General features: G+C 55.6%; 1 protein-coding gene across 1 annotated transcript; it reads left to right on the plus strand.

The window, feature by feature from the left end:
* Positions 1-8,967: 8,967 nt before the first annotated feature.
* Positions 8,968-16,559, plus strand: LOC309685582 (electroneutral sodium bicarbonate exchanger 1-like; the record flags this gene model as incomplete). Its single annotated transcript, XM_082501330.1, has 10 exons — positions 8,968-9,142; positions 9,277-9,410; positions 10,292-10,466; positions 11,653-11,796; positions 12,499-12,612; positions 12,966-13,127; positions 13,724-13,975; positions 14,767-14,835; positions 16,107-16,280; positions 16,377-16,559. Coding segments are annotated over 10 exons (1,582 nt in total), but the record flags the coding sequence as incomplete, so codon positions are not given.
* Between the last annotated feature and the right edge of the window lie 53,568 nt (positions 16,560-70,127).

The following is a 70,127-nucleotide window of genomic DNA, read 5'->3' on the forward strand; positions in this document are numbered from 1 at the left end:
AGTGGTCACGGTGAGAAACGTGGTGGCTTAGGGGAGCCTGAGATTTGCATTCCTCTTAAGTGCGGGGGATTTTGGGGAGCCTGGGTGGTACAATCCCCTTCCTGCTCCCAGATTCCTGTCGCTGACCCATCAGCGGGGTGTTAGCAGAGCTGATGCCCGCAGCGGCTGAGGGTCGGCATGATCCCGGCATCGCTGGAGCTCTGGAGCCGAGGAATGGGAGGGTGGCCCGTTTCCATCATGGCTTGTCAGGGAAATAGTGCGGTTTGATATAGCCGGGGTGCGTAAACGGGGATTCCTCTTTGCACGTGTGCTTACAGGGTGCACGCAGGTGTGTTACTTGGAGTGTTTCTTAACGCCTGCGAAGCTTTCCGAGATTGGTTAATGAGTGTTGCTTTGCTGTGCAAGTGCAAAGTGTTATTTTCATGGAGAAACCAGCTCGGATGTTCCATTTAGGCATTCTGCCTTTAAAAAAAGAAAAATATTTTAAAGCTTTACTTGCAGGCAGAATAACATCTGCTTTTGAGGATTGTTTCTTTCCCTGCAGGGTGGAAAAATCTACAGCCTCGCTAAGGCTGCAGAGGAAGAAAACTTGTCAGTTTCCTGGAGCAAACTGCAGTTTGGAGAGGGGGGGTGGTTTGCCAGAGCGCCTTTTAGCACCTGGTCGGGCACATTTCTTTTCCCTCGGGGCTGAGGTTTAACATCGCCTTTTCATTTGGCTGGGTTTTGGTTGTATGAATTAATGGGTGTTTCAATGGGAACCACAAGACCTAATTTCTCAGTCGCCATCCCAAAAATTGTGCATTCTGAAAAATCAGAATGCGGATGCAAGAACAGAATTTGGACCAGATTCTCCGGCGCCAGGACAGTGCACCGATGCTCCAGGGTGCTTTCCCCGGCAGCGAAGGCCTGGTGTGGCAGGAAGGCGGTGGTGGGGATGGCGAGGTACTGCCGGCTCAGCCGCCCCACGGCCGGGAAGCGATGCTCATTCTTCTTCCACCAGCGCAGCAGCTGGTGCTGTGCTTGCAGAGGGGCTCCGGGATGTAGTTTTCCAGTTGCTGGTGGATCTCGGGTATGCTCTCCATGGGTCCTACCCCAAAAGGATGTCATAGATGCTCTGAGATGGGGCGCTGGTGCATGGGTCCTTGCGAGCAGGCAGCTGGCTGCCGGCATCTGCGCCTGTGGCTTTGGAATCTGAGTTTGGCACCCCAGACTGGGTGGCAGATGGGGACTAGTGGTTGCAAACCCACAACAGCGTGTTTCTCACTGGCTGGTGCAGCTCGCTTCTCAGGCTGGGGCTGAGAAACTGCATCTCCTTGAAGCGCGGGTCCAAAACAGAGGTGATAACTGCTGGGCTTTCGAGCACTTTCTCGAATGCAGTTCCCTTCCGTTTGGAAGACGGCAGAACACGGAGAATGGCATTACATGCGATCTACTCCTTGGTGTATTGATTGGACAGGGAATCAGTCAAAAGAGAAAATAAGAAAAATTAATTTGCCTTCTACTTGGATGGCAGAAATCTACGAGAGGCAATAGAAGTCGGATGGTTGAACAAAATCTTGCATGGCTTTGAGTTTGCCCTGAGCTGACGGCTGCAAAGCCTATTGCGAAACCTATTCATTTTTGTGATCGTAGTGATTTTTGTTGGTGTTTTGTTTGGATGTCTTAAGAGTATCGTTATCAAGCAATTATCTCCCCCCAGCCCCGCCATGCCCGCTGGCAGCAATGGGCCGATGGGGTCCTCAGCTGTCAGGTGGGGGGCAGCGGCACCAGGGCAGGGAGGGGGATGCCCGGTACCCCCGGGCGGGCCATGCCGCCGGTGTGGCTGGAGGATGCTCCATGGCTGCTCACTGCGGCATTTCCCATGGCAGGGAGGAAACACAGGGGGAGCAGGGGGTGGGGGCAAATGGGGGAGGCAAAGCATCTGCACGGGGGGGGGAGGGGGGGGGCTGTGAGGGCCATGGAAAGGGGAGTGAAGGGCATCTGCAAGGTTGGAGGGGGTAAGGAGGGTGGTAGGTGTCTAAAATGGGGTGCTGGGGGTGTGCAAGGAGGGGGGGCAGCAGGCCGCTGAAGGGGGGTGTAAGGCATCTGCAAGGCGGAGGGGTGGGGGCTCAAAGGGGGAGGTGAGGGGTACCCAAGGTGGGTGTGGGAGGGAGGCACCTGGGCGATGCCTGTTGGGGGTCTCCCCACCAGACCCCCCCTCCTTGTCCCCTCCTCCGCATCTCAATGTGACCCCTGGTGATGCTGTGGCCCTTCAGAGCAGGGGGACAAAGGCCACTGTCCCCACAGAGGCCCATGCCACCCGGTCACCTCAGCTATTGTCCCACCGGGCGCTTGTGCGGATGCGCCTGGTGTTGGGGTGCAGGCAGGAGGTGGCTGGGTGGTCCCCCCATCTTTCTGCATTTCCTTAGCCTGGGGGAGGGCCTGTCCGCCCCCCCGCTGCACCCATGGGACCCGGCTGCAGGAGCTGCTCTCGGGGGCAAACGAGAGGTGGGGAATTAATTAATCTGCCCTGAAATTACAGCTCACGGGAAAGACTGAGAGGAATTTGCGTCTCCGCCAGCAAGGGATGACGGTCACGTCCTGGTGATGCTCAGCTGTGACCTGCGTGTGTCCCCCCCTCACAGCCCCACTTTGGGGCTCTGGAGATGTGTCCTCTCCCGGGTCCAGTCCCCGTCACAGCCCAAATCCTGGCTCAGGAGCCAGAGGGGTCCCCGCAGGGTACGGTGCTGACCCCCACGATAGCAAAGGAGGGAGCCACAGGACCGGTGGCTTCGACTGGGTAGGATGGAGATGGAGAGGGGCAAGGAGGGGGTTTGCCTGCTCCGTCACCAGAGCAGCTCCCCCAGTTTGGCCCCTCATCCCCTTATAACACTGGGATCAGTGTTATTAATTACACTTTGCTCGAGATTAATTACATTAATCCTCCCTCCTGCTGCTGGTGGCCAGTCCAGCTTGCGTGTGACGGGACGAGGGGGCCGAGGTGGGAAGTTTGCGTGCTCGTGCGATGCTTTTGGCCTCCCCTGGCACCGGGAGGACTCAAAGCCGGACGTGAACCTCTGCTTTGTACTTTTCCTCATCCTCAATTACACCAACGCTTCCCCAGGGAAAGATTTTTCTTTCTAACTGGAGGAGTTGCACTGAGACAGGTAAACTGAGGCAGGACAGTCAAAAATCCCTCTCTCTCCTGCTGGGACAAAAAAAACGCTGCAGCAAAATAATAATTTGGAGAAGTTTTCTTGAGATGGAACAACACTCTCTGCTCCGAAACTCAAAAGTGATCTCGCCATCCCCTTTCCCAGCCCAGTTTCGATGCTTTGATGTTTTCCAGGCACCTGGCAGCGGCGGCGAAGGACAAAGTACTCGGGGGCCAGAAAAAGCTCATTCCCAGATGGGAACGTTTGTTCCTTTTGCTCGTTAAATTGGCTGGCGAGTGGGAGGTGTGAGCTTCCCCGAGCGTCGCTGCTGCGCGGCGGCAGGCGATGCCATTCGGTCGAAGCAGGAATTTGGGGGATAAAAAGCAGATTTCCGGTATTTTGCTCTTCTCTAAAGAGAAGGGTTTCCTGGAGGCCCTTTCAAAGCTGCAGTTGCGACTCGAGTGTGAGACGTGGTTGGTTTTTTATTTCTTTGAGCGCGGTGATCCCAGTGATGCTTCCCCAGCCCCGGGGGCAAGGGGAGAAGAGAACGCCTGTAGTTCTCCTTCAGCTTTTAAGGCACAGATGCTCTTTGTGCAGCGCTGGCAGTGGTATTTCAGCCAAGGAGGGCATTAGCTGTCAGCCCTTGGCTTTTTTTTTTTGAGGAGAAAAATGCAGTTTTGTGTGGAAAGCGGGCTTGCAGCAAGAGAAGCCTGAGCCTGGTTGGGCTGAAGACGAAGCTTCACCCTTGTAGGTTCTGAGGGCCTTTGGAGGTAGGTGGTGGCCATGTCCTGTGGCCAAGTGCCATCTAGTGAGTCCTGCAGGTATCACGTTTGGAGAATGAAACTGGCTGTGCTCAAAAGTGTGGGGTTGGGTCTCCCCACCCCAGCCCACCCCCAGTTTGGAAATCCCTATTTTAATTTTTCGAAAGGAACCACAAGAATGAAGCAGGAGGCTTGGTTTTGGTTTGAAACACTCAACTGTCTCCCCTTTTAGTAAATCCTTCCAGACTCACGGTGTATACAATACAGGTGACATTACAGGTGGTTTTATTTGGGTAGGGGAAAAAAAACCTCCTCCAAGTCCGTGTTTTTAGGGCTGTGCCTGAAGGAGGAGACATGCAGAGGTGTGATGCTCGTTGGCTCGCGTGGCCGTGGGGATGGGTGATGACTGGGAGGACGTAAGGGAGCTCTCCTCACCTGGCCCCAACTTGTACCTTCTTCTTCTCGCTAAACAGAGACACGACGAGGAGGCGGTGATGGACCAGGGAAGAACGAGCACCGTTGCCAATATTCACTATGAGAAGGAGGAGCTGGAAGGTGAGTCGGGAGAGGTGCCACCAGCCCCACGCGTTTTCCCGTTGCGCAAAGTCCCTGCCGCGTCCTGTGCTCAGTGTACGCATCACCTGCAGCGAAACGTGGCGTGCTTCTAAATAAACAAGCACAGTTATTTTCACATTTTTTTTAATGTTGTGGCTTTTAGACAGAGGGGAAAAAGCCCCCGCGGCATCTGTGGTGTGAGTGTTGGCCACGGAGCTGGGCAGTTCCCAGCTTGTTTTCTCAGAGGCTGCTCTTGGCTTGGAGAGGTCAGGAGAATAATTTGATGGCTGCAGACACAGGGCTGTGATTTTCTTTTTTTTTTGTTCCAGACTTCATTATCACAGGACTAATTGGATCTCCTCTTGTCGCCTTGTGCCGACAAAGATTTTAAAAATAATTACCTTCTGTGGCTGCTTAATGAGCAGGTCTGAGTGTTGTCCAGCTGAAGCTGGAATTTGAGACGAGGGTTGATACTTTCAGGGCACTTTTAGGTGACCCGGAGCCATCGCTTGTTGTTGCTCTGTTGTTGCAAAGTTAGAGTAAAACAGGCTTGGAAAAAGGGACGGGTCTCTGACATTCAGGAATGCAGTGAAACTAAAATGAAGAGAAGTTGGTGTTTCCTCCTGGGATGGCTGTGCTGGTTTAATCATGGCAGCGGCGTCAACCGTCTCCGCAATATCGAGAGTGATGAGAACGCTGCTTTTTTTGCAGGCCACCACACCCTGTCCGTGGGCATGCGGATGCCGCTGGTGAGGCAAAGCCACCGGCACCACCGACCCCACCGCCAGAAGCATCGGAAGAAGGAACGGGAGGACTGTGCCCCGATGGAGCAGGGCTACCACTGTAAGTCCCCCCGCAGCATTCATGAGCCTCCTCGGGGCTGCATGGGTGCCGGGGTCCTCTGCAAGCAGGTCCGTGTGGCTGATTGGTGTGGTTTGCTGTTCTTCTGAGGGAAAGTGGCATTATTTGGGAGGCAGTTGAAGGCATAATGGATTGAGGCTGGTCTTCCTTAGAGGGATCCTGCCTTTAAAAATGGAAACGTGGGGAAGGAAAGTGGCCCATCCTTATGCAGAGGTGGAACAGATGGTTCTTCTTCTCCATGGCTCTGTGCAAGCCTGGCCAGACCCGGGGGAGAGGGGCCAGCCCAATATTTAGGGCTGAACTGGTGCCAATCGATGGCCACGTAGGGCTTGCTCCAGCGCTCACTGCCGTCTTCCACGTCCTCCTCAAACTTCAGCCACCTGCGGACATCGGGCACGATCGGCCCCGTTGCAAGAAAACAGCCTCAGCTCTGCAACCCCTTTGGTGCAGCTACGGGGCGGCAAGAGGAGAAGGCTCCGCGCATCGGCACCTGCAGCTGCAAAAGCTTCACGTTCCAGAGAGCGGAAGGCAGAGCCCACGGCCGCCACTGCAGCTGGCAGCAGGGATTTACCTTGCCGTTTCCTTCCACTCGGCATCTTCACCCTCCTTCAGGAAGATCTCATCCAGCTCGGTGAACAAGTGGTGGAGAATGTGCTGCTCATCCTCCTCGGTGCCGAGGATGAACTACACCCGCTGGGATGGGGTGTCTGGGGGCAGAAGATAAATCCCGTTACCACACCTGCATTCGGCCTGTCACGCTCACATGCAAAGCGGCCATCGATTGGCACCAGTTCAGCCCTAAATATTGGGCTAGCCCCTCTCCCCCGGGTCTGGCCAGGCTTGCACAGAGCCATGGAGAAGGAGAAACGCCAGATCGGGCAAAAAATGTCATTATCTAGGATGGGAAATAATTATCTGAGCGGAGTGATGAATAAGCACTTTGATGATGGCTTTTAGCAAAAGAGAATTCTTCCTTTTGCTGCAAAGGCTGAACTGCATTAAAATGTCTTGCTAAGCAAGGCTGAGCCCGCGTTAGGGTATCCTGCGTGTCGCAGCCTTCGCCAGGGGCTTGAGGGGTCGGGACTTGGGGACTTTCTGCTCTGACGGCTTTGTTTCCCGTTGCCATCTCCAGATATGATCCTGGGCCAGCAAGAGCAGTCTGCGGAGTTTGATGAGTGCACGTGGGCGAAAGTTCAAGAAGTGCTTTTGAAGAAGCATCACCATCAGAATGAGAAGAAAAGAAACAACCTTCTCCCCATCGTCCACTCGTTTGCTGACATGAGCAAGAAGCAGTTAGACGTGCATCCCCTCGACAAGCCAGGTGAGGGTTCCTGCAGGGTTTGGTACCTGGTGAGGGTTTCTGCCGGCTTTGGCACCAGGTGAAGGTTTCTGCAGGGCTTTGGCCACATTAGACTTCTCCTGGCAAAGGAGAAGCGTCCCAATTGCTCCTTGCCCGTCTTTCTGAGTGTCTTTCTTTCTCTTCCCAGCCCAAACACTCACTCCTCATCCATCTCCCACCACTGCAGAAGCTAAAAATGGGGTGAACCATGACACCAATGCGATGGATCTAAGCAAGGTGAGTCACTCGTAGCTTTCTTACACCTTTAGGGCCAGATTTACTCTTGCAAACTTGGCTGCAGAGTGTTCTGCAGAGCGCTGTGGGCTTTGCTTTTGGGGTAATGGCCTGAAAATCCCTTGTCGTGCTCAGGCGGAGCTGCGCTTCATGAAGAAAATTCCCACCGGGGCTGAAGCGTCCAATGTGCTTGTAGGAGAGCTGGATTTCCTTTGCCAGCCCATCGTGGCATTTGTCCGCCTGAGCCCAGCTGTCCTCCTCTCGGGCATGACGGAAGTTCCCATCCCAACAAGGTCTGAATGAGAAGCACAAAGTTTTTATTTAAAAAAAAAACCCACCACAACAAAACACCAAATTGCACGCATCAGTTGGGCGTCCCAGGGGAACACGGCCAGTGGGAGCAAGCACGTTTCTCCCACCCACATCTCCGTGCTTTCATTCCTCCCTTCCCTGCTGGAGCTTTTAAACCCATTGGCCAATTTTAATGAAAGTTGGCCCAAACCTCAAATTTGCATTTGGTTTTGATGCGTTTCAAATTCATCACTGGAGTCGGTGAGCCTACACGTCCCCCCTGGAGCCACGCTCTGGGCTGGGAGCTCCCAGGGATTTCCTTGGGCGCCCTTTGAGTGAGGCCATGTTCTTCTCTCTCATTTTGGTTTTCTTGCCTAGGTTCCTGTTTGTTTTGCTTGGACCAGGAGGAAAAGCCCATCAGTACCATGAGATCGGCAGGTCCATGGCTACTATCATGACGGACGAGGTGTGACGAGATAAGAGATATCTCCGGGTCATTTTTTTGGGCTTTCTTCACCTCTCCCTGTCTCTGTAGTAGTGAGGAAGAGGGTTTGTTGTCCCTGTTAGCTGCCTGCTGGAGGCTAAAATCCCACCTGGGCTGCAGCCCGCGCCTCATCCTTCTCCCCAGGGTCCCCAGCACGCTGTCCCCAGTGGTGGCATTGCCAGGGCCAGTGAAACTTCTCTGCTTGAAGCAGAAGGCTGTGGTGTGCCATGGGGGACGGGAGCCTGGTGGAGATGGTTACAAATACTGTGATGCACAGATTTTTGCTTTGGGGGGAATATTTCCTGCCACTTCCAACAGGCGATTTGGGGGAAATGACCTTGCATTTAGCCAAGAGCTTATTGCACTGGTTAGGACATCCGAGATGGGTCATGCTCTCACCAGGTTGTCTCCTACGGCAGGTTTTCCATGATGTTGCCTATAAAGCCAAGAACCGGGCTGACCTGGTGGCTGGCATCGATGAGTTTCTGGATCAGGTCATGGTTTTGCCGCCAGGAGAGTGGGATCCCTCCATCCGAATTGAGCCCCCGAAAAACGTCCCTTCGCAGGTGGGTGCTGCGGCAGAAGGAGGCACGAGGGGGACGGGCAGGAGGGCAGCATGGCTGGGGGTGCTGCTCAGGGGCCCAAATTCACAGGTCACGTACCCAGCCCAAAAAGCAAAACAAGCCAGTGGCTGCAAAGACATATCTTTATCTTATTTCCATTTTAACAGGAAAAAAGGAAGGTGCCAGAAGCTCTCGATGACAGCGCTTCTCACAGCAAGCCGGAGAAGCACAGCGGTCCTGAACTGGAGCGGACAGGAAGGTGTGAACTGAAATAGTTTGGTGGGGTGTTTTTCTGTTTGCCCCTAAAATCAGAGCGCACACCTCCCTTCTAGCAGAGTTTTGGGGTTAACTGGGTCAGTGAAGGGGCTCCAGGTTCCCAGCTTGGTCCCCTGGGCTGGGCGGGTGGGAGATTTGGGCAGCTGGGCTGAGCCGCAGCATGGTTGCACACAGGTTTTCTTGCTTTGGGGTGGAAGCAGATGTGTAAGTACCTCCAGGTAGAGCTCTGCTGCTTCTCAAAGTGAGGGACTGTTGCAATAAGAGGGGACGGGCTCTCAGGTTTGGTCTCTTTTTCTTTTTGTTGGAGGGTTTTTTGTATGCCTCAGTTTCTACTGGGGCTAAAATGGGAGAAGGAGACTTCTTTTTAGCAATGGAAGTTACTCTGTGCTTGCGATTGTCCTTCCTCAGCCAAGAAAACTTAACGCTGTCTTCCACGAAAATGGTTTGGTTTTTTTTTTCCTTCCTCCAGGCTCTTTGGAGGTTTGATCCGGGATGTGAAGCGAAAAGCCCCCTGGTTCTGGAGTGACTTTCGGGATGGTCTGAGCCTGCAGTGTCTGGCGTCCTTCCTCTTCCTCTACTGTGCCTGCATGTCCCCCATCATCACCTTCGGGGGACTGCTGGGGGAGGCGACCAACGGCCACATAGTGAGCACCTCTCTCTGTTGGGTGGCACGGGGGAGGACAAAACTCATGCAAAAGTCCTTGCTGCAGTGAATTTGCACTTGTTTTTTTCCCCCTAATGATTTAATTACTCGCTGCTGCCTCTCTTCCCCGGACAGAGTGCCATGGAGTCGCTGCTGGGCGCATCCATGACCGGCGTGGTGTATTCCCTCTTTGCTGGCCAACCTCTCACCATCCTCGGCAGCACCGGCCCCGTCCTCGTGTTCGAGAAGATCCTCTACAAATTCTGCAAGTAAGGCTGGCTGCTGCGGCCAGGTGCTGCGAGCGCCTTTGGAAGAAGGCAGGGATGGAGAAAAGATGTTTTTCTTAGTGGTAGTTGGTAGATTTAAGTTGTCTTCTGTGTCACAGACATCACGCGCTGCTGCTTTAGTATGTGACGGTGCAGGAGCCCTCGGTCTCTGAAGGATGGATGGGTGGTTCGGGGTTTTTAGGGTTAAAGTGAAAGAGCAGGAGGAGAAACCACAAGGATGTGGATGCCCGAGATGGGCTGCACAGGGAAGATGAGACAAATGACTCTGGTTTGGGAATGAGGGAAGATTTGCTTTCCTCTCAGTACAAACTCGGGCACTTTTTTGCATGATTTTTGCTGGAAGTGGAAATATATTTTACCCACATATCCAAAGAGTTTTCTGGTCCAATGTTTTGATGATTTTTGAGAAAGCAGGAGCTTTTCACGCGAAATGGATATTTTCCATGACAGTCTTTTTGTTGTGGCAACTGTGATGGGAGATTAACCCCCTTATTGCAATTAAATTTATTCTGAAGCCCCAACTTGCTGGCAGCAGGTAACTGGGTGCAAACCCAGCCGGTTTCGCTGTTAGGGCATCGGGGTGATGTGGGAGAACACCACCTTCCACAACAGGGACCTGACCTCAATTAGCCTCCGAGGCATTAACACAAGGTCATTGTTAAATAAGGATTAATTAGCCTCTCCTCCTGCGGGCCCACACCCTGTGCCACAGCCCCGAGGCTGTCTGTCGTAGGACCGGAAACTGCATTTACCATCCGCAGCCTTGACACGCTCCTGAATTGCTGCCGACTTTCCCCGAAGGAAGGCACGGCTCGGAGTCTCTTGCTGCCCTCTCCACCCTGCGTTTTCTTTTGCTTTCCCAGGGACTACGCGCTCTCCTATCTCTCTCTACGGGCATGCATCGGGCTGTGGACCGCCTTCTTCTGCATAGTGCTGGTGGCCACTGACGCTAGCTCTTTGGTGTGCTACATCACCCGCTTCACCGAAGAAGCCTTCGCCTCCCTCATCTGCATCATCTTCATCTACGAGGCTCTGGAGAAGCTGAGTCACCTGCGAGTGACCTACCCTGTGCACACGCACAGCAAGCTGGACTTCCTCACCATCTCCTAGTGGGTTTCTTCCTCCTAAAACGCCACTGCCCCTTGGCAGGAGCTCAGGGCTGCACCTCCATCGCCTTCCCCTCACCCCTGTCTTGGCTTCTCTCCTCCCAGCTGTAAGTGTGAGGCACCGACCCATCCCAGCAACGAAACCCTGCAGTTCTGGGAGAGCAACAAGATCAATGTGTCTGGCATCACCTGGGAGAACCTCACGGTGACTGTAAGTGCCCCGAGTCACTGCTTCCTCGTGCCGCGGCCGCGGGGTCCAGGGGCACTGGCCTGGTGCAAAGCTCAGAGCCCTTCAGGTGATGGTGGGCTTCAACTTGTGCCAGTGCTGCTCTGAAAAGTCATTACTTCAGTGTGTTTAACCTCCTTAGGCCTGGGAAGGAGAGTCCACCTCTCCACCTCATCCCCGACATGGTGGGCAATAACTGTTATCCTCAGGACAGCATTTCTGTCTGGGAGCAAGGTTCAGTGGGTGCTTTGGTTATTGGAGAAGTTGGAGGACTTCAGTTCATGCTTGAAGGCTGTAATTAGCTTCCTTAATTGGTTCCTAGTAACTCCAGGCCTTGCTTTCTTACTCAGCGCTGTCTGAAGGTACGTGCATAAACTTGCATGTCTGAGCAGCCCCTTGGGCCATTGTTGCTGGAAGCAGAGCTCAGGCACAGGGTGGGACGCTCTTATGGACATATTCACCCCCCTTGGCCGTGTCCTGTGAGCCTGCCCCTGGGAAGGGACAATTTGTCTCTTCTCCTTTCCTGTCACTGTTGTCTTAGCCCTCCTTCCCCGTTCCCTCTTTCACTCTCCCCAAGAGTTCCCAGTGTTTCCTTCCCCTCTGGTGTCTTCTTCAGCCACGGTTACCTGCTGTTCAAGCAGAGGATGTGCCATAGGTCTGTGGTACGGTGTCCCATCACATCTCCTCTCTCCGCTGTCTGTGTAGTTCCATGTGTCACTTATTCAGCTGCTGTTGATCGTTAAATATAAATCTCCGCTAGCTGCAGCAGTCCCGAGGTCACAGATCTTGGAGCAAGATCCTCCAAACCCCCTAGTTATCTGAGGTTTCCTTGACGCATGTGCACTACCTTTGTGTCCTGATGCTGTTTCCCCAGGAATGTCGGTATTTGCATGGAGAGTTTCGTGGACCTGCCTGTGGACACGATGGCCCCTACACGCCCGATGTCCTCTTCTGGTGCTGCATCCTCTTCTTCTCCACCTTTGTCCTGTCGGGCTTATTGAAGAAGTTTAAAACCAGCCGCTACTTCCCGACCAGAGTAGGTAGAAGACGGTGGCCAGCAGCAGTCTCCACACTCATTTCCCAAAATGGCTTTCCCGGAGCACTAAGCAGTGTTTGCCACCGCTTGGTCAAACTGGGAAATATTGGACCTTGAAGGCCAAACTTGGATGTCCCTCACTCATTTCCAGGAGTGCAAAACAATCGTAGTGTTTCCCACCTGCCTCGTGACCTGCCCCGGAGTGGTTTTTTCCCCAGGCAGTGGGAAATCGGTCTTCCAAAGTTGGTTGTTTGTTGTATTTTCATTTGTGGTTTTTTTCACCTTGTGTGCCCAAGGGGAAAGTTGATTCAAATGAGGAACTGCCATAGAAAAAGACACAAAAGACACTGTTTCTTCCTTTTGAGGAGCAAATGATGCCTCAGTGCCTTATTCCCATTGTAGCTGTGAGTGCAGCTGTAGTGGCAGACGTCTGTTTCGTTATTTTTTAATATTTATTGGCTTTTTTTTTAAGTTTGAATTTAAACCACCCTTTTCCACCTAATTAAACTTTTTTTATTGCCTGACACCAGATCTTGCAGGTACAAACACAGCAACACTATCCAAACGAGGGATTTGGCTGCATCTTCTCAGAGTGGTGGGAATTTGTTAACCAGCCTTAATGCTGTTGATGTCTTTAACTTTTCCATCTCACGGTATGGCCCCGTTTGTGCTGTCCCTTTCAGCTCTGCTTTCTTGCCCCAGGTACGGTCCACAGTAAGTGACTTTGGTGTCTTCCTCATCATCGTCGTCATGGTCCTCATTGACTTCCTGGTTGGGATCCCATCGCCGAAGCTCCACGTCCCCCACATGTTCAAGGTAATGGGGTGTTTTGGTGTGGAGCCACTTTCGGCCCTTGGGGATGCCACAGGGTGATGCTGGGACAGGACAGGGCTGAGTCTGGGGATGCTGGTGGTGTTACCATCTCCTCTTCCACCTCCGAATGCATCATTTCCTTCTGGAAAGAAGACACCAGCCCCAAAACTTGATACCTACAGAAGTATCTATAGGTGCTTGCGACGAGGACGCTGGCACTGCTGAACCCCGTAGGAGAGGGTGACATGAAGGCAGGGCCAGGAGATGAGGCGGCACAGCGATGGAGAGGAAAATCAAAGCCAGTGAAGTGGCTGGGCTGGGAGTTGATCCTGATGTGTGTTTTGGCTTTGTTGCAGCCTACCAGAGACAACCGCGGGTGGTTGGTCAACCCCATAGGGCCCAACCCTTGGTGGACGGTGTTGGCCGCGCCCATCCCAGCTCTGCTCTGCACCATCTTGATATTCATGGATCAGCAGATCACGGCTGTCATTGTCAACAGGAAGGAGCACAAGCTGAAGGTAAGGGGCTGCAAGAGCTGACCCCATCCCCACCCCACTCTGGGCTGCAGGTGTGGGGAGAAGCTCCTATGCCAAGTGCTTTGTGAAGGCGTTGGTTTGGGACAATGTCAGGCTGTGTGGCAGGATGCTCTGCTGGATTAGTGATGTCACAGGGAGCAAACGAGGGCAGTTCAGATGAGCAATCTTTTGGAGGAACAAATTAATTTTCGAGCACTATAGAAGCGTGTTTTTGTTTCAGAATGCCAGCAGGAGCTGGGGGAACGAACTGTTTTGACGCACTGCCAGGGATAACTCAGGGTCACATCTTGCTTACAAGCAGTAGAAATTTCTTTATGAATGAAAATAGTCTGTTTGTTTGTGTGTTTGTTTGAGAAGTAGCTATTGCACAAACCTCCCAAATCCACTTGGTCTGAACTCCTGCCAGATTTTCATGCAAGGTGCTTGCGCAAAGACCGGATCCATCCTTATTTTTGCCAATTCTTCTCTTAAATTTTCAAGAGGGTGACTTGCGCCCAAGTAGGGTTTGAGTCTGAGGCGCGACGTTGTCCTCGCTCTTGTGCTGTGGGATGCTCTGTTCCTTGTTTTGCTGCCCACAGAAAGGATGCGGGTACCACCTGGACCTTTTCATGGTGGCCGTGATGCTCGGGGTGTGCTCCGTGATGGGGCTGCCCTGGTTTGTGGCTGCGACTGTCCTGTCCATCACCCACGTCAATAGCCTCAAAGTGGAGTCTGGCTGCTCAGCTCCAGGAGAACAACCCAAGTTTCTGGGGATACGAGAGCAGAGAGTCACCGGCTTGATGATCTTTGTGCTCATGGGCTGCTCTGTCTTCTTCACTTCGGTGTTAAAGGTAAGAGGAAAATGCAAAACGCCCAACAAGCGTGAGCTTTTTGGAGGTTTGACAAAAACCATCCCCTCCCTCCAGGCCTGAGTAGGTGTGGAGCAGAGAAGGAGGTGATCCCAAACCTTGAGGCTTGGCCCACGGTGGGAACCAGCCTCAGTTACCCTTTCCAGCCCTTCACACCCCAGTTTGGTGTCCTCGAGGCAAGCGAGCAGGACAACTGCTTTAATTCCCAGGTGTCTCTCAGGCCCACCTGTGTTTATGGGTTACGATGAAGCGGATTCAGACCAGTACACTGCTCTCTTTCAAGCAGGCAGCACCTTATGGGATGCAATTGGCTCCCCCAAATGCCTCCCAACAGCCGTTCCCAGTAGCTAAACACACCAAAATCATCCCCGTGGGCTTCCTTGTGTGTTCCTCCCACAAAGTCACCACAGCTCAAGGCTAAAAGGAGGCACTTCGCTTTTGCGTGTTGCCACAAAAATGTGTAGAAATGTTCTTCTCCCATCACAGAACGTGGTGTACAGTTTCATTGGTGAAATGACCTATTTTCCTCCAACCTTTCAGGAAAATAGGATTATTCTAATGAAACGTAACTCAGAAGCTCAGCCTAAAGCAGAGCATTCACTCACTCACTCGCACGCACAAAACCTCTACAGGTTAAGAGGTGACACATCTCCAACCCTGTGGAAACTGGAAAGCTTTAGGCAATTTTAGGCAGTGCCTCTAGAAGAGAGCAGTAATACTGAAAAAGCAATTAAAAAAATAAATTATTTCATTCTTTTTTTTTAATTTCCCAGTTTATACCCATGCCTGTGCTTTACGGTGTCTTTCTCTACATGGGTGTGTCGTCGCTCAGAGGGATTCAGGTATGGACTCTTACAGCGTGCGGCTCCCTGCTGTGTCATCTCCAGAGAAGCAGGAAAAAAGCAGTGGTGTGGGAGAAAACCTCCCCAAAAGCAGGCAGTGAAAGTATTTTGTATAAGGAGAAGATTGGTGGGGGCACAGGAGGTACGTAGGGCGGGAGGACCAGGCAAGTTCAGCGCGCTCTGCGTCACAGTTTGGGACAGGGCAGTGTTTGGTGTGGTGAAAATGGGGGAATTCAGTGCAAAGTGAAGGCGATTTCTACTGCCGGTGGGAATCCTCGCTGGGGGATTCAGTGGGCTGAGAAATGCCAAATAACAAACAGAAGAATAGAATATATTAAACATATATTTTTATAGAAGAACAGGGAGGGGGGGTGAGATGGTCTGAGGAGGACCTGGGGGTGCGGACTGATGAGAAGCTCACCGTGAGCCGGCAATGCGCGATCACAGCCCAGAAGGCCGACCGCATCCTGGGCTGCATCAGCAGTGTGGCCGGCAGGGCGAGGGGGGATTGTGCCCTCTGCTGTGCTCTGCTCTGGGGAGACCCCCTGCAGTGCTGCCTCCAACTCTGGGACCACAGCACAGGAGAGCCATGGACCTGGTGGAGCGGGGCCAGAGGAGGCCCTGGAGCTGCTGGGAGGGCTGGAGCCCCTCTGCTGGGAGGACAGGCTGGGAGAGTTGGGGGTGTTCAGCCCGGAGAAGAGAAGGCTCCGGGGAGCCCTCAGAGCCCCTTCCAGTGCCTAAAGGGGCTCCAGGAGAGCTGGGGAGGGACTCTGGATGAGGGAGGGGAGCGATGGGACGAGGGGGGATGGTTTGACACTGACAGAGGGCAGATTGAGATATCAGGGAGAAATTTTTCCTGTGAGGGTGGCGAGGCACCAGCGCAGGTTGCCCTGAGAATCTGTGGCTGCCCCATCCCTGGAGGTGTTCAAGGCCAGGTTGGTCGGGGCTTGGAGCAACCTGGGCTGGTGGGAGGTGTCCCTGCCCAGGGCAGGGGGTGGGACTGGCTGGTGTTCGAGGTCCCTTCCAACCTAAACCCTTCTGTGATTCTATAATAGAAGGATGTGGAATAATTGCAATTTGGTGGGCAGCTCTCATGGACACACTGGTTTATAGATGGAGCAAAGGGAAAACGGGTGCTGCTCCTGGGAGGAACAAAGTGGGATCCAGGATTTCTCACTGCACGTGAGATCCTGAAAACTCCTTCCACGTCCCAACAGGGCCAGAAACTTTCCACAGCCCCAAGGGGTAACTTTTCTGCTTTTATTTTGCAGTTCTTCGACCGCTTGAAGCTCTTTTGGATGCCGGCAAAACACCAGCCGGATTTCATCTACCTGCGGCACGTTCCCTTGCGGAAGGTGCATTTCTTCACCTTGATCCAGCTCATCTGCCTCGTCCTGCTCTGGGCCATCAAGGTGTCCCGTGCTGCCATCATCTTTCCCATGATGGTAAGAGCCGGTGCCGCTCAGCAGCGGGACGTTTGCAGCGTCGGAGATGTAACATCATCTCAGACCTCACCCCCTCTTCCTTCTTATTTTATGAAGGTTTTGGCTCTCGTGTTTGTCCGGAAAGTGATGGACTTCTGCTTCTCAAAGCGGGAGCTCAGCTTTTTGGATGACCTTATGCCAGAAAGCAGGAAGAAGTTGGCCGATGCCAAAAATGAAGCCAAAGAAGAAGAGGTGATGCTTGCTGGGTGCTCGGGGCTGGATGTCTCCCTCGGGCTCTGAGATTGCCTCTTTCTGTCACAGCTTCTCTTGAAATGTTGGGGGAAGATCCGAACTCAATAGAAATAGATCCTGACAGCCTGGATCCCGCATCATAACCTTGTTTTTAAATTAGCAGTGAGCTTAACACTTGAATAGCGGTATAATTTTTAAAGGTGCCATTTATAATCAACATTATAATTATGATGGAAAGATTTGCTCGTAAGGGTGGTTTTAACCCCCCCCCCAAGTGTTTGGAGTGAAAGGTCTTTCCCCGGCTGCGCTAACAGAAGGTCAGAAGGAGAGGGCAGCACGTGGGCTTTGCTGGGTCTTTAGTTTATCTCCACTTCGATCATAGACAGAGAACTTTGATTTGTCCCTTTTTATGTCAGGAGTCCCAGGAGATGATGGAAGCTGCTGCTGCAAACTCCGTTCGGCTGCAGCTGGGCAAGACCAGCAGCGCGGATATCCCAAAGCCAAGCAGCGACAGGTAAAGCCCCACCAAGCAGCAGGACCCCCGGCAAGATCAGCCTGAAGGGGGTTGGCAGAATTTTCACTGCGTTTATCTTTGCTGAGCATCCCAGCGCCATGCACTCAGCTTGGCGGGAAGAGCAAATTTATGGGCAGGGCGGGCGGCAGAGCGCTGGCACAGGCTGCGCAGAGAGGTGGGGGAGTCTCCCACTCGGGAGCCATTCCAAACCCGCCTGGAGGTGTCCTGTGCCACTGCTGTAGGTGCCCCTGCTCTGGCGGGGGTGGGACTGGGGGAGCTCCAGAGGGCCCTTCCAGCCCTGACCAGTCTGGGATTCTGTGCAGAGCCTTTGCACAGAGCTGTAGCTCTGCGGCTCTCCGGCTCGCCTTCCAAACCTCCTCCTCCCGCCCAACCCGCTGTGCTTATGCGCAGCTTTGGTTCTCCTCCCCCCCGTTCCTCTTGCTGGTGCTGATGCGCTGGGTGGTGTCAGTTCCCACAGTCACGGATTGCTGTCTCAAATATTTATTGCAGGACTGATCCTTTGGAGATTAATGTCTCGGATGAGATATCAAAAACAACCGTGTGGAAGGCTCTCACTATGAGCACGGAAACAGTCTGAATCTGGGGAGGAAAGAGGTAAATGATCGCGTGGGAACGTGGCCGTGCTCCTTTGCGAGCGGTGGCACGTGCCTACGGCTTTTTTTTTTTGCCGGCAATGCCGAGCAAGCGGCGAGGGCTGCGGCACACGAACCAGCTCCTCTCTGCCAGCACGGTCCCACGAGCGGGGCAACAGCCCCACTGATGACACTCTCCCTCCTTTTCTCTCTCCTCCCTCCCCCCAACTCCAGTTTTCATGTGTAGGAATCTTGACATTGAAGGAGAGGCGTGAGAACGTGACTCGGGGATGTGCCCACGCAGACATGGGCAGAAACCGCTTTTATTTTGTTTTCCAGTTGGCGGATTCCCCTTTAAGCCACGGCGATGGTTTCAGCTGTCCTTGGTGTGCTTCAGGCATTCCCTCTCTCCAGAGCAGCAAACTGAGGCGCACATGACAGTCAGTGGGAGTTCGGTGGTGTTCCGCCTCTGTGTGTTCTTGTGTTGGTTGTTGCCGTTTTTTAGCAGTAGAGGGACTGCTGCCGCCTCATTGTTCAGTGCTATTTTTTTAATATCTCACTCCTCCTCTTCTGTTTCTCTTTTTTTTTTGTTCCCCCAAAATAAACTCTGAATGTTTCTGTTGTATGTGACGCTTTCTCCACTTTCTTCTTCATCGCGACCAGGTTCTTGGGTCTGGTTTGGGGTCCTGCCTTCAGTTCGCCCTTCTGTCTCTCCCTGGCAGGAGAGGGATGCCCTCCGTGGCGGGGCAGCGCGGAGCGCCCGAGCGGTTGGGCCGAGGCGAAGGAAAAGCATTTGCTCCCTGTGCTCCAGTTTTACATTGGAGTTTTTTTTGAATTTTTGTTTGTTTGTTTGTTTGTTTTATGATAATTATTTTTCTTGCTTCGGCTCTGCCATCAGCCTGGCAGCTGCAAAAGGCAGAAATGGTGCCTTCTCCTCCCCCGGCTGTTAAATTAATATAAGGCAGCGCTTCAGATCAAACCCCTCCAATCCGCCGGGTGGTGGCGGGAGCGGCCAGGCGAGACCTGGGGCTCTGTGTCCCCGGGCTGCCCCTCCGCTGCCCCTCCGCTTTCCTTCCTTTTCCCTCCCTGGCTCTCTCGCTGTGGTGTTTTTTCCTCCTCCCCTCTCCTCGCAAAGCCGCGTCTCTCTCGCAGGGTGGGATGAGCCCGGAGGCAAGTGGGAAGGTGCCTTTTCCTCCTCCTTTTTCCTGCCCCTTTGCAGGAAGAAGCTGTTGAGCAGAGATGGTTCTCGTGCTCTCTTCCCATCTCGGGGGGGTCGTTGGGCTGCGGCGTGGGGCTGCGGAGCCCGGGAGGAGAGGACAACCCCGAAGAAAAGGTCCCCTTGCCGCCCTCCACCAGCAGCGGTGGGATGGGTGCAGGGACCCTCCTGCCATCGGCTTATCCCGTCCCCTGCGGGAGCCTTTTTCTGCAGCAAACCGACCCAAAACGACAACGGCACGTTGGTGCTTCTTGCTAAATGGGGAGGGGGGAGAAAAACAAATCATCTATCAGTTTGCTCTGTAAGGATGGAAGCGGCGCATCCCCAAACAGGGCCAAAATCAGGCGGCTTTTACGGGACGGGGTTTTGCAAAGCGGCTGGTGCCAGTGCCCCACGGTGACGGTCGGAGGGGGAAGAAACTGGTTGAGCCCTTAAAAAGAGGAAAAGAAAAAGGCTCGGAGGAAGGGAAAGGTGCAGCACCGGGGTTTCCTTGCTGCTGTTCCTCCGGGATGCCCGTGCGCGTCCCCTCCACGCTGCCCTCCGGGCAGGACCGTGCTCGCTGCTCCGGCTCTGCCTCCCTGGAGGGGAAAGGTCCCGGTGCAGGAGAGTCCCCGTCTCTCCCCCCTTCCCAAAAGAAACTTTAATTTAATCGTTGCACTGGTGACCCACAGTGGCTGTGGGGCTGGGGGGCTGTGGTACCAGCCCTATTGCTGCCCTGCCCTTAAAATGGAATTATACACTTCTAATATAGGGCAATTTGGGTTTTTTTTTCCATTTTGTTTTCCTCCCTGTAAAAGGAGGGAGTGGGGCTGAGCTTCACTTCCTCCTGGCCGGGACCGGGGCCAGAGCCTGGGATGGTTTTCAGCATGTGCCAGGCATCACTCCAGCGGAGACGGAAAAGAAGAAAGTCACCCTGGAGGGAAAACGCGGCCGGTTTTGGGGCAGAGCGGGCTGAGTCCGGCTCTGCATCTCCCCCTTCCCCGGGGGCCACAAAACCTTGGCAGCTGCCTCCAAAAGTCCTTACTTAAAATCAAAGCAGATTTCCCCGGCGCGGCCCTCTCCTGCATTTGAAGCTCGGGGGTTTTTGCTGCTTACAGGGTGAGATTTTTTATTTATTTATATATTTATGTATTTATTTTTAATTAAATGAAAGCTGAGGTCTTGGTTAACAACGTGACTCTGAGCCACCTAAAAGGTGGCTGTGACCCCCCGGGCTGACTGTGGGACACAGTGCTGCGCCTGTCCCCCCCTTCGGGCCCCGTGATCCCACGGCCGGCTCCGTATTTTGGGAGGATTTAATATTTCCCTGTGCAGAGGGGAATTTTATGGGGAGGAGTCGGGAGGAAAAATCCCTCTCAAAGCTGCTGCTGTAGTTGCTTTAGGAATCAAATCCCACTGGACCCAAGCCTGGTTTCATCCCCCAAGGTCAGATCTGAAACTGGGGCCGTTCCCCACCAAGTGTCAAGGACCGGCGCAGGAAGTGCAATTCTGGGGCTCTGGTGGATTAAAGGAGCTGCTTCAGTCCCTCAAGATACCCTAAAAAAAAAACAGAACAGGGGCAGAATCCACCCAGTGTGAAGGAGTTACAGCAAGTTCTAGGAACTTTAAGCTATTGGCATAAACACACCCCTGGCTTTTCCATCATTGCTCGCCCCTTGATGATTTGCTCAGGAAGGGAAAATCCTGGGAATGGACTGACCAACATACCAATGCCTTGGAATTGCTAATAAAAGAGCTGAGGTTATTCCAACAACTTGGTCCTATACATCCAACTGACCCTGTCCATGTAGAATGGGGGTTCAGTGAACGTGGTTCTCACTGCACTTTGGCAGAAGGGACCCACACACCTCCACTCCCCACACCGACAACCCTCCCCCTCCCCCAACGCTACAAAAAGCAGCATTCCTTAGGGCAGACTCCTTAAGCTGACTCCACAGCTACGGCTCCCGGTGGGCTCTGGGGGAGACAAGGGGGCCCCGGGGCTCTCCGTGGGCTTTAAAGGGGTCCCAGGGCTGCCCACGGGCAGAGAGAGGGGTAGGAGAAGAAAAAAGGAGGAGAAGAGAAGAGAAGAGAAGAGAAGAGAAGAGAAGAGAAGAGAAGAGAAGAGAAGAGAAGAGAAGAGAAGAGAAGAGAGAAGAGAGAAGAGTCGAGGGGGGAGGGGAGAATGGTGGGGGGAAGGGTTGGGGGTGTGGGAGTGAGCGTGTGAGGGGGGAGTGAGGGGAATGGGTGTTTGTGAGGGGGGAATGGGTTTTCGTGAGTGGGAGAGGAGAAGGAGAGGAGGTTTGCAGGGCTGTGAGGTGTCTGTGAGAGAGGAGGCCCCGGAGGGAGGTGAGTGGAAAGGGCTGTGTGTGGAAAGAAAAGCTTTAAGGACAGGCTGGGCTGGGGAAAGGTGGTGGCCCCGAGGGAGGGCTTGGGGAGCGGGGCTAGAAGCGTGGGTTTGGGGCAAAACTCTGGGAAAGAAACTGCAGGACAGGGCCAATCTGAGTATACAGTTTTAGCGAAGCTTCAAGTAAAGGGTGACCAAAGGTGCCTCTTGTCCTTTTGTGGGCTGGTTTTGTCTAAGTTATTCATGCGAGTGGATTTTTGCCACACGGGATGGGAACGTTCGCTTCCCGGGATAGCTGATGCCCCTGGATAAGCACTGCCCGCGAAGCACTGCGAAACCCCGTGTTCAAAAATGAGAACAAAGGCCGTGTTTTGCCTCTCAGAAGGATCTCTAAGCACCGTCTCCACGTTATTTTCAGTACCTTTCTGGTTGTTTTCTTTCCCCCCATCCCCGTGATGTCCGTCGGGAGGGCTGGCGGAGCTCTGCAGGCAGATGTGGGGCTCATTTTGGTGAGGGCTGAGCTGATTTCAGGGAGTCCCGGCTCATTTTGCGGAGGATTGGGCTAGTTTAGGGGGGTCCCGGCGCATTTGGGGGAGGGCTGCGCTGTTTTCGGCCTCGCAGTACCCGGGGCGGAAAGAAGCGGTGGTGCGGGGCTGAGGGGGCCTCGTTCTCCTCGGCGCGGCCCCGCCCCTCTCGCCCGCCGTTGCCGCGGCGACGTTGGGGGGCGTGGCCCGGATCTGCCCCTCAGCGCATGCGCGGTTGGGCGGACGCGAAGGAGAACGTTTCCGGTGTGCGGCGGTGGTCGGGAGCTGCGGCGTTTGGTACCGGGAGAGACGGGGGGACCGGGGCCGAGGGGGGCGGGAGCGGGGTGGGGGTGGGGCGGCGGCGGCGGCAGGAGCGGTGCGGAGGTCTCCGGGGCCAGTTCGGGGGGTTGTGGGGTGGCGGGACCAGGCTGGGGGGCGCGGGGGGCGGTCTGGGCCTGTTTGGGGGTGTAGAGCCGAGTGGGGCGTCCCCGGGGGAAACAGGGCCGATTCAGGCTCCCCCGTCCCCCGCTGCCGTCCCCTCACCCCCCGCTCGCTCCCCGCAGGTGGCGGCAGCCCCGGCCGCAGCGCAGGGTGCCCGGGGCCGGCCTGGCCGGGCGCTTGGCTCCGCTCTGGGCTCCGCTCTCAGCCCCCCCCGGCAGGTCAGCCCGGCCGTGCCCCCTTCGCCCGCCTCTAGCCCACGGCCGAGTCCCCCCAGGTACCCCCGAGATGGGTCGGGGGGTGTCAGCGCTGGGCCCCCTGAAGCGGGTGGTGGGCATGGGCATTGCTGGGAGCCCGTGGGCAGCCCTGGGACCCCCTCAAAGCCCACGGAGACCCCCCGGGGCCCCCTTATCTCCCCCGGAGCCGACGGGGAGCCGTAGCTGTGGAGTCAGCTTAAGGAGTCTGCCCTAAGGACTGCTGCTTTTTGGAGCGTTGGGGGAGGGGGAGGGTTGTCGGTGTGGGGAGTGGAGGTGTGTGGGAGGAGTCCCGTGTCTTTGGGGAGCTTTGGGGGTGTTGGGCAGATTTGGGGGAGTGGGGGAGGGGTCCCCTCCTTTGGAGCTCCCTGGTTCTTTTCTTCTAGACTGTGGGAGGCAGCGGGCGAAGGGGGAAGGCAATAGAGTGGGTTGCTGTACTTCAGTCCTTGGTTGAGAGTCAGCGACTCTGCTCCCTTGCTGCTCAGCAGACTATTGGCTCCGTGGGGCTGTTTCTCCAGGCAGGCTACGACTACAGAAATGGCCCCACTTCCTCGGAAGAGTTGTCAGCGGTGATGTCTCCTGGGAACATACTGCCTGACGTTGGATAGACCTGGCACCACGCAGCAGCTCAGAGCTCCACAGTGTATGCTTCCACGCTCAGTTCCGTCCCCTGCCTGGGAACCCGCTCTTTCTCGGTCCCTGCTGGCAGCTCCTGTGGAGGCTCCTGGCCGAGGACCAGCCCTGGTTTCCCCACTGCCCCACCAGCAGCCGTGGGAGAGCGGGGGTGTCCTGAGTGTGTGAGCACCACTGGCTCTGTTGCTGCACTGGGCCAGGGCTCCAGGAAGTGGTAGAGGGATCTCTGGGAAGAGGAGCTGCTCCTCAACAGGCTGCTGCAGTCCTCCGAGTTGGCCAGCGAGCACAGGCTGCAGGGGCTCTTGCGGTAGCCCTTGGGGGGCCCAGGATCCCGGGGGGTTCCCTGGACCAGAAGGAGCTGTCCCCACTGATAGGACCTATAGGCGGCAGAGGAAGGCAGGGGGACGTGGGGGCTTGGGGGGGTTAGGGGGTAGAGAGAGGCATCACTGCTCAGATGGTATATGGTTGGCAGGGAGCCCAGTGGGTCCTGTGGGGCCCGGTGCTCCCTCCTCGGTTGCCCTGCAGAGGAGGAGAGAGAAGAGAGCCCGCTATACCCCGTCTCCTCCGTCGGGGCCCGCGGGCAGCACCCCCTCCTCAGCAGGCGGGCAGGGCTGCCCAGCGCAGGCAGGGCACGGGCTGAGGGTCTGGGGCAGGATCTGGGGGTCTCCCCCACACTCCCTGCTTCTCCTGTGTCGACTTGAGCCTCCCATCCTTCATCCGCTAGCTGAGAAGCTGCTGAGGGAGGGGACGGAGTGAGCGGCCGGCAGCCCCTGGCACAGCCCCGGCTCAGGGCTGCCGTGGGGTGTGGGCTGTTTGCATGGTGCTCGGTGCCAGGGCCACTCACTGCTCTGCTCCTCTGGGCGGGCTCTCGCGTCCGTCGTCCCTTGCTTTGGCTTCTTCCAGTCCCTCTGCAGGACCCCGGGAGCTGGGTGAGACGGGAGCAGCTCCCAGCCCCGCGCCGCAGCCCCCCACCCCACCCCACGCTGCGGCACAGTGCGGTGCAGCAGTCGCCTACCTGGAGCCGCTTGGTCCGTAGCACAGAAGAGAGCGCGCTGAGCCCCATCAAAAGCATCATGAGCGGAGCCAGGTGAGCTGTGGGGGGGATGTTGGACTCCCTCCTGGCACCAGCTGCGGTGCAGCCGCGCAACCCTGGGGTGCCCCCCATGGGAAATGTTAAAGAAATAAAATGTTGGTCTCTATCCCTGGTGCTGTGGTTCCTCCTCCCATCCCGCGGCTGGGGCTGTGCCCCCCTCAGTGCCCGACCCAGTGGGACAGGCTGGCACTGCTGGCACCCACCAACCTGGGGGGTGGTGGTGTCGGGGGAGCTGGGTGGGCTGGAGAAAGGGAGGAAGCACCTCTTGAAACCAGCTCAGCCCTCTCCAGCCACAAAACCCTCCCCAGAGGCACCAGAGGGGACCCCCAGATCCTTGAAAAACTGCCCCAGACTCCCTCTGGCCTGCAAGATTCCCCCCCAGGACCACATAAGGGCCGCCCAGGACCCCTTACGGACACCCCAGTGGTGTCCCAAATCTGGGTTCTTTACCTGCTGGGCAAGCCAGTAACACACTGTGTGGGAGCAGCCAGCCAAGCCGGTTTCAGAGCACCAGAGGTGAGAGGCAGGGAGCTGCCATCCCACTCAGCTCCATCTCCGCCGTGCCGTGGCTGTGCAGAGAGAACTTGGGGGGAGCTGCAAAACAGCTCAGCCCGGGCTTATCTCCAGATGGCACAGAACAACCAAAACCAAATGGCCCTTAACAATCAAAATGCCCCGAGTCCCATCCCACCACTCTTCCCGTGATGTTGAGCGCTGGACATCACAAATTGGCGACAGAGACTTCGCTATGGCACCACCAGAGGGAAATATCCCAGACAGTGTAATCCACTCAGGCATAATCCTGCACCCTCACCGAGTCAGGAAATATAAACCACAGGGTCTGGGGAGACAAATGGGGAATCCTCCAAGGATACAGCTGGCCCCTCGGAGATCCGTCCCCCCCATCCAGGACGCTGGAGGGGAGCATTTACAGCCGAGGACGGCCTTTCCTTTAACCTCTAGAAAAGCCGGCTTTTGCTAAAAAACAAACGTCCCCCTCCTGCCCCTGCCCCCTCTGAAATGAAATAAATAAAGAATTAAAATCCTTGCAAAACTTAAAAATAGCCGCTAGTTTCGTTATCGTTACATTGATTGTAAAATCTGATGAGCTGCTGTGCTGTGTGCCGCAGCCCAACCTCCCCCCCCCCCAACGCTGGGCGAGCTCCTCTGGCCATGCCTGGGATGAAAAACCGGTGGCTTTTAGGAAATATCAAATAAAATATCACAGGGTCCCTCCCCCAGTGAGGTGCTTTGGTGCGTTGAGGTGTTAGATGTGGTGGCACAGCCCCTGCCCGCCCCGGGAGGGGGGACACCACCTCTCCGGTGGCACTGGATGGGTGGGAGGGAGGGAGGGAGCACAGCTCTGGAAGCCATGGAGAAAGGCGTGGGGGTGTCCCTCATCGTGGCAGCCCCCAGCAGCCCTACCCCGCCACCCGGCCACCCCAAGGACACCCAAGCCCCATCTTGGTCCTCTCCCCGTTGGGTGACCCCCTTCCACCCACCCGGGAGGTGCGCTCCTCTCCTGCGGGGGGGACGCCCAGCGCTCGCCTGGCTAGAGAAGCACCGGGGGGGGGGTGGTTAGGGGGCATATGAGCTTCCCAGTTACACGGGCGTAATTAGTGCACCATTAATAACCATTAGTAACCACTTTGGCTCTGCTAACCAACTGCGGCGAGGCCCCCACCCCGCTTTAGCACAGGCTTCCTGATGCCAACGCCTCCCCGAGCCACTGGGTAAAGCGACACCTGGCAAAAAACCACCACCCCCCCAAAAAAACCCCACAGCACATCCCCCACTCCCCACCCACCCCTTCTCCCCCCATCACAGCCATGGGGCAAACTCCCACCACCACTCCCCCCAATCTCAGCTCGGCCGTGACCCCCCCGAGACACTGGAAAGAGAGCAACGGAGAGCGAGCTCAGGCTCGTGTGAGCTGCAGAGATTTCTCTGGGTTTTGATGTTGTCGGTGGGTGGGATTTGGTTGGTTGTTTTTCACAGAACACTTTGCAGTAGAGGACAAAAACGTGGTGTCGCAGCCCCCGGGGCCGGCGCCGGCACTGCCACCTCCCCCCACGGCCCCCCCTCCCCCGGCTCCTGTCCCTCCTCCTGCCCGGCGGCTGTTCCCACTTTCCTTCCTTGTTTTTTTTTTTTTTTTTTTTTTCCTTTTCTACCTTTGTTTTTTAATATGTGGGGGTTTTTTTCCGTTTTCCCTTTTTCTTTTTTCTCCCTTTTGTTTTTTGCTTCCCCCTCCTTTTTCCTCTTGTTCCCCTTTTTGCTTTTTCCCCCTTTTTTCTGTTTCCCCTCCACCCCCCCCCCCGTTTTTTTCTCTCCCCCCCGCCTTTTCCCCTGTTTTTCTTTTTCATTTTTCCCCCTTTTTTTCTATTTCCCCTTTTTTCTTTTCCCACTTTTTTTTTTCTCCCCCCCCCCCCCCCTCCCATTTTTTTTTTCTCTTTTTAAACAAGCTCTCTCCCGAAGGAGCGGCCCCTGGCTCTCCGCTGGCAGAAGGAGCCTACGGAAGAGCTCTGGCACTGACACGGGCGGGAACACCCACTCACACATCGCAGCACAGCAGTTAGTTTGGCAACACCCCCACCCCCTGTCACAAGTGAGACCTGCACAGACAAAAGGCTCCTGAGTGAGGGCACTGGGGCAGCCCCACCTTAGAAGCAGCAGAGGAGCAGAGCCGTCCGGAGCCATCAAGAGCACAGGAAGGGCTATTCAGGGCCTCATTGTCTGCGCCGAGTGACCGTCTGCTGAGAACCGCTCTGGCGGCTCAGAGCTCAGCCCCAGCAGCAGTCTGGAGCCAACGGGGAAAAGTACACTGGGAGGAAGACTGGCAGCCTTCCTCCACAACGCCCCGGAGAGAATGACCACAGTGCTGCCTATCCCCATCGTTTTGTCCAACTCGTTTCTTTTTTTATTAGAAAATTAATAAAAAAACCCTCCAACTCTCAGGTTTCCAAGGCACACAAAATCTCTAAAAGGGAGACACAAGCGTGAGGTGCTGAGGTACCCAAACCTGCCCACGTTAGTCCAACTAAAGGGAGAGCGTCGGGAGGCGAGGGAGGAGGAAGGGGGAGGCTGTGGGATGGAGAGAGCCCTCCCCGTACCCCTCGGCTGTGCATCCTCGCAGCGCCGTGGGGAATGGGGGGCTGTGTGTTTGGGGGGGTCTTTGGTTTGCTCCCCTGACCTGCTGGGGGTGGGGGAGGGGGGGGGGATGTCTGGCGGCGGGGTTACAGTCATCGGGCGGTGCTGGGCGGCACGGCGGGAGCCTCCCTTGCTGTGCTGCGAGGCCGGGGCTCCCGGAGCGTGTTTCTGCTCCTGCTGCTTCACCTGCTGGAGCATTTCCCTCATCTTGCGCTGTGCAGTTATGGAAGATGCACCCAGGTGGGATGCGGGTGGCTTTGCCTGCACAGAGGAGTCCATTCACACCCTGGGCGCTGCTCTGCACGGCCTCCAGAACACACATTTTTAGCTCAATCGAGCCAATCTTCAATTTCAGCACTTGCACAGCCAGGGGGAAGCTACCGAAACACCTTCAGTGCCTCTTGGGGGCACAGGGACCACCCAAAAGAAGAGTGGCAGGGTGCTCGGGTGGTGCTGGGCTCAGCAAGCCCCACGCCTTTCCTCGGTGGATGAAAGCGGCCGGGGAAGATCAGGTAACGCCACGGCCAAACCGTACCTGCCTGGCAAAGAAATGCCCAATGATTTTAACGATGACCTCCTCGTTCTCGTCTGGGATTTGGTCTCGTGGCACAATGAGTGCCGCGCTGGTTAAGTTTTGCAGTTCGTTTACCTGGAGCGAACCACAAGAGGGTGACGCCCTTCCACCCACCCCGGAGCTGCGCTCCTCTCCTGCGGGGGGGACGCCCAGCGCTCGCCTGGCTAGAGAAGCACCGGGGGGGTGGGGTGGTTAGGGGGCATCTGAGCTTCCGCGTTACACGGGCGTAATTAGTGTGCGATTAACCACCATTAATAACCACTTTGGCTTTGCTAACCAACTGCCCCCACCCCGCTTTAGCACAGGCTTCATGATGCACACGCCTCCCTGTGTGGGAGCAGCCAGCCAAGCCGGTTTCAGAGCACCAGAGGTGAGAGGCAGGGAGCTGCCATCCCACTCAGCTCCATCTCCGCCGTGCCTTGGCTGTGCAGAGAGAACTTGGGGGGAGCTGCAAAACAGCTCAGCCCGGGCTTATCTCCAGATGGCACAGAACAACCAAAACCAAATGGCCCTTAACAATCAAAATGCCCCGAGTCCCATCCCACCACTCTTCCCGTGACGTTGAGCGCCGGACATCACAAACTGGCAACAGAGACTTCGCTATGGCACCACCAGAGGGAAATATCCCAGACAGTGTAATCCACTCGGGCATAATCCTGCACCCTCACCGAGTCAGGAAATATAAACCGCGGGGTCTGGGGAGACAAATGGGGAATCCTCCAAGGATACAGCTGGCCCCTCGGAGATCCGTCCCCCCCATCCAGGACGCTGTACAGGGTAACTTCCCCGGGATGGAGCGACCTCACCTGAGAGAGAGAGGGTAAGTGACTAAGAAACATCCGTACGGTATAGGGCATGCGATTGAGTTTGTGACTGGTGCGCTCTTCTAAGGCATTAATATCTAGCGCCCTTGTGGTTTGCGTTGCTACTTGTCGGGGGCATTTGTAGCTCACAATAGTGGATCCCGCTAGTTGCTTCTGAACCGCAATAGTGTAATCGCCATCGCACACACAGAACTTGCAATAGTGACGTATTGGACCTGTGAGTGAAGTCCAAAGAAATTGTTAATTTGAACCTCTCAGTGAAGCCCTTTTTCCCGTTTTTCACACACACAGAGCAGAGGTATTTCTAAGTTTATGCCATTAATGCGCAGAAATGGGCTGCTTGTCCCAAAACAGGAGCGCTCACACCTTAGTTCCAAAAATCTCCACTTTTATTCATTGATTATTACATATTCAAACAATTAATACATATTCCCTGTCATTCCCTCTAATGACTGGTCGAGATTTCTTTGCTTCCCACGTAAAGGAGTGCGCAGACTCTGTCTTTTTTTTCCTTCTTTTGAGTAGGTGGTACCGTTTGGGGAGGTGGTCAATGAGTGGGTGGTCACCATCTCCCCCTGCCGGAACTCCCTTTTACCTGCTTTTCCTCTCATCTTGGCACTTCCGAGTGGTTTTCGGGGTTTGCTGACCAGGCCTACAGTTCACGGCTCTCTCGACAGGAACCCCCTGCTTCTCAACAGTGCTCCATCGCCTGCTGGGTAGTTCCTTAACTGAACCATAGATAAATCGTGTCCAGTAACTATTTCTCTATGTGAAGATGAGGTCAAGAAATGGCGTCGGGGCAGTAGAGAGGACTTGAGCAGCAGCAGGTTTCCTTTGTTGCTTCAATGACATTTAATTTTCCTAGTTGATGTCCGTTTTACTACAACAATTCCCCCCTTTGAGACTTTCTGTACTTGGATGAGCCTCATTTTCTATCCCGTATCACTAATACATAAGATTGAGATAATTGCTTGATAACGAGACTCTTAAGACATTCGAACAAAACTCACTATGATGACAAAAACCTTTGCAGCCATCCGGTCAGGGCAAACTCCAATGTCATTCCCTGGACTAATCCAACTGCCATTTTCACTGCCGAAAGCCGCGTTATTTGTGCAATCAAACACCGATGGGCGCTACAGTGCAGCACGAAAGGCCAACGCCGACTCTGACGGATAACCGAGAGGCTTCGCGGCCATCCAACGCCTTCACCCACCCCAATCCTGCTGATGGCTCTGCCACGGTGGTGCAACGGTGCTCTCCAGTGGGAAAACCAACCAGGGAACAGCACCACGCGGCGCGGACCCAGGTTCTCCTTCACTTTGCACCACCAACCGTGTGGAACGGGTTTTGACGGCTTCAGTTATTTACAGCACAAACCCAGCAAGAGCAGCCCCAGGACTGGAACGTTCAACAACCCAATGTAATAAATTAAGGAGAACAACACATAACCCCCCCCACTTACTCCTATAACAAGATAAACATCCTGACTCGTACCAGAACAACAAACCGCACTCCTATCAGAAGAACACTAAAGCCTAAAACTAAGACCTAAAGGATGGCTAGCTAAGACCTAAAACCTACACGGGACTATTACCTAAGGGGGAAACACTATTAAATATGATAACTCTTTCTCTGCCATTCTCATCTTGTGGGTCTTTCGTGAGTGGGGGCGACCTCGTGGTGGTGGACCCTCCGCAGAGCTCAGGTGCTGCCGGAGGCGAGAGATGGTGGGTGGGTTTTCCCAGAGCATGAAAGGGACCTGGTTGCCGGGCTGAACCGGCAGTTGCCCAGTTGCCAACTAGAGGCGGTCACCCTCTGGGCTTCTGCCGGCTTCGCCGCCCTTTAAAGACTCCTCTGGGGCCTTCCGATCCTCCTGCAGGCGATGGTATTTCACGTGCGCATTCCTCCCGTTGACTGTCCCAAACACCCTGGAAGGGAGAAAACAAACAGGGATTTTGAATTCCTTTTTTTTTTTTTTTTTTAAAAAAATAATCATTAGATGACATTTCATTATTTCTACTTTTGTGAGCTTCTGGTCTGTTTTGCTGCGTGGTGCCATACAGCTTGTGCCAGTACCCCCGGGTGGGTGGGACCTCGGTGGTTAAACACGGCAGATCATTAGGGATTAAAATAAGAGAAGTAACGGCGAGACGGCTTAAAATCGGGTCAGACTGAAACTCAAGTGGCTCTGCGTGGCACAAGCGACTGTAGCGCGGGAGCCCTCGGGCCGCAAACCGCAAGAAGGAACTTCAGTGGAACCTTTTTCTCAGCCAAAAAAACCGAGAAACGCTGGGATTCTCGCCCGAGGAGATGAACCGCCCCAGGCCTGTAATGGGAGGAAAGGGCCTTCAAAGGGAGAGAGAGAGAGAGAGACCCTTGTGGCTGCAGTCAGCGGGAGACGGAGGAGCCCCGAGTGCGGAGGAGATGGGAAGAGGATGGAAATGCCGAGTCTCCATCGGTTTGAGCCCAAAGCAGCGGGTTTTGAGAAGAAAAAACGAGCGGCTCACCTTCCACACTGCCCGCAGGGAAACCCAGCCACATCGCCTGCGCCTCCAGCCCCGCACGGAGCGTCCCCGGAATGGCGGGAGGGACTGCCTGTGCCACGGGGTGTCTTTTCGCTGCTCTTCTGCTTCTTGGTGAGCTTTTCATTGGGCCCGAGCCGGCGCCTCTTCTTCGGGCTGCAACCAGCCTGTAAAGCAGACAGCCTGTGCTCATTTCTCCTTCTCCTCAGCAAGGGGGACAGCTAAAGCGAAAAACTGGCTGGAAACATCCCCAAATGGCCCAGGCAGTGAGGGGTCTATTTGTGTGCCGGGTGGAACGTGTTCTATCAGCCCCAGCCTGCCCCGGTGAGCTCCTCCGAATGCTAAAACAGCCCAAACAATGCTGAAACTCGGCGGGGAGGATGGGGTGCAAAGACAGATGGTGAAAGAAAAACTGTATTATTTCTACCGTCCTCAGCGGAACAGCACTTTCCTCCACAAAAGTCTGTAAAATGGGTTTAAAACGTAGAATTACTGAGCACTGAAGGGACATGGTTACCCGGTGTCTACCACCAAAAAAAAACCTAAATAATATGTGTTTCTGTGAGCCAAAGTCCCATTTCCTGGCAAGGAAGGTTTTGGCAACACCCGCGCAGAGGTGGGTCACCAACAGTTCCTTTGACGGAGCACTGGGACGTTACGAAACATCCCCAAAAATCATCATCAGCAGGTTTAACACGAAGTGGATCGTTTCCCAGAGCCTGGGACGAAGGGTTCATGGAGGAGCGGCATCTCGCACCCACCCCCGGCAGTTTTCCTACCTTCTCTTCGGCCTCCTCCACCTCATCCGTGCCTCGCTGCAGCCTTTTGGCTGTCCATCCTGGTCGGGTGGCGCCAAACCTGACGTGTTTTTTCCAGGTGTAGTAATATTCCACGCACTGGGCCACGGTCTTCGTCTGAATCTGTCGGGAGAAAACCAGAAGCGATCGATGAGGGAAATACCACAGGAAAACAATGAAGGCACAGACCCAGGACGGATCTATCCAGCACTGTTTGTCCTCCCCTGTGTCTGCGGTTCCCACAGCGCAACGCACGGGTGAGATCAGGCTGAAAACGAGCCCCCTTCTTCTGAAAGGGCCATAAAGAAGCCTTGGGAGGGCAGAACTGTACGTTTCGTGCCGATGGTCAGCGGAACGTGTCAGTATTCTTCTAGTATTTCCTGTATTTTGTACTGGAGAGATTAAATATTCGCTTGATATTCGGGCAAATTCGGTAGACATTAGAGCCAATTATGTCTTGTACCGGTATCTTTTTGGAATGAAGCGGCATCCCAAGGACAGGATTACAATGCACCATTCAAAAGACGACTTTTCTGGGTTAAAACTCCCCTCCACGCTACCAACCCGTGACCCGCCTCGGTCTAACGGCTTTACCTTCTTCTGGATCAGGTGGAAATTCTTCTTATGCACATAAAAAGCCTCTTTAAACAACTGCTCCTCCAGGGGCGTCCAAGTGTCTGAGCCTGGGAAGAAACAGCCACGTGCAAACGATTAGACCCCTTGCAACCTCACGGAAACGCGCACGATTTATTCGTCACGCGTCCACATGTCTCCTCCTTCGCAAAGCAATTAGCCAACACCGCAGGCAGTTTGTTAGCACGAGCAGTTATGGCTGCCAGCAGAGCAAGCCCTGCACGCAGTAAAGCCGGGGCGCGAGGGAAAGGAGGAGCGTTGGGCGGCGTGGGGTGTCACCGCAAGGGACAGCAGCAGGCTAGAACACAGGGACGAGGCATTCCCCGTGCCAAAAGGCCCCCAGAACAGATTAAAAAGACTACTTCCCTGCCCCAAAGAACACGAGCCACTGCTCGCACGTTTCTAAAAATCACTTCTTTCAATCAGAACAAAGGGAACGGCAGTACCCGCTCGCATTCCCGGAGAAGCAACAAGCTCTGCTTCCACTTTACCTGCGTAATGATAATCAGCCAGGGGATGGGATTCAGGTCGCTGGGGTGCCCCAGACTGCAACATCTCCAGACCCTCCTGCGGGAGTTCAGAGAACAAGACTTAGATTCCCCCTCAGCAGGGGCCAAAAGATCAACTCTTCAGCCCACTGTGGGAAGATGGTACTCAGTCGACGCTCAGCAACAGCGTGTCGGGGTCACCTCCGCCCACGGCAGTTGATGAGAATATTTCCTAGTCCAGTAGGAATTCGAAAAGAGCTGCTTCTTACCAGAGCTTCATGCAGGCGGTGCAAGGCGTGCTCCAGGTTGGCTCTTCCCCCCGGCATGACATTGGAGCAGGCGAAGTTGAGCAGATTTGTCACTAGAAATGCAACAAAAACCAACAGAAAGTCAGTTTTCGTCGAGAAAGGAGAAAAAGTGCGATACAAGGCAGAGGGCAAACAGAGCAGACAGACTGGAGACCCAGAAAAGGCACCGAAAAAAAGGCAGGTTATCCGGTATCGCTCTCTCTCCCTTCAGAGCAGCTTTGGGACCGGTAGCTCCAGAGACAGATCTCCCCTCTCCCGAGGTCGCTGCAGCTGACGTGGGACAGCTACAAACGCCCCTGACCGTCTCTCCCAGAGGACGCGACTCAGAGCACCACCGGTTGTTATCTGTTCACTGTCCCACCAGATCTGAGCCACCCTCGGGTGCTACCAGCCACGAATGCTGTCAAGGAAAAGAGGGAGAGGGTCCCAACGGACAAACAGCTGCTGTGAAAACGTGCAGTTTTCGACCCTTAGTATCTTGGGGGGGACCTGGGAAGAAAAGCGTTAAGAGAAACCTCTGTCCTGTGTTTCCGGGTTCGTTGCGATGTCTCCCCAGGGCTTCCACACTAGCGATGCTCCCTCCTCCTCCTCCTCCAACCGGGATCTGTCCTGGAGGTCTGGGATCTCGGCCTGAAATTCACTGCCGACGTTGACGTGTCTGAAATTGTTAAGGCAGAGGAGGTGAGGAAGGAGAGCTGGGAACAGCACGCTAGCACGCACCCGCTTCGAAGGAGGGGACGTGTCAGGTACAGCAGTTATTTCCCAGCACAGCGTCACCAACTGCCCTCTAACAACTCCCACAGCCCCTTCTCGCCACCAACAGCATTACCGTTCCACCACGTGAGCCCTTTTGCGCCCCATCAGGCAAGAAAATTGCCACTTCCTTCCTCAAACGCTGAGCAAACTGGCGAGGTTCACTCTGAGACCGACAGCCAGCAGCAGAAGAGCTGCGACGGTGGGCCAAGACCACCGTTGGAATGTTGTGTAGAACGCGGGAGGCCGGCAACCGGCATCATGAGGTCAGCCTGAGTGGCAAGCCCAGCCTGGGCTAGCACTGGCCATTTCTGGCAAGCACGGGGGTATACTCCAGCCAAAATAACCCCTCTGTTACCCTCTGCAGCGCTGCGGGGCAGTGGGAGAACTGGCCAAGCCATGGGGAGCAGGTCAACAGCAACAGCAAGGACTGGCAGAGCCCCGGTGCCGAACCAACCGTGCACCCGCTCCTCAGCCCCCTTTCCCCAGGGTTTGCGGTTATTCTGACCGCTGGGCCAGAACTCACGGCCCAACGCTGATTTTAGGGTTATCCTTCTTCGGCTAAACCCAAAGTCCCCATCCATTCTGCCCAAAAGATGTATAGAAAAAACAGCACAAGTTAAAATCGTTGAGATCATCCTTTAGCCTTCCTCACCGCCCTCATCATCACACACCGCTCCCCATTCTCCCAGAATTTCCCTCCTTTCGGGGAAACTGCTCACTGGACACGGAAGCTGTGGAGATGGACCCTCTGGATCTCCTGGCACAGCTGCCCCTCACCCTGCTCAGAGTTGGCCCCACAGGGATCAAACCGTTCAGGGCTTTTTCCAAGCCAAAGCCAGGAGCGGAGCAAAACCCCCGTGGGTTGTTTCCATCCCCTCTGCCACAACAGCAATCCCAAAGGAGAAAGGCACCTCCTTTTTCACTTTTCCAGACTTTCATTAAAAGGAGGAACCTCTGAACAACGTAATTTAATTACCGTCAACGTTGGATCCGCGCTCACATTCCTGCGTAGAGCTCACTGCCTGTCTAGCTGGGAAATCTCTGCCGCTCATTTAGTGGCAAAAGGTGGAAACTGGAGAAAAATCTCCAGCGCGACATCAATCCCCGGCATTATCACGATACAGCCTAAAATCAGAAATGCGGTTAAGATCCCTTCTCCTGTGAGCGGCTATGTGAATTGTACCCGTTGACAGATGCATACAAATATTCATTTCAAAGTTACAGACATCACGTTTTAACCGCTACACCAAAAAAGAATGACCTGCATTAAAAACTCCAGGAGCGTTTTCTTTCCATAACACGCTGGAATTTCTGAAAAATCCATTTCCTGCACGGAAAAACACGTTGTTTGTGGATAACAAATGGCAAACTCAGCGTTTGGGGAAGGGGAGCTCCCAAGTGCTGCGGATCCATCTCTCCATCTGGAAGACAGCAAAGGCAGTCAAAGCTCCCCAGCACAGCATCCTTACTGCCTCCCCTTTCCTACAGCCCAGGAGATCCTCGGAGCCTTCCCACAGGGAAAGGGAGGAGCGGACTGATCACCAAGGCTGGCTGGACCAGGTCACCATTGTCACCACATTCGTTTGTTGCCAAAGAACGATGAAATTCGTCCACCTAACGATATAGCAGGTCCCTTCCCTGCCATGGTTCCAGCGCTGGAGGAAAGGTGCCTCTCCCGAGGCCGCATTGGGACGGCACTGCTGCACAGAAGGATAGAGATTTTTAAATCTCTTTATTTCTTCCAGGGAAAAACTTGCTTTCTCACTCAGTAAAGGACAAGCTCCCCAGGCCGGGCAGGAAGGTGGCACAGCCACAATTTACTTACCGAGAAACGTGCAGAGGGCTGTGTGGTCCCTGTGCCCAAGGAAAGCGGCCATTGCCAAAGCAGAGGGAAGGACGTGTCTCACCTTCAGCACAGAGAACCGATTCACAGACTCACTCTGAAAAAAAAAAAAAAGCATTAACCACAAAATTAGCTAATGGCTTCCCAAACCTGAATTCAGGGCCTCCCTCCGTGATTATAAAGTAATAATGGTCTTAACAGGCAGGCAGCTCACCAGGAATGAGATGGAGAGTGACCCCCATATTCCCCTGGAAACCCTTCGATGAGGCAAATCCCTGAACGCCCTCCCAGATTGTCGGTTCTTTACCTCCACGAGGAACTCGTGGCCTTTTATTGTCATAGTGTGTGACCAGAACAAGCCCCGCCATTCCTTATTCCAGCCTTAACAGCCTTCAGCGTTTCACTCCGGTCACCTCCCTGTCCCACTTCCGCCCCTGCACAATTTTTAAGATGGCGACTGAGAAATTAGGTCTTGTGGTTCCCATTGAAACACCCATTAATTCATACAACCCAAAGCTAGGCAAATGAAAAGGCCATGTTAAACCTCAGCCCCCAGGGAAAAGAAATGTGCCCGACGAGGTGCTAAAAGGCGCTCTGGCAAAACACCCCCCTCTCCAAACTGCAGTTCGCTCTAGGAAACTGACAAGTTTTCTTCCTCTGCGGCCTTAGCGAGGCTGTAGATTTTCCCACCCTGCAGGGAAAGAAACAATCCTCAAAAGCAGATGTTATTCTGCCTGCAAGGAAAGCTTTAAAATAGGCATTCTGCCTTTAAAAAAAGAAAAATAAACGGAACACCTGAGCTGGTTTCTCCATGAAAATAACACTTTGCACTTGCACAGCAAAGCAACACTCATTAACCAATCTCGTAAAGCTTCGCAGGCATTAAGAAACACTCCGTGTAACACACGTGCGTGCACAAGCTGTGATGGAAATGGGCCACGCTCCCATTCCTCGGCTCCAGAGCTCCGGCGATGCCGGGATCATGCCGACCCTCAGCCGCTGCGGGCATCAGCTCTGCTAACACCCCGCTGCCGGGTCAGTGACAGGAATCTGGGAGCAGGAAGGGGATTGTACCACCCAGGCTCCCCAAAATCCCCCGCACTTAAGAGGAATGCAAATCTCGGGCTCCCCTAAGCCAACACGTTTCTCACCGTGACCGCTGCACTAACACCCAGAGCAGTTTTTAAGCAGCACGCACCGGGTTTAACCTCCGCGCCTGAGAAAGTCCCTGTCCTGAGGGCTGCCGGTCCCCTCGGCCCAATGCAGGAGGCAGCAGCAAACCCCTCCAGACAGGGCAAGAGGTGCTTGTAAGAGTGACATCCAGCTAATAACCAAAAAGCACTTAAACCAACCCCAAACTTTGGAGACATTTAGTCTCGGGCCAGCAGCAGCATGTTGCTCAGTAAGGCACACTTCCACGACTCCCCTCAATTAACCGTCACCTCCAGAGCGCGACCTCTGAAGGTGAGAAGTTCCTTTAGGTTGACTCTTGACGTCCCTTTCCCTCCCACAGGCAACGAGACCCCAAGTATTTCCACTTGAGAGCGCGGTTCCCCTTCCACGGGCACCCAGCTCGCTCTGCAGTTTTGGATTATCACCGACCTCTGTGCCAGCTCCACCAAGAAGCCAGGTGAGAGGCTCCGAATCACGTTACTAAAGATCCCAAGGCTTGACCTTGTTCCATTTATTTCTAAACCTTTGGCCCTGGATTAATGAGTTCATTGTTTTCAGGGCGTTCCAGATGTAAGCGCTGAGTACTGTTATTGGTGAATCCAGAACTGTCAACAGTGATAAAAAACAGAGTGCAGGAAGACAGTAAGGCCTCCGAGTCCCAAACTCAAATAACAGATGGCTAAAAAGGAAGGAGGAGCACACAGACATATTCGAATCCTGCTGAAAATAGTCAGCCATGGCCAACAGGAGCCGAGGAGGCAGTGGCCGTGGCCACCTGGCTCGGGGGAGCCGCACAGCTCAGCACGTATTTCGAGAGCTTTTCAGAACAAGTAATAAAAGCTTGACAGCAGCAGGGAGTGCGGGAGTCGCGGCAGCAGTTGCATCGATAAGCAATCTGCGCAACAGTTCCTAAAACAGGGGCTGCCCACAATCAGAAGTTGACTCTTTGGTACAAACTCCCTCCACACCAGTCATCACACAGGGGAAAAAAAACAACCAAGCTATTGTAGGGCTCAGTATTACCCATTTCTCTGCAGCTGGACAGAAATACACACTTCTGCGGCTTTTCCCACACTGGAAAATTCAAAGCACCCAAACAGGGCGCGCTTTTAGAGACATCAGCAATTAAGTTCTCCATCCCCTCCAGAAAAGCCTTTTCCTAAAGGCGTTCTCCTCCCAAGGGCAGACCCACAAAAAGAAGCCCTCTCTGCTTAATCCATTTCACAGAGAATTTGAAATGCAAACAAGAATTAAACAGGACGTCTTTTCCCCGCTTCAGGGAAAGCCACTAATATAGACCTTGGCAACATATTTAGCAAATCTATCATTGTAATGCCTTTGCATTGCCCATTTCCACCTGGAGAGCAGGCTGAAAGGACTCATAAAAAAACCTCAAACCAACCACAAAACATATTCCTGTCTAGGGGGTAATTTTATGAAACGATTTGAACACCTTAACGATTTGAACATCTTTTTACAGGTACAAGGCAACAAGAAACATTCTCGAGGTGAAAAAAAAACAAACCACCTATTCACCTCTTTACCCCAAAGATCTTTTCACCACACGGATTCCACCACCAATACACAGCTGCTAAATATCCCCGGCTGCTGCCGATCCGTAAGAAACCCTTCAAAATACAAGAGAACGCTGAGCCCGGCGCGCTGACGGTGCTGCCAGGGCTGTGAGTCGGAGCCCCTGAGGACGGAGTCGCAGCCCCTGAGGTTGAAATCAGCCCCACACTTAGGCACAACCCGGGGTTTTAAGCCTCACTACAAACCAGCCCCCCGCTTCTCAAGAAAAACAGGGAGATTCACCTCAAAATAAACCACGTTCTCGACGCCAAAGGGGCGCTGGTCCATGGCCGCCGCCGCCCTTAGGGCCAGTTCCATGGGGCTTCGCTTGACCTGGAGCAGAACTCGCGGGCGTGAGGACAACGAGCCCCCTACACAAAATCTGAAAAAAAGGAAAAGTTCAATAAGATTTGCTGTTACTCACCCACCAAAGCCTAACCACTACAACTGGCCCTTTCACAACCATTCCTGATCGCAGAAGAAAACTGAAATATCCCAATTCCCGCTTCAAACACAAGGCGTGGAGCTGCCCACACCCCACGTGTGGGCTGGGCAGACGGGGGGCTCTTCTTCTCAAAACCCGCAGGAAGAGAAAGGGCAGGAGTGTTTTCCCAGCCCTGGAAGAGCTGTGGGGAGAAGGTGGGAGGGAGGAAAAGGCTGCCCAGGAGTGGGGTAGGGGGAAGGAGAGGGCTCCATCCATGGGGGAAACGCTGTTCCTGGCCACACAGGCGGCTGTGGGACCACCCTGGAGATGGATTTGAGGGCTCTCCCTGAGGGAAACACTGCTCCCAGCCATGCAGGAGGCTGTGGGACCACCCTGGGGATAGGTTTGGGGATGAGGGGGGATCTATCCCTGAGGGAATCACCGCTCCCAGCCATGCAGGAGGCTGTAGGGCAATGACAGAGATGGATTTGGGGGCTCTCCCTGAGGGAAACCCCATTCCCGGACACACAGGAGGCTGTGGAGCCGCCCAGGGGACAGATTTGGGGGCTCTCCCTGAGGAGAGCCTGTGGGGAGGAGGGAGGCGGGGGCCGCCCCAGGGCCGGGGCCACTCCTGGAAGGGGAGGGGGGATCTCCAGCCGCCCACGCGGGGCTGCCCGAAGCCTGAGGAGATGAAAAGAAGAGGAAAAAAGAGGAAAATTCCCTCACCGCCATCGCCTCTCACAGCCCCGGCCCTCCCCGCCGCGCCTCATGGCGGCTGTGTGCGGTGTCACCTGAGCGGGGGGCGGGGGCTGAGGCAGGAAAAGGCGAGAGGGGAAGGGAAGGGAAGGGCGGCGGCATTTTGAATGGGAGGAGAGGGGAAGGGGGGGCGAAAGATGGGGGGAGGGGGAGGAGAGAGGAAGAGAGGATGGTGGGGGGTGTGGGAGCGAGTGTGTGAGGGGAAGAGGTGTTGCGTGAGGGGGGAGCGAGGGGGGAATGGGTTTTCGTGAGAGGGAGGTTTGCAGGGCTGTGAGGTGCCTGTGAGAGAAGAGGCCCCGGAGGGAGGTGAGTGGAAAGGGCTGTGTGTGGAAAGAAAAGCTTTAAGGACAGGCTGGGCTGGGGAAAGGCGGTGGGCCCCGAGGGAGGGCTTGGGGAGCGGGGCTAGAAGCGTGGGTTTGGGGCAAAACTCTGGGAAAGAAACTGCAGGACAGGGCCAATCTGAGTATACAGTTTTAGCGAAGCTTCAAGCAAAGGGGGACCAAACGTGCCTCTTGTCCTTTTGTGGGCTGGTTTTGTCTACGTTATTCATGCGAGTGGACTTTTGCCACACGGGATGGGAACGTTCGCTTCCCGGGATAGCTGATGCCCCTGGATAACCACTGCCCGCGAAGCACTGCGAAACCCCGTGTTCAAAAATGAGAACAAAGGCCGTGTTTTGCCTCTCGGAAGGATCTCTAAGCACCGTCTCCACGTTATTTTCAGTACCTTTCTGGTTGTTTTCTTTGCCCCCATCCCCGTGATGTCCGTCGGGGGGGCTGGCGGAGCTCTGCAGGCGGACATCCGTCTCATTTTGGAGAAGGCTGGGCTGGTTTCGGGCGGTCCCGGCTGATTTTGGGGAGGGCAGGGATGGTTTCGAACTCGCAGTGCCCGGTGCGGGGCTGCGGTGGGGCCCGGCCCCCTCGTTCTCCTCGGCGCGGCCCCGCCCCTCTCTCCCGCTTTCGCCGCGGCGACGCTGGGGGGCGTGGCCCGGGTTTGCCCTTCGGCGCGTGCGCGGTTGGGCGGACGCGAAGGAGAACGTTTCCGGTGTGCGTCGGCGGTCGGTACCGGGAGAGACGGGGGGGACCGGGGCCGAGGAGAGCAGGAGCGGGAGAAGGAGAGTAGGAGCGGGAGAAGGAGAGTGGGCGGGCGGGGCGGCGGCGGCGGCAGGAGCGGTGGTGCGGAGGTGTCCAGGGCCAGTTCGGGGGATTGTGGGGTGTCGGGACCGGGCTGGGGGACGCGGGGGGCGGCCTGGGCCTTTTTGGGGGGGAGCAGAGCCGAGTGGGGGGTCCCCGGGGGGAACAGGGCCGATTTAGCTCCCCCCCCCCCCGTCCTCCGCTGCCGCCCCCTCACCCCCCGCTCGCTCCCCGCAGGTGGTGGCAGCCCCGGCCGCAGCGCAGGGTGCCCGTGGCCGGCCTGGCCGGGCGCTTGGCTCCGCTCTGGGCTCCGCTCTCAGCCCCCCCCGGCAGGTCAGCCCGGCCGTGCCCCCTTCGCCCGCCTCCAGCCCACGGCCGAGTCCCCCCAGGTACCCCCGAGATGGGTCGGGGGGTGTCAGCGCTGGGCCCCCTGAAGCGGGGGTGGGTGGTGGGCACGGGCATTGCTGGGAGCCCGTGGGCAGCCCTGGGACCCCCTTAAAGCCCACGGAGAGCCCCGGGGCCCCCTTGTCTCCCCCGGAGCCGACGGGGAGCCGTAGCTGTGGAGTCAGCTTAAGGAGTCTGCCCTAAGGACTGCTGCTTTTTGGAGCGTTGGGGGAGGGGGAGGGTTGCGGTGTGGGGAGTGGAGGTGTGTGGGAGGAGTCCCGTGTCTTGAGGGAGCTTTGGAGGTGTTGGGCAGATTTGGGGGAGTGGGGGAGGGGTCCCCTCCTTTGGAGCTCCCTGGTTCTTTTCTTCTAGACTGTGGGAGGCAGCGGGCGAAGGGGGAAGGCAATAGAGTGAGTTGCTGTATTTCAGTCCTTGGTTGAGAGTCAGCGACTCTGCTCCCTTGCTGCTCAGCAGACTCTTAGCTCCGTGGGGCTGTTTCTCCAGGCAGGCTACGACTACAGAAACGGCCCCACTTCCTCGGAAGAGTTGTTAGCAGTGAAGTCTCCTGGGAACGTACTGCCTGACGTTGGATAGACCTGGCACCACGCAGCAGCTCAGAGCCCCGCAGCGTATGCTGCCGCTCTCAGTTGGCTCCATCAAATCCTCCGACCTGAGAATGCCAGAGGTACAGAGTTGAAACGGGCCCTTCCTCACCCACTGAGTCAGATGAACCTTTTTGCGCCCAAGTTGGCTGGAGACTGCTTCTGCCTCGCTGCCTTCAGGCGGAGCATGGCTGTGAGCAGGGGAGCTCAACACAGAGTGCTTGCTGATTGCAGCCTGCTCCCTCGGGGGAGCACCCGCAGCCGTGGGACGGGAGGAGGAAGGACAGCACGAGGGCTAGAGACAAACATTTTATTTCTTTAACGTTTCACATAGGGGGTACCCCAGAGGGGTTCCTGGCCCCACACCCCACAGCTGCTCAGTATTCGGGGCACTGTTGGTCTTCTGGGCCTGGTGCTGTCACCGCTTGCAGGGCTGGCAGAAGCAGACACGGCTAGTGGCATCTCCACCAGCCCTTCAAGTAGCCCCACAGCCAGGCGCAGCCCTGCCGCAGGCACCTTCCTGTCCTGCACAGCCCTGGGTCTGCCTGGCCACACTCCCTGCCCGTGGTCTTGCAGGACTCCTCCGTCTTTGCCTTCAAGGCCTGGAAAGTGCGGGTGATCTCCAGCACCCGCTCCACCTGGTCCATGTCCATGGCTGGGGGCCTTCCGGGGGACAGGTGCTTGTCCGTGGGCCTCTGTGTCCTGTCCATCCCCTACCTGGGAACCCACTCTTTCTCGGTCCCTGCTGGCAGCTCCTGGCTGAGGACCAGCCCGTTTCCCCACTGCCCCACCAGCAGCCATGGGAGAGCGGGGTTGTCCTGAGTGTGTGAGCACCACTGGCTCTGTTGCTGCACTGGGCCAGGGCTCCAGGAAGTGGTAGAGGGAGCTGTGGGAAGAGGAGCTGCTCCTCAACAGGCTGCTGCAGTCCTCCGAGTTGGCCAGCGAGCACAGGCTGCAGGGGCTCTTGCGGTGGCCCTCGGGGGGCCCAGGAGCCCGGGGGGTGCCTGGACCAGAAGGAGCTGTCCCCACTGATAGGACCTATAGGCGGCAGAGGAGGGCAGGGGGACCTGGGGGCTTGGGGGGGGGGGGCAGGGGGTAGAGAGAAGCATCACTGCTCAGATGGTATATGGTTGGCAGAGAGCCCAGTGGGTCCTGTGGGGCCTGGTGCTCCCTCCTCGCTGCCTCCTCGGTTGCCCTGCAGAGGAGGAGAGAGAAGAGACCCGCTGCACACCGTCTCCTCCGCTGGAGCCCGTGGGCAGCACCCCCTCCTCAGCAGGCGGGCAGGGCTGCCCAGCGCAGGCAGGGCAGGGCACGGGCTGAGGGTCTGGGGCAGGATCTGGGGGTCTCCCCCACACTCCCTGCTTCTCCTGTGTCGACTTGAGCTCCCATCCTTCACCCGCTAGCCGAGAAGCTGCTGAGGGAGGGGACGGAGTGAGCGGCCGGCAGCCCCTGGCACAGCCCCGGCTCAGGGCTGCCGTGGGGTGTGGGCTGTTTGCACGGTGCTCGGTGCCAGGGCCACTCACCTCTCTGCTCCTGCGCGTGGGCTCTTGCATCCGTTATCCCTTGATTCGGCTTCTTCCAGTCCCTCTGCAGGACCCCGGGAGCTGGGTGAGACAGGAGCAGCTCCCAGCCCCGTGCCGCAGCCCCCCACACCACCCCACGCTGCGGCACAGTGCGGTGCAGCAGTCGCCTACCTGGAGCCGCTTGGTCCGTAGCACAGAAGAGACCGCGCTGAGCCCCATCAAAAGCATCACGAGCGGAGCCAGGTGAGCTGTGGGGGGGACGTTGGAGTCCCTCCTGGCACCAGCTGCGGTGCAGCCACGCAACCCTTTGGTGACCCCATGGGAAACGTTAAAGAAATAAAATGTTGGTCTCTATCCCTGGTGCTGTGGTTCCTCCTCCCATCCCGCGGCTGGGGCTGTGCCCCCCTCAGTGCCCGACCCAGTGGGACAGGCTGGCACTGCTGGCACCCACCAACCTGGGGGGGTGGTGGTGTCGGGGGAGCTGGGTGGGCTGGAGAAAGGGAGGAAGCACCTCTTGAAACCAGCTGGGCCCTCCCCAGCCACAAAACCCTCCCCAGAGGCACCAGAGGGGACCCCCAGATCCTTGAAGGGCTGCCCCAGACTGCCTCTGGCCTGCAAGACTCCCCCCCCCCCCCAGGACCCCATAAGGGCAGCCCAGGACCCCTTATGGACACCCCAGTGGCGTCCCAAATCTGGGTTCTTTACCTGCTGGGCAAGCCAGTAACACACTGTGTGGGAGCAGCCAGCCAAGCCGGTTTCAGAGCACCAGAGGTGAGAGGCAGGGAGCTGCCATCCCACTCAGCTCCATCCCCGCCGTGCCTTGGCTGTGCAGAGAGAACGTGGGGGAGCTGCAAAACAGCTCAGCCTGGGCTTATCTCCAGATGGCACAGAACAACCAAAACCAAATGGCCCTTAACAATCAAAATGCCCCGAGTCCCATCCCACCACTCTTCCCGTGACGTTGAGCACCGGACATCACAAATTGGCAACAGAGACTTCGCTATGGCACCACCAGAGGGAAATATCCCAGACAGTGTAATCCACTCGGGCATAATCCTGCACCCTCACCGAGTCAGGAAATATAAACCGCAGGGTCTGGGGAGACAAATGGGGAATCCTCCAAGGATACAGCTGGCCCCTCGGAGATCCGTCCCCCCCATCCAGGACGCTGGAGGGGAGCATTTACAGCTGAGCACGGCCTTTCCTTTAACCTCTAGAAAAGCCGGCTTTTGCTAAAAAACAAATGTTCCCCTCCCGCCCCGGCCCCCTCTGAAATGAAATAAATAAATAAATAATTAAAATCCTTACAAAACTTAAAAATCACCCTTAGTTTTGTTAGTGTTATATTAATTCTAAAAACTGATGAGCCGCTGCGCTGTGCGCCGCAGCCCAACCTCCCCCCCTCAACGCTGGGCGAGCTCCTCTGGCCATGCCTGGGATGAAAACCCGGTGGCTTTTTGGAAATAAAAAATAAAAAATTAAAAAAAAAAGAATAATAAAACCTCTCTTTCTCTCTCTCTCTGCCTGTGTTAGTCCAACTAAAGGGATAGCGTCGGGAGGCGAGGGAGGAGGAAGGGGGAGGCTGTGGGATGGAGAGAGCCCTCCCCGTACCCCTCGGCTGTGCATCCTCGCAGCGCCGCGGGGAATGGGGGGAGTGGGGTGTGTTTGGGGGATCTTTGGTTTGCACAGGGTGGCTGTGGTGGGGGCTCAGCCCCATCCTTACAGTGCTGGGGCGCACGGGGCTACCAGGCACAGGGTCCCTCCCCCAGTGAGGTGCTTTGGTGCATTGAGGTGTTAGATGGGGTGGCACAGCCCCTGCCCGCCCCGGGAGGGGGGACACCGCCTCTCTGGTGGCACTGGATGGGTGGGAGGGATCAGAGCTGTGGGAGCCATGGAGAAAGGCGTGGGGGTGTCCCTCGTCATGGCAGCCCCCAACAGCCCTAACCCGCCACCCCAAGGGACACCCAAGCCCCATCTTGGTCCTCTCCCCGTTGGGTGACGCCCTTCCACCCACCCCGGAGGTGCGCTCCTCTCCTGTGGGGGGGACGCCCAGCGCTCGCCTGGCTAGAGAAGCACCGGGGGGGGGGTTGGTTAGGGGGCATCTGAGCTTCCCCATTACATGGGCCTAATTACTGTGCTGTTAATAACCATTAATAACCACTTTGGCTCTGCTAACCAACTGCGGCGAGGCCCCCACCCCGCTTTAGCGCAGGCTTCCTGATGCCAACACCTCCCACAGCCACTGGGTAAAGCGACGCCTGGCAAAAAACCACCACCCCCCAAAAAAACCCCCACACCACATCCCCCACTCCCCACCCACCCCTTCTCCCCCCATCACAGCCATGGGGCAAACTCCCACCATCACCACCCCCCAATCTCAGCTCGGCCGTGACCCCCCCCGAGACACTGGAAAGAGAGCAACGGAGAGCAAGCTCAGGCTCGTGTGAGCTGGAGAGATTTCTCTTTGGGTTTTGATGTTGTCGTCGGGTGGGATTTGGTTGTTTTTTTCACAGAACACTTTGCAGTAGAGGACAAAAACGTGGTGTCGCAGCCCCCGGGGCCGGCGCTGGCACCGCCACCTCCCCCCACGCCCCGACCCCCCGGCTCCTGTCCCTCCTCCTGCCCGGCGGCTGTTCCCACTTTCCTTCCTTGGTTTGTTTGGTTTTTTTTTTTCTTTTCTACCTTTGTTTTTTAATATGTGGGTTTTTTTTCCGTTTTCCCTTTTTCTTTTTTCTCCCTTTTGTTTTTTGCTTCCCCCTCCTTTTTCCTCTTGTTCCCCTTTTTGCTTTTTCCCCCTTTTTTCTGTTTCCCCTTCCCCCCCCCCCCGTTTTTTTCTCTCCCCCCGCCTTTTCCCCTGTTTTTCTTTTTCATTTTTCCCCCTTTTTTTCTATTTCCCCTTTTTTCTTTTCCCACTTTTTTTTTTTCTCCTCCCCCCCCCCCCTTTTTTTTTTCCTCTTTTTAAACAAGCTCTCTCCCGAAGGAGCGGCCCCTGGCTCTCCGCTGGCAGAAGGAGCCTACGGAAGAGCTCTGGCACTGACACGGGCAGGAACACCCACTCACACATCGCAACACAGCAGTTAGTTTGGCAACACCCCCACCCCCTGTCACAAGTGAGACCCGCACAGACAAAAGGCTCCTGAGTGAGGGCACTGGGGCAGCCCCACCTTAGAAGCAGCAGAGGAGCAGAGCCGTCCGGAGCCATCAAGAGCACAGGAAGGGCTATTCAGGGCCTCATTGTCTGCGCCGAGTGACCGTCTGCTGAGAACCGCTCTGGCGGCTCAGAGCTCAGCCCCAGCAGCAGTCTGGAGCCAACGGGGAAAAGTACACTGGGAGGAAGACTGGCAGCCTTCCTCCACAACGCCCCGGAGAGAATGACCAGAGTGCTGCCTATTCCCATCGTTTTGTCCAACTCGTTTCTTTTTTTATTAGAAAATTAATAAAAAAACCCTCCAACTCTCAGGTTTCCAAGGCATACAAAATCTCTAAAAGGGAGACACAAGCGTGAGGTGCTGAGGTACCCAAACCTGCCCACGTTAGTCCAACTAAAGGGAGAGCGTCGGGAGGCGAGGGAGGAGGAAGGGGGAGGCTGTGGGATGGAGAGAGCCCTCCCCGTACCCCTCGGCTGTGCATCCTCACAGCGCCGCGGGGAATGGGGGGGGTGGAGGGTGTTTGGGAGGGGTCTTTGGTTTGCTCCCCTGACCTGCTGGGGGTGGGGGAGGAGGGTTTGGGAGGGGGGGGATGTCCGGCGTTGGGGTTACATTCATCGGGCGGTGCTGGGCGGCACGGCGGGAGCCTCCCTTGCTGTGCTGCGAGGCCGGGGCTCCCAGAGCGTGTTTCTGCTCCTGCTGCTTCACCTGCTGGAGCATTTCCCTCATCTTGCGCTGTGCAGTCTTGGGGAGGAGAGGGGAAAAGCAAGAGGTGGGGGTCAGGGCACTGCTTCTCCCCCCACCACCAACTCCCGAGCCCCCACCGAGCATCTCGCTGCTCCCAACTTGTCACTCTGAACAAGCTGTAATTAATTTCCGGTTGTTTGTTTTGTTTTGTTTTTTTTTAACTTCTGCTTCACTCCTCGAGAGAGCCTGAATTTTTGGGGGGGTCGCCATCCCGCCGAAGTGGACAGGAGACAAGGTTATGGAAGATGCACCCAGGTGGGATGCGCATGGATTTGCCCGCACCGGGGAGTCCATTCACACCCTGGGTGCTGCTCTGCACGGCATCCAAAACACCCATTTTTAGCTCAATCAAGCCAATCTTCAATTTCAGTTCTCGCACAGCCGGGGGGAGCTACCGAAACACCTTCAGTGCCTCTTGGGGACACAGGGACCTCCCAAAAGAAGAGCAGCAGGTCGCTCGGGTGGTGCTGGGCTCAGCAAGCCCCACACCTTTCCTCGGTGGATGAAAGCGGCCGGGGAATATCGGGTAAAGCCACAGCCAAACAGTACCTGACTGGCAAAGAAATGCCCAATGATTTTAACGATGACCTCCTCGTTCTCGTCCGGGGTTTGGTCTCATGGCACAATGACTTCCGCACTGGTTAAGTTTTGCAGTTCGTTCACCTGGAGGAACCACAAGAGGCTTCTGTTGTGGAAGAGCCAAAAACCTCCACTACCGGTGTCACGACGGCACCAGGCACCCTGTGTGTCTCCCCCTTCCTTGGGACCAACGAGAACCACCACCAGGACATGGGGGCTGAGGGTCAAGACGTCGCTGAAACCACTGTGCACCCGGGATTTGTCCCCCTGGGGTGGGCAGGGGTGATGGGTGATGCCCAACTCTGCGTCCCCGGGGCACCACCACCTACCGTTTTGCCACCTTTGCCTATCACACGGCCAGCAGCGAAGGAAGGCACCTTGATGTGGGCTTCAAGCTTCACTTCTTTCGCGTTAAAGAAGTTTGCCTCTTTCAGCTTCCCAAATATTCACCCCTGGGCCTGGGAAGCAGACGGACGGGAAGGAAAACCATCAGGCAGCGCCCGCTGTGCCTCTCCATCCCCAAAGCTGATAATGTCCCCACGTCCAGCAGCATCAAAACCACTGTACCCAGCAAAGAGCTCCCTTGGCGCTGAGGGAGGCCAAGCCAGGCTGGCAGCACAGTGCTGACCACAGGGACGCCCGCGACTTGTCCCTTACTGTCCCCCCCCCCCACAGCCCCCACCCAGAGCACCTTGAACTGAGCCTCGGGCGGCCCTGTGATAATCACCATCCGCTCGCTGGCCTCGGGACCTTCTGCCGGGGCGATCTGGGGAGGGATGGGGGAGAGGGATCATGAGCGCGGCCCCCACTTTGGCGAGACCTTCCCTCGGTGGCATTTCCCCCCCAGTGCAGGGCAACCCCCCCATGCAGGAGCATCCCCTCCCACCCAAGCCGGGCTGATAACCGGGGTGCTGCAGGCCTGGCCTTCTACTAATGACAGGCTGGAGAGGTGGGCACATGCCAACCTCATGAAGGTCAATGAGGCCCAGTGCAAGGTTCTGCACGTGGGTCGGGGCAATCCCAAGCCCAAATCCAGGCTGGGTGGAGAATGGACGGAGCGCAGCCCTGAGGAGAAGGACCTGGGGGTGCTGATTGATGAGAAGCTCAACATGAGCCGGCAACACATGATCGCAGCCCAGAAAGCCATCCATATCCCAGCCTGCATCAGAAGAAGTGGGCCAGCAGGGCAAGGGATGTGGTTCTGCCCCTCTGCTGCGTTCTGGTGAGACCCCGCCTGGAGTACTGCGTCCAGCTCTGGAGCCCCCAACATAGGAAAGACATGGACCTGCTGGAGCGGGGCCAGAGGAGGCCACAGAGATGCTGTGAGGGCTGGAGCCCCTCTGCTGGGAGGACAGGCTGAGCGTTGGGGTTGTTCAGCCTGGAGCAGGCGCCGGCCAGGGGGGCTCCGTACAGACCTGAGAGGTACGCCCAGGAGCTCTATGGTGGGAGAGAAAACGAGGGTCAGTGACGGCCACAGCGTGCCAGACCTTTCCCAGCCACCCCCAGCCCGACGCAGAGCAGCGTGCCACCACCATGAGCCCGGCAGGGACACGGGGACAACCCTTCAGGCCCTGAAACCCCCCCTCACAGAGCACGGGGGCACCCGAAGGGTGCATTGGGGTGAGCTGCGGCCCCGACCCAGCACAACGGGGCTGGGATGCGGATGGGGACACCCAGGTACCCCCAGTTCCTCCCCGCTGCCATCTTTCTGCCTGTGTCCTGCCTTTGTAGGGGAAAACCGGCCCCAACGGCCTTTCAGAGCAGCCAAAACACCGCAAAGCTGAAACCGTGCTGTGACCACCATCGGTCCCCTGCGCAGAAAGTAGGGGGTTGGTGAGAACCGAGCACCATGTCTGGTTTGGCTCTGATTTCCATCATCGTTTCACTTTTCCAGGTCCAAGAGAAGAGAAAGCCAAGGCTGAGGAAGATGTTCCCCCAAGACCTGGGCTGGGGACAGGGGGGAAAGCAGCAAGGGGTGCGTGCCAGCACTCCAACCCAAGTCAACCCAACCCAAAGCCTCGTCAACTCTTCCATGTCTCAAATCCATCAGAAATCTCCCCTGGCAGTAGACACAACTCTTTCCTGCTCTGCGTTCCAGCAAGTGCAACCAGATGCTACCTGCAAACCACCATTTCTCACGTGGAGAAGGAGCAGACCCAGCTCCCCTGCCCAGGCTGGATGCCGCTTTCGCTCCCAGCCCTCTAGTTAAAGCCGCTGCACCGAGGTTGTGCTCCCTCGCACATTGAGCCCACGCTCCCCGTGTCCACCCTCTGCTTCTGGCCACGGTCTGCTCCATGGCTCCTACACCAACATGTCCTCTCCTGCCCAGCCAGTCCTCAAGGCCAGCTTGGACACCGCACCTCCTCACTTCCCTCCCTTCACCAGGAGCCTCATTCCTTCTCCTCCATCCTTGCCAGGTCTCTCGAGCTCCACAGTTGAAGCTACAGCCACTGGCCCCAGGTCCTGCTGAGGATGCAGTCAGAAATGACCACTCCATGGTGTGAAACATAAAGTACTTGGGTGGAAGGAGCAGAGGCCTCACCAGGGTGGCTTCAAAAAGGTCCCACAAAGCTTTGGGCTGAAGGGGGTCCCACCAAAGGCTGCCCTTTGGGACACCTGCCCAGCTCTTCTCCAGCACACCAACAAACACTCAACCAGACGCTTCCCCAAGGCCGCGCTTGCTCGGGTGGTCGCCGCGGGCAGAGCATCCTCCCGCACAGCCGGACCAACTGACCCTTCTCAGTGCCCTCCGGGGCCACCGCGCACATCACACTCACATGCCCCTCCGCACCACCAGCCTGGCACTCACCCTTCTCCTCCGACTGCTCTGCTGCTGGCGTTGCCAGGAGAAGAAAACAGCACAAGTAAACTTCAGACAACAGCACAAGTGAACTTCAGAACTCAGCTTGGCCACTGCAGTTAAAGACAATAAGAGATTCTTTCAGTATATCAATAGAAGAAGGAAGACTAGGGAAAATGTAGGCCCACTGGTGAATGAGACAGGTGCCCTAGTGGTGGAAGACACAGAGAAGGCAGAGTTCCTGAATGCCTTCTTTTCTTCGGTCTTCACTGCTAAAGCTGTCCTTCACGAATCCCATACTCTGAAGGCAAAGGAGAAGGTCTGGAGAGAGGAAGATTTTCCCTCAGTTGAGGAGGACCGGGTCAGAGACCACTTGGCCAAGCTGGACATTCATAAGTCCATGGGCCCTGACGGGATGCACCCGTGAATGCTGAGAGAGCTGGCAGATGTTATTGCTGGACCACTCTCCATCGTCTTTGAATGGTCATGGAGAACAGGAGAGGTGCCTGAGGACTGGAGGAAGGCCGACATCACTCCAATCTTCAAAAAAGGCAAGAAGGAGGACCCAGGGAATTACAGACCAGTGAGTCTCACCTCTGTCCCTGGGAAGGTAATGGAGCGACTCATTCTGGATGTCATCTCCAAACATGTTGAGGAACAGCAAGTTATTGGAAGTGGTCAACATGGATTTACCAAGGGTAAATCATGCTTGACCAATCTAATAGCTTTCTATGATGTTATAAGTGGTTGGCTGGATGAGGGGAGAGTCGTAGATGTCATCTACCTTGACTTTAGCAAGGCTTTTCACACTGTCTCCCACAACATCCTCATTGGGAAGCTGAGGAAGTATGGGCTAGATGAGGTGACGGCGAGGTGGATTGAGAGTTGGCTGTGGGACAGAACTCAGAGGGTTGTGATCAGCGGCACAGAGTCTAGTTGGAGGCCTGTAATCAGTGGTGTCCTCCAAGGGTCAAGACTTGGTCCAATTTTGTTTAATATATTCATTAATGACCTGGATGAGGGGACAGAGTGTATCCTCAGCAAGTTTGCTGATGATACCAAACTGGGTGGGGTGGCTGACACCCCAGAGGGCCGTGCTGCCATCCAGCGTGACCTGGACAGGCTGGAGAGCTGGGCAGAGAAGAACCTAATGAGGTTCAACAAAAGCAAGTGCAAGGTCCTGCACCTGGGGAGGAAGAATGTAAAGCACCAGTATAGGTTAGGGGCTGACCTGCTGGGAAGTAGCTCTGAGGAGAAGGATCTGGGGGTCCTAGTAGACAGTAAATTATCCATGGCCCAGCAATGTGCCCTTGTTGCCAGAAAGGCCAATGGAATCCTGGGCTGCATAGGGAAGAGTGTGGCCAGTAGGTCGAGGGAGGTCATTCTCCCCCTCTACTCTGCACTGGTGAGGCCACAACTGGAATACTGTGTCCAGTTTTGGGCTCCCCAGTTCAAGAGGGACAGAGAACTGCTGGAGCGAGTCCAGCGAAGGGCAACTAAGATGATTAAGGGATTGGAGCATCTCCCGTATGAGGAAAGGCTGAGAGAGCTGGGACTCTTTGGCGTGGAGAAGAGAAGGCTGAGGGGAGACCTTATTATGGCATATGAGTATCTAAAGGGTGGGTTGAAGGAGGATGGAGCCAGGCTCTTTTCAATGGTTCCCAGTGAAAGGACGAGGGGCAATGGGCTCAAGTTAGAACACACAAAGTTCCGTTCAAATACACGGAAACACTTCTTTACGGTGAGGGTGTCAGAGCACTGGCACAGGCTGCCCAGGGAGGTGGTGGAGTCCCCTTCTCTGGAGCTTTTCAAGACCCGCCTGGATGCAGTCCTGAGTGATGTGCTCTGGGCAATCCTGCTTTGGCAGGGGAGTTGGGCTAGATGATCTCTAGAGGTCCCTTCCAACTCTGAAAACTCCATGATTCTGTGATTCCATAGTGGAAACTGCTAAAACAGCATTAACTGCACGAGAGTCCAGGAGATCGGGCATCTCAGACTGAGTTTGTGGTTAAGGAAAGTTCAGAGTTACGAGATTGCCCTGATCCAACAAAATCTAACGCAGATGCTTTAAAACTTAAGCGACAGCCTCACTCTGATTTGCCAGGATTTTATGAATCACCTACGAAGAAGTCTAATACTGCAAGTTTCACAGGGGAAGGTACTATGTTAGCAGACTTTAATGAAGATGTCCCTTTTTGATATGATCCAGTTGAAAAATGGAGGCAAATAAAGCCAAAGGCACTGGACAGTGGAGATACAGCATGTGGAAATGCAATAGCGTGTCCCGTCTGACGACGAACGGATCAGCCTAATGAGCACTCGCCTTTTCCTTATGGAGTAATTAAAGACTTGAGACAAACTGTTATGCAAAATGGGTTAAGTGCACCACATACTCAAAGTTTGCTACAAGGAATATTTGGGGGGAATGAGTTAACACCCTATGATATTTGGCAAATTACACGTTTAATACTTACTCCTACGCAAATGGTATTATTTGAGTCAACGTGGAAATCTGCTTGCCAAGTGGCAGCTCTTGCAAGCAGCGAATGCTGCTGCGAAAGAGTCTTTGTTAACGCAGCTTGTTGTGGGAAATGCTAATTATGAATGTCAGTGTATTTTGCGTTCGTTACAAAATCCGACGATAGTCCAAATGATTGAGGCATGTCAAAGAATCAGTTCTAACTCTCATAACATGGAGATGTTGGCGACAACTTTTGCTGCAGCGGTGAAAGTACGAGGAAGTTGGTTTTTGTGTGGGCCGGCTACAGCCCAGCGGTTACTTCGGTCTTTCACAAGTGTGTCGCGTGAATCTGTCAGATCATTCAGAATCTGTGCGTAAAAGCATTCACATGTTAAAGGAGGGGGTCAGAAAGTTGCAAGTAGACAATGAATGGAATTGGTTGAACGATTTGTTATCTGGTTGGGGAATTACAGGATGGATAGCTGCAATCATTAAGACAGGATTAATGATATTGATCATAATTTTTTTTATAGCATTAATTGTTCCATGTTTATACTCTTGTCTGCAAAGGGCCCTGCAGAAGATGATAAACTCGGCGTTTCTAATTGAAAAACAAAAAAGGGGGAGATGTGGGGACTGAGGCAAAAGAAGGGTTAAGTGGGGTAGAACTAATAGGGAGGAATAAGCAGCTGCAGCACTGTTCTGGCAGACGACGAAGTTGTGTGAAGCTCCTCCCGAGATAAGGAGGTGCTGCTCACAGGGAAGAGAGATTCCCTTTTCGGTGGGAACGTGATCTTTTGGAGTACGCGATGGTGTAAACAAGTACAGTAGGCAATTACTGCCTTGGTAGAAAGGTATGTAAAGAGCACGCTTGCTTAATACAGCGGATTCCGGTTTCGACCCTGCATATCGCAGTCCGCGCGTTCCCATCGCCACACGCCCCCTCCCCCGCGGGCCGCCCCCCGGCCCCGGCAGCGCCCCGCTCCGCCCGCCCGCCCCCGCCCTGGGCAGGAGCTCCCCGAGCCCGCGCCGCCCCGCCGGAGCGCAGCGGGACGAGCAGCTGCAGCGCCCGGTGCCGCGGGGCCGGTTCCTGCGCGCCGTCACCCGCGGCGGGAGGAGCCGCACCGCGCCCGCGGGCACCGGCGGGGCTCGGCTCCGCTCGGCTGGGGTCGGATGGGTACGGCCCATCCATCCCCCAGTGGTGGGAGGGGAGAAGGGAACCCCCCCTCTTTGCCAGCACCGCCTCCTCCCCACAGTGTCCCCCAGAGAAGGCTCTGAACTCGGGACGATGCCAACGCGGGGGGGGACTGCAGTCTCTGCCCTCCCGCACCCACTTCGAGGGGATCTTCCGCTCTCGGACCATCTCCTGCTCCCGCTGCGGGGAGTTCCTGCTCTGGATGGATCCAGCCGGTTATGGAGGTACCGAGGGAAGTTGGACTCTCGCGTCCGCTACGGGGAGGTCAGAGCTGGGCAGCGCTCCGTACCCCGGCAGCAGCGGGGGGGGTTGAGCTGAGCAGGGAGGTGTTGGCCGGGCAGGAGGAACTGCTGCGCCGTCCCTGTCTCCCTCCAGAAGGACAGCGGCAAGAGAGGAGTGTGGGAGGAGGAGGTGGCGGGGGCAGAAGAGGAGGGGGAAGGGGAGCCGAACGCGGAGGAGCTGCGGGAGAAGAGCTGGACCATGGGGCTGTCCTGCCCCCCGCTGCCGGGCACGGGGGTCTGGGGGCACCGAGGGCTGGAGCTGTGCTCCGCAGGGCTGTGCTGGCCCCCAGGTGTGGTTTTAGTGTTGAATTTCTGTAAATGACTGGCTTGTAGAAGGCAGGTGTAGATTTGGGGAGGGGGGAAGCAGGAGCTGTGGCCGTGGGGGGGTGCATGCAGCTGAGGGGGTGGAGCTGTGACCTTGCTGGGCAGGAAGGACCACGGACCCGTCCGTGTCTGACCCCTGCAGCCCCCACGGCTGTCCCCCTGCAGCTCTAGGGGAAGGGGCTGCCAGCGTCGGACAGGCGGCTCCTGCTCCTGCCCCCCTCCGGGGGAAAAGGGTCCCCGGGGCTGCGGGCAGAGCCCCTCCTGTGCTCCCCGGGGGCTCTCGGGACAACGCCAAGGTGCCGTCAGGGGCGACCTCCTCTTGCAGTAGCAGCGGGGGGGGGCAATGCCGCCCGAACCAAGGTGCCTGCCTGTGTCAGGTTCTGCAGGCAGCCTGTGGGCAGGGACGGTGCCCGGAGGGGGCTGGGGGCACCCCGCGCTCTTCCCACATGCCTGCAGCAGGGCAAGCAGCCCCAGGACCCTCCAGCTCCCCACGAGCGCTGGGGGATGTGCCTGTCCCCACCATGGCACCGCTACGGGGAAACAACATCCAGAGAGACATTGCAACATGGCAAAATGCATAGCGAGAGTCGTAGCTGAGAGGCTCCTGAATGGTGACCCTGGGGCAGCTCTACCTTGGAAGTGGCAGAGAGCAGAGCCATCTGGAGCCATAGAGCAGCGGCTTTGGCAACCAGTTAAGGACAGTTGACCAAAACAATACAGTGATTGAAAAGGAGTCAACGACTCCCAGAGGATTCTGAAGGACCACCGGGAGACTATAATGCGCATACCGGGGTGGGTAGTAGCTTATGGTAATGAGTTCCCGGAAAAGTAACGAACATGTTAATCATTTCCCAAAACCTTGTGAATGTGTATATATGGCATGTCTATAAGCTGTATAACTAACCCTTTACGGTGTGCGAGTTTGGAGGAGCGATCCCCCTTGCACCAGCGCTGCAATAGACATAGCTGCTTTGTAACTCTGCGTGAGTTGTGGAGTTTGTTTCCGCACGTCAGCACTGCAGGGCTCAAGGATGGGGACAACCCCCCCCCCCCATCCCCCGTCCCCTGTCCCCTCCATTCTGCCCGCAGGGAGCAGCCCCAGGCAGGGATGCTGAGCACGGGGGTTTCTTGACAGGCCTGGGGCTGGCAGCGGTGACACGTGGCTGTAGGACATGTCCCACCCAGGCAGGGGTGCAACTCCTTCTGGGGGCAGCATGTCACTCAGAGCTGGGGGGGACTTGGATGGTCTCGGGCAGAGCGAGTGTTACCCCAGCCTGCCACCATGGCCCTTTGCAGCTCCGGCGGTACCCGGGCAGGGACGGGATGGGCTGGCCTGAGGCTGGAGCACCCCAGGGTGATGCCCCCCCACCACAGAGCATCCTCAGACCAATGGGCGCTGTGGGGATGGTGGGGCAGGGCTGGATGAGGGATGCGGGGCAGCGGGGCCAGGGCAGGGCCAGGGCCATCACCTGTAGCTGTAGCCAAGGGGAAGCCGAAGTCCTTTTGGGGTGGAGGTGGTGGAAGGAGTAGCAAGGGCGGCACTCGCTGTCGGACAGGTCCAGGTTGCAGTTCCAGCTGATGGTCACACTGATCACCCAGTCCTGCAGCAGGGACCAGCAGACCTCGCACAGTGCCAGCACGCTGCACGCACAGCATCCCAACGGGCACAGCACCACCATGGTCACAGCATCTCCAGGGGCACGGCATCCCCATGGGTACAGCACCTACGTCCCTGCAGGCACAGAATCTCCACAGACATGGCAATCCCCCAGGCACAGCACCCCAATGGCCATGGCAACCCCCACGGGCATGGCACCCCTGCGGGCACAGCATGTCCATGGGTATGGCATCCCTGGGGGCATGCAGCATCCCCCCAACCCACACTGCTCTCGCCCGGCCACGAGCACAGCCCCATCCTCGCCCTCCCCAGCAGGACGGGGCTGGGTTGCCACAGGCGTTGGGCCACAGGCCCTTGCCAGGGACGCCGTTGGCACTGCCTGCTGGCCCAAGAGTGCCCGGGAAGGGGCTTCCCAGAGGAGCTGGCCGGGCAGCAAGGAGCAGGTCCCAAAGGACGGGAAGACGCTGGGGACGGGCAGGGGGGCAGAGAGCGGGGGAAGGATGGAACAGCGTCGAGTGCCTCTCCTGGGGGGGACTTGTCTGCTCCCGCAGGTGCAGAGGGCAGGGAGGGCCCTGCGGGGACGCTGCGCTGCTCGGCCACCCGCCCCCCATCCCCGGCAGAGGCGGGAGGGAGTCCCGGGGAGGCGGCACTGCCTCGCTCCGGCCGCGCCTGCCGCCTGCTCCCCCCGCCCGGCTCGGCCCGGCTCTGCCCGCACGGCTGGCTGGATCGGCTGGGCCGGGCTGGGCTGGGCTGGGCCGGGCTGGGCTGGGCTGGGCTGGGCCGGGCTGGGCTGGGCTGGGCTGGGCTCGGCTCGAGCGTCCCCGTCCCCCGCTGCTGCCGGGGGTCTGGCGGGGCGGCCGTCGGCGGGCAGCGGGGATCCGGAGAGGGGCCGGGCTGCGGCCGCTGGCGGCGCTCCCCCCGGTGCCGGCGGGGACGGGGACGGGGACGGGCCCGGGGACGGGCCCGGGGAGAGGCGGGCTGGCGGCGGGGCAGAGGCTGCGGGGCTCCCCCGGGGCACAGGGTCGGGCCCGGGCCGGTGGAGACGCTCTCGGGCTGCGGCCGGGACAGACGAGGCAGGGAACCGCTGGCCACAACTGGCCCCGAGGAGCCCTGGCAAGGGGCCGTGCTCGGGGCTACAGAGGAAGGCGAAAGACCCCCGGGGGCCCGTGCCAGTGTGCCCCGGGGGAAAAATTCCTTCCTGACCCCAAAACTGGCGATCGGCTGTTCCCTGAGCACTCGAGCAAGACCTTTTGCGTGGCCTCCAGGGCAGCGGTGGCTCCAGGGGACACGTGCACTGCCCAACCCCTCCTCTACTTCCACTGGGGGCACCTCAGGGCCATCCCAGCATGGAAACCTGACATGGTTTTCTCTACCAAAACACTATTTTTCTATCAAAATGTATCTTCCAGGGTCCACCCAAGACTCCTCCCAGGCAACTCCTGGAGCCATTTGATCACTGCTTTAGGGACCTGAGATCCCAGGAAGCAATTCCAGACTCATACAGGGAAGATACCCGAGATGATTTTTCTCCTTGTACAATGCTCCATTCTCTGCGATGCACCCGAAACCCCAGCCAGGTATGGCCCTGAGTCTTTTTTTCCAGTGTTTTGGTGACCTGTGATCCCGGGTAGCAACCCCAGACTCCTCCACGGAAGATACCCCACAAGATTTTTCTCCTTGGAAAATGCTCCTTCCTCTGGGATGCATCCGAGACTCCTCGCAATTATGTGTCTGAGAGTTTTTTCCGGTGGTTTAGGGCCCTGTCATCCAAGGTAGCAACCCCAGACTCCTCCAGGGAAGACACCCAAGATGATTTTTCTTTCTTGACAGTACTCCATCCTGCAAGATCTACCCAGAACTCCTCCCAGGCGTGTCCCGCGAGTTTTCTCCAATGCTTTAGGGCCCTGTGATCCCGGGTAGCAACCCCAGACTCCTCCAGGGAAGATACCCGAGATGATTTTCCTCCTTGGACTATTGTCTATACTGCGGGATGCACCTGAGACTCCTCCAAGCTCTGTTTCTGAGAGTTTTCTTGCTGGGGTTTAGGGTCCTGTGATCCCAGGTAGCAACCCCAGACTCCTCCAGGGAAGATACCCGAGATGATTTTTCTCTTTAGAAAATGCTCCATCCACTGGGATGTACCCCTGACTCCTCCCAGGCGTCTCCCGCAGAGTTTTCTCCAGTGCTTTAGGGCCCTGTGATCCCGGGTAGCAACCCCAGACTCCTCCAGGGAAGATAACCGAGATGATTTTTCTCCTTGGACAATGCTCCATCTTCTGGGATGCATCTGAGATTCCTCCCAGGCGTCTCCCACAGACATTTTTCCTGTGGTTTGGGTCCCTGTAATCCCGGGTAGCAACCCCAGACTCCTCCAGGGAAGATACCCGAGATGATTTTTCTCCTTGGACAATGCTCCATCCTCTGGGATGCATCCGAGACTTGTCGCAGCTGTGTCCCTGAGTCTTTTTTCTCGCGGTTTAGGGTTCTGTCATCCCAGGTAGCAACCCCAGACTCCTCCAGGGAAGACACCCAAGATGATTTTTCTCTCTTGACAGTGGTCCATCATGCGGGATCCATCCAGAACTCCTCCCAGGCGTCTCCCGCAGAGTTTTCTCCAGTGCTTTAGGGCCCTGTGATCCCGGGTAGCAACCCCAGACTCCTCCGTGGAAGATACCCAAGTTGATTTTTCTCCTTCGACAATGCTCCATCCTCTGGGAAGCATCCGAGACTCCTTGCAGGTATGTCCCTGAGTCTTTATTCCGGTGGTTTTGGGCCCTGTCATCCCGGGTAGCAACCCCAGACTCGTCCAGGGAAGATACCTGAGATGATTTTTCTCTTTGGAGAAAGCTCCATCCTCTGGGAAGCAACCGAGACTCCTTGCAGGTATGTCCCTGAGTGTTTATTCCGGTGTTTTGGGGCCCTGTGATCCTGGGTAGCAACCCCAGACTCCTCCAGGGAAGATACCCGAGATGATTTTTCTCCTTGGACTATTGTCCATCCTGCGCGATGCACCCGAGACTCCTCCCAGCGCTGTTTCTGAGTGTTTTCTTCCTGGGGTTTAAGGCCCTGTGATCCCGGGTAGGAACCCCAGACTCCTCCAGGGAAGATACCCGAGATGATTTTTCTCCTGGGACAATGCTCCATCTTCTGGGATGCATCTGAGATTCCTCCCAGGCGTCTCCCGCCGACATTTTTCCTGTGCTTTGAGGCCCTGTGATCCCGGGTAGCAACCCCAGATTCCTCCAGGACAGATACCCGGGATGATTATTATCCTCGCACAATGCTCCATCCTCTGGGATGCTTCCGAGACTTGTCGCAGCTATGTCCCTGAGTATTTTTTCTCGCGGTTTAGGGTTCTGTCATCCCAGGTAGCAACCCCAGACTCCTCCAGGGAAGATACCCGAGATGATTTTTGTCCTTGGACAATGCTCCATCTTCTGGGATGCATCTGAGATTTGTCCCAGGCGTCTCCCGCAGACATTTTCCTGTGGTTTGGGTCCCTGTAATCCCGGGTAGCAATCCCAGACTCCTCCAGGGAAGATACCCGAGATGATTTTTCTCCTTGGACAATGCTCCATCTTCTGGGATGCATCTGAGATTCATCCCAGGCGTCTCCCACTGACATTTTTCCAGTGGTTTGGGTCCATGTAATCCCGGGTAGCAACCCCAGCCTTCTCCAGGGAAGATACCCGAGATGATTTTTCTCCTTGGACAATGCTCCATCCTCTGGGATGCATCCGAGACTTGTCGCAGCTATGTCCCTGAGTCTTTTTTCTCGCGGTTTAGGGTTCTGTCATCCCAGGTAGCAACCCCAGACTCCTCCAGGGAAGATACCCGAGATGATTTTTCTCCTTGGACAATGCTCCATCTTATGGGATGCAGCTGAGATTTCTCCCAGGCGTCTCCCACAGACATTTTTCCTGTGGTTTGGGTCCCTGTAATCCCGGGTAGCAACCCCAGACTCCTCCAGGGAAGATACCCGAGATGATTTTTCTCCTTGGACAAAGCTCCATCCTCTGGGATGCATCTGAGACTTGTCGTAGCTATGTCCCCGAGTCTTTTTTCTCGCGGTTTAGGGTTCTGTCATCCCAGGTAGCAACCCCAGACTCCTCCAGGGAAGACACCCAAGATGATTTTTCTCTCTTGACAGTGGTCCATCCTGCGGGATCTATCCAGAACTCGTCCCAGGCGTCTCCCGCGGAGTTTTCTCCAGTGCTTTAGGGCCCTGTGATCCCGGGTAGCAACCCCAGACTCCTCCAGGGAAGATACCCGAGATGATTTTTCTCTTTGGACAATGCTCCATCCTCTGGGAAGCATCCGAGACTCCTTGCAGGTATGTCCCTGAGTCTTTATTCCAGTGGTTTGGTTCCCTGTAATCCCGGGTAGCAACCCCAGATTCCTCCAGGGAAGATACCCGAGATGATTTTTGTCCTTGGACAATGCTCCATCTTCTGGGATGCACCTGAGATTACTCTCAGGCGTCTCCCGCAGACATTTTTCCTGTGGTTTGGTTCCCTGTAATCCCGGGTAGCAACCGCAGACTCCTCCAGGGAAGATACCTGAGATGATTTTTCTCTGTGGACAATGCTCCATCCTCTGGGAAGCATCCGAGACTCCTTGCAGGTATGTCCCTGAGTCTTTATTCCAGTGGTTTGGTTCCCTGTAATCCCGGGTAGCAACCCCAGACTCCTCCAGGGAAGATACCCGAGATGATTTTTCTCCTTGGACAATGCTCCATCCTCTGGGAAGCAACCGAGACTCCTTGTAGGTATGTCCCTGAGTCTTTATTCCGGTGGTTTGGATCCCTGTAATCCCGGGTAGCAACCCCAGACTCCTCCAGGGATGATACCCGAGATGATTTTTGTCCTTGGACAAAGCTCCATCCTCTGGGATGCATCCGAGACTTGTCGCAGCTATGTCCCCGAGTCTTTTTTCTCGCCGTTTAGGGTTCTGTCATCCCAGGTAGCAACCCCAGACTCCTCCAGGGAAGACACCCAAGATGATTTTTCTCTCTTGACAGTGGTCCATCCTGCGGGATCTATCCAGAACTCCTCCCAGGCGTCTCCCGCAGAGTTTTCTCCAGTGCTTTAGGGCCCCGCGATCCTGGGTAGCAACCGCAGACTCCTCTAGGGAAGATACCCGAGATGAATTTTCTCCTTGGACAATGCTCCATCCTCTGGGAAGCATCCGAGACTCCTTGCAGCTTTGTCCCTGAGTGTTTATTCCGGTGGTTTTTGGCCCTGTGATCCCAGGTAGCAACCCCAGACTCTTCCGTGGAAAATACCCAAGTTGATTTTTCACCTTGGACTATTGTCCATCCTGCGGGAAGCACCTGAGACTCCTCCCAGCTCTGTTTCTGAGTGTTTTCTTCCTGGGGTTTAGGGCCCTGTGATCCCGGGTAGCAACCCTATACTCCTCCAGGGAAGATACCCGAGATGATTTTTCTCTTTGGACAATTCTCCATCCTCTGGGAAGCATCCAAGACTCCTTGCAGGTATGTCCCTGAGTCTTTATTCCGGTGGTTTAGGGCCCTGTCATCCTGGGTAGCAACCCCAGACTCCTCCAGGGAAGATACCCGAGATGATTTTTCTCCTTGGACATTACTCCATCTTCTGGGATGCATCTGAGATTCCTCCCAGGCGTCTCCCGCAGACATTTTTCCGGTGGTTTGGGTCCCTGTAATCCCGGGTAGCAACCCCAGACTCCTCCAGGGAAGATCACAGAATCACAGAATCACAGAATTATCAGAGTTGGAAGGGACCTCTAGGGATCATCTAGCCCAACTCCCCTGCCAAAGCAGGATTGCCCAGAGCACATTACTCAGGACTGCATCCAGGCGGGTCTTGAAAATCTCCAGGGAAGGGGACTCCACCACCTCCCTGGGCAGCCTGTTCCAGTGCTCTGACACCCTCACCGTAAAGAACTGTTTCCCTGTATTTGAACGGAACTTCCTGTGTTCTAACTTGTGCCCATTGCCCCTCGTCCTGCCACTTGGAACCAATGAAAAGGGCCTGGCTCCATCCTCCTTCAACCCACCCTTTAGATACTTGTATGCCATAATAAGGTCTCCCCTCAGCCTTCTCTTCTCCAGGCTAAAGAGTCCCAGCTCTCAGCCTTTCCTCATAAGGGAGATGCTCCAAGCCCTTAATCATCTTAGTTGCCCTTCGCTGGACCCGCTCCAGCAGTTCCCTGTCCCTCTTGAACTGGGGAGCCCAAAACTGGACACAGTATTCCAGTTGTGGCCTCACCAGTGCAGAGTAGAGGGGGAGAATGACCACGACCCCCAGATCCTTCTCCTCAGAGCTACTTCCCAGCAGGTCCGCCCCTAACCGATACTGGTGCTTTACATTCTTCCTCCCCAGGTGCAGGACCTTGCACTTGCTTTTGTTGAACCTCATTAGGTTCTTCTCTGCCCAGCTCTCCAGCCTATCCAGGTCACGCTGGATGGCAGCACAGCACTCTGGGATGTCAGCCACCCCACCCAGTTTGGTATCATCAGCAAACTTGCTGAGGATACACTCTGTCCCCTCATCCAGGTCATTAATGAATATATTAAACAAAATTGGACCAAGTATTGACCCCTGGGGGACACCACTGGTTACAGGCCTCCAACTAGACTCTGTGCCGCTGATCACAACCCTCTGAGTTCTGTCCCGCAGCCAACTCTCAATCCACCTCACTGTCACCTCATCTAGCCCATACTTCCACAGCTTCCTAATGAGGATGTCATGGGAGACAGTGTCAAAAGCCTTGCTAAAGTCAAGGTAGATGACATCCACGACTTTCCCCTCATCCAGCCAACCACTTATAACATCATAGAAAGCTATCAGATTGGTCAAGCACGATCTACCCTTGGTAAATCCATGTTGACCACTTCCAATAACTTGCTGTTCCTCAACGTGTTTGGAGATGACATCCAGAATGAGTCGCTCCAATACCTTCCCAGGGACAGAGGTTAGACTAAGCGGTCTGTAGTTCCCTGGGTCCTCCTTCTTGCCTTTTTTGAAGATTGGAGTGATGTCGGCCTTCCTCCAGTCCTCAGGCACCTCTCCTGTTCTCCATGACCGTTCAAAGACGATGGAGAGTGGTCTAGCAATAACATCCGCCAGCTCTCTCAGCATTCGCGGATGCATCCCGTCAGGGCCCATGGACTTGTGAATGTCCAGCTTGGCCAAGTGGTCTCTAACACGGTCCTCCTCAACTGAGGGAAAATCTTCCTCTCTCCAGACCTCCCCCTTTGCCTTCAGAGTGTGGGATTCCCGATACCCGAGATGATTTTTCTCCTTGGACAAAGCTCCATCCTCTGGGATGCATACAAGACTATCACAGCTATGTCCCTGAGTATATTTTCTCGCGGTTTAGGGTTCTGTCATCCCAGGTAGCAACCCCAGACTCCTCCAGTGAAGACACCCAAGGTGATTTTTCTCTCTTGACAGTGGTCCATCCTGCGGGATATACCCAGAACTCCTCCCAGGCGACTCCCGCAGAGTTTTCTCCAGTGCTTTAGGGCCATGTGATCCCGGGTAGCAACCGCAGACTCCTCTAGGGAAGATACCCGAGATGATTTTTCTCCTTGGACAATGCTCCATCTTCTGGGATGCACCTGAGATTCCTCCCAGGCGTCTCCCGCAGACATTTTTCCGGTGGGTTGGGTCCCTGTAATCCTGGGTAGCAACCCCCGACTCCTCCAGGGAAGATACCCGAGATGATTTTTCTCCTTGGACAAAGCTCCATCCTCTGGGAAGCATCCGAGACTCCTTGCAGGTATGTCCCTGAGTGTTTATTCCGGTGTTTTGGGGCCCTGTGATCCCGGGTAGCAACCACAGACTCCTCCAGGGAAGATACCCGAGATGATTTTTCTTCTTGGACAAAGCTCCATCCTGTGGGATGCATCTGAGTCTTGTCGCAGCTATGTCCCTGAATCTTTTTTCTCGCTGTTTAGGGTTCTGTCATCCCAGGTACCAACCCCAGACTCCTCCAGGGAAGACAACGAAGATGATTTTTCTCTCTTGACAGTGGTCCATCCTGCGGGATCTATCCAGAACTCCTCCCAGGTGTCTCCCGCAGAGTTTTCTCCAGTGCATTAGGGCCCTGTGATCCTGGGTAGCAACATCAGACTCCTCCAGGGAAGATACCCAAGTTGATTTTTCTCTTTGGACAATGGTCCATCCTCTGGGAAGCATCCGAGACTCCTTGCAGCTTTGACCCTGAGTGTTTATTCCGGTGCTTTTGGGCCCTGTGATCCCGGGTAGCAACCCCAGACTCCTCCATGGAACATACCGAAGTTGATTTTTCTCCTTGGACTATTGTCCATCCTGCGGGATGCACCAGAGACTCCTCCCAGCTCTGTTTCTGAGTGTTTTCGTCCGGTGGTTTAGCGCCCTGTGATCCCGGGTAGCAACCCCAGACTCCTCCAGGGAAGATACCCGAGATGATTTTTCTCTTTGGACAATGGTCCATCCTCTGGGAAGCATCCGAGACTCCTTGCAGGTATGTCCCTGAGTCTTTATTCCGGTGGTTTGGGTCCCTGTAATCCCGAGTAGCAACCCCAGAATCCTCCAGGGAAGAAACCCGAGATGAATTTTCTCCTTGGACAGTGCTCCATCTTCTGGGATGCATCTGAGATTCCTCCCAGGCGTCTCCCACAGACATTTTTCAAGTGGTTTGGGTCCCTGTAAACCCGGGTACCAACCCCAGACTCCTCCAGGGAAGATAATCCGAGATGATTTTTCTCGTTGGACAATGCTCCATCCTCTGGGAAGCATCCGAGACTCCTTGCAGCTTTGTCCCTGAGTGTTTATTCCGGTGCTTTTGGGCCCTGTCATCCCGGGTAGCAACCCCAGACTCCTCCAGGGAAGATACCCGAGATGATTTTTCTCCTTGGACAATGCTCCATCTTCTGGGATGCATCTGAGATTCCTCCCACGTGTTTCCCGCAGACATTTTTCCTGTGGTTTGGGTCCCTGTAATCCCGGGTAGCAACCCCAGACTCCTCCAGGAAAGATACCCGGGATGATTTTTCTTCTTGGACAATGCTCTATACTCTGGGATGCATCCGAGACTTGTCGCAGCTATGTCCCTGAGTCTTTTTCCTCGCTGTTTATGGTTCTGTCATCCCAGGTAGCAACCCCAGACTCCTCCAGGGAAGACACCCAATATGATTTTTCTCTCTTGACAGTGGTCCATCCTGCGGGGTCTACCCAGAACTCCTCCCAGGCGTCTCCCGCAGAGTTTTCTCCAGTGCTTTAGGGCCCTGTGATCCCAGCTAGCAACCCCAGACTCCTCTAGGGAAGATACCCGAGATAATTTTTCTGATTAGACAATGCTCCATCCTCTGGGAAGCATCCGAGACTCCTTGCAGGTATGTCCCTGAGTGTTTATTCCGGTGGTTTAGTGCCCTGTGATCCCGGGTAGCAACCCCAGACTCCTCCAGGGAAGACACCCAATATGATTTTTCTCTCTTGACAGTGGGCCATCCTGCGGGATCTACCCAGAAGTCCTCCCAGGCGTCTCCCGCAGAGTTTTCTCCAGTGCTTTAGGGCCCTGTGATCCCAGCTAGCAACCCCAGACTCCTCCAGGGAAGATACCCGAGATGATTTTTCTCCTTGGACAATGCTAAATCCTCTGGGATGCATCCGAGACTTGTGGCAGCTATGTCCCTGAGTCTTTTTTCTTGCGGTTTATGGTTCTGTCATCCCAGGTAGCAACCCCAGACTCCTCCAGGGAAGACACCCAAGATGATTTTTCTCTCTTGACAGTGGGCCATCCTGCGGGATCTACCCAGAATTCCTCCCAGGCGTCTCCCGCAGAGTTTTCTCCAGTGCTTTAGGGCCCTGTGATCCCGGGTAGCAACCCCAGACTCCTCCAGGGAAGATACCCGAGATGATTTTTCTGCTTGGACAATGCTCCAGCTTCTGGGATGCATCTGAGATTCCTCCCAGGCGACTCCTGCAGACATTTTTCCTGTGGTTTGGGTCCCTGTAAACCCGGGTAGCAACCCCAGACTCCTCCAGGGAAGATACCCGAGATGATTCTTCTACTTCGACAATGCTCCATTTTCTGGGATGCATCTGAGATTCCTCCCAGGCGTCTCCCGCAGACATTTCTCCTGTGGTTTGGGTCCCTGTAAACCCGGGTAGCAAACCCAGACTCCTCCAGGGAAGATACCCAAGATGATTTTTCTCCTTGGATAATGCTCCATCTTCTGGGATGCATCTGAGATTCCTCCCAGGCGTCTCCCGCAGACATTTCTCCTGTGGTTTGGGTCCCTGTAAACCCGGGTAGCAAACCCAGACTCCTCCAGGGAAGATACCCGAGATGATTTTTCTCCTTGGACAATGCTCCATCTTCTGGGATGCATCTGAGATTCCTCCCAGGCGTCTCCCGCAGTGTTTTCTCCAGTGCTTTAGGGCCCTGTGATCCCAGATAGGAACCCCAGACTCCTTCAGGGAAGATAACCCAAGATGATTTTTCTCCTTGGACAATGCTCCATCCTCTGGGATGCATCCGAGACTTGTCGCAGCTATGTCCCTGAGTCTTTTTTCTCGCGGTTCGTGGTTCTGTCATCCCAGGTAGCAACCCCAGACTCCTCCAGGGAAGATACCCGAGATGATTTTTCTCCTTGGACAATGCTCCATCCTCTGGGAAGCATCCGAGACTCCTTGCAGCTTTGTCCCTGAGTGTTTATTCCGGTGCTTTTGGGCCCTGTCATCCCGGGTAGCAACCCCAGACTCCTCCAGAGAAGATACCCGAGATGATTTTTCTCCTTGGACAATGCTACATCCTCTGGGAAGCATCCGAGACTCCTTGCAGGTATGTCCCTGAGTGTTTATTCCGGTGTTTTCGGGCCCTCTGATCCCGGGTAGCAACCCCAGACTCCTCCAGGGAAGACACCCAATATGATTTTTCTCTCTTGACAGTGGTCCATACTGCGGGATCTATCCAGAACTCCTCCCAGGAGTCTCCCGCAGAGTTTTCTCCGGTGTTTTGGGGCCCTGTGATCCCGGGTAGTAACCCCAGACTCCTCCAGGGAAGATACCCGAGATGACTTTTCTCCTTGGACAATGCTCCATCTTCTGGGATGCATCTGAGATTCCTCCCAGGCGTCTCCCGCAGACATTTTTCCTGTGGTTTTGGTCCCTGTAATCCCGGGTAGCAACCCCAGACTCCTCCAGGGAAGATATCCGAGATGATTTTTCTCCTTGGACAAAGCTCCATCTTCTGGGATGCATATGAGATTCCTCCCAGGCATCTCCCACAGACATTTATCCTGTGGTTTGGGTCCCTGTAATCCCGGGTAGCAACCCCAGACTCCTCCAGGGAAGATATCCGAGATGATTTTTCTCCTTGGACAATGCTACATCCTCTGGGAAGCATCCGAGACTCCTTGCAGGTATGTCCCTGAGTGTTTATTCCGGTGTTTTGGGGCCCTGTGATCCCGGGTAGCAACCCCAGACTCCTCCAGGGAAGACACCCAATATGATTTTTCTCTCTTGACAGTGGTCCATACTGCGGTATCTATCCAGAACTCCTCCCAGGAGTCTCCCGCAGAGTTTTCTCCGGTGTTTTGGGGCCCTGTGATCCCGGGTAGTAACCCCAGACTCCTCCAGGGAAGATACCCGAGGTGATTTTTCTCCTTGGACAAAGCTCCATCTTCTGGGATGCATATGAGATTCCTCCCAGGCATCTCCCACAGACATTTATCCTGTGGTTTGGGTCCCTGTAATCCCGGGTAGCAACCCCAGACTCCTCCAGGGAAGATACCCGAGATGATTTTTCTCCTTGGATAATGCTCCATCTTCTGGGATGCATCTGAGATTCCTCCCAGGCGTCTCCCACAGACATTTTTCCTGTGGTTTGGGTCCCTGTAATCCCGGGTAGCAACCCCAGACTCCTCCAGGGAAGATACCCGAGATGATTTTTCTCCTTGGAGAATGCTCCATCTTCTGGGATGCATCTGAGATTCCTCCCAGGCGTCTCCCGCAGAGTTTTCTCCAGTGCTTTAGGGCCCTGTGATCCCAGATAGGAACCCCAGACTCCTCCAGGGAAGATAACCCGAGATGATTTTTCTCCTTGGACAATGCTCCATCCTCTGGGATGCATCCGAGACTTGTCGCAGCTATGTCCCTGAGTCTTTTTTCTCGCGGTTCGTGGTTCTGTCATCCCAGGTAGCAACCCCAGACTCCTCCAGGGAAGATACCCGAGATGACTTTTATCCTTGGACACTGCTCCATCTTCTGGGATGCATCTGAGATTCCTCCCAGGCGTCTCCCGCAGACATTTTTCCTGTGGTTTTGGTCCCTGTAATCCCGGGTAGCAACCCCAGACTCCTCCAGGGAAGGTACCCGAGATGATTTTTCTGCTTGGACAATGCTCCATCCTCTGGGAAGCATCCAAGACTCCTTGCAGCTTTGTCCCTGAGTGTTTATTCCGGTGCTTTTGGGCCCTGTGATCCCGGGTAGCAACCCCAGACTCCTCCGTGGAAGATACCCGAGATAATTTTTCTCCTTGGACAATGCTCCATCCTCTGGAAGCATCCGAGGCTCCTTGCAGGTATGTCACTGAGTGTTTATTCCAGTGCTTTTGGGCCCTGTCATCCCAGGTAGCAAACCCAGACTCCTCCAGGGAAGATACCCGAGATGATTTTTCTCCTTGGACAATGCTCCATCTTCTGGGATGCATCTGAGATTCCTCCCACGTGTTTCCCGCAGACATTTTTCCTGTGGTTTGGGTCCCTGTAAACCCGTGTAGCAACCCCAGACTCCTCCAGGGAAGATACCCGAGATGATTTTTCTCCTTGGACAATGCTACATCCTCTGGGAAGCATCCGAGACTCCTTGCAGGTATGTCCCTGAGTGTTTATTCCGGTGTTTTCGGGCCCTCTGATCCCGGGTAGCAACCCCAGACTCCTCCAGGGAAGACACCCAATATGATTTTTCTCTCTTGACAGTGGTCCATACTGCGGGATCTATCCAGAACTCCTCCCAGGAGTCTCCCGCAGAGTTTTCTCCGTTGTTTTGGGGCCCTGTGATCCCGGGTAGCAACCCCAGACTCCTCCAGGGAAGATACCCGAGATGAATTTTCTCCTTGGACAATGCTCCATTTTCTGGGAAGCATCTGAGATTCCTCCCAGGCGTCTCCCGCAGAGTTTTCTCCAGTGCTTTAGGGCCCTGTGATCCCAGATAGGAACCCCAGACTCCTCCAGGGAAGATAACCCGAGATGATTTTTCTCCTTGGACAATGCTAAATCCTCTGGGATGCATCCGAGACTTGTCGCAGCTATGTCCCTGAGTCTTTTTTCTCGCGGTTCGTGGTTCTGTCATCCCAGGTAGCAACCCCAGACTCCTCCAGGGAAGATACCCGAGATGACTTTTCTCCTTGGACAATGCCCCATCTTCTGGGATGCATCTGAG

This window comes from Vanellus vanellus (genome assembly GCF_965231255.1).
Source record: "Vanellus vanellus genome assembly, contig: HAP1_SCAFFOLD_88, whole genome shotgun sequence".
Lineage (NCBI taxonomy): Eukaryota > Metazoa > Chordata > Aves > Charadriiformes > Charadriidae > Vanellus > Vanellus vanellus.